Source organism: Salvelinus namaycush, chromosome 19 (assembly GCF_016432855.1).
Source record: "Salvelinus namaycush isolate Seneca chromosome 19, SaNama_1.0, whole genome shotgun sequence".
NCBI classification, from domain to species: Eukaryota; Metazoa; Chordata; class Actinopteri; order Salmoniformes; family Salmonidae; genus Salvelinus; species Salvelinus namaycush.
Window position 1 is genome coordinate 44,949,335 of NC_052325.1, and position 72,089 is coordinate 45,021,423.

The following is a 72,089-nucleotide window of genomic DNA, read 5'->3' on the forward strand; positions in this document are numbered from 1 at the left end:
AGCTTGCTGTCCAGACTTACATAACTACAAAGAGGGGATTTTCCTGATTAAAATGGTACCCGTGTAACAGTTTTACTTCTCCTCGCCCCTACCTGGGCTCAAACCAGGAACCCTCTGCACACATAGACAACAGCCACCCTCGAAGCATCATTACCCATCGCTCCACAAACGCCGCGGCCCTTGCAGAGCAAGGGGAACAACTACTTCAAGGTCTCAGAGCGAGTGACGTCACTGATTGAACCGCTATTAGCGCGCACCCCGCTAACTAGCTAGCCATTTCACACCAGTGACATCCGACTTGAAAAAAATCTAAATATACACATTGCGAGATATTTGGCGAAATAGACAGACATGCCTATATTTCCCCCATAGGAAACAATGGGAAGGCCGCAGAGTTTCAAGATTATTTTTGTTGTTTACATTTTGTTGTTTACATTTTAACTATAAAACAATGTGAGTAGGTCTCATTGCCAACAATAGCGAAGCAGGCATTGTGACGTTGAACAATAAGCTGGGAATAGAACGTTCGAAAGGCAAGTTGGTGCCACGGTGCTCAATAGAACTAATAGGAGATGGCAGGGTGAAGAATTCACTAAAATAAGGCCTGTTTTTTTGCAATTACTTCAAAATGACGGTAAGCAGCTGAGAAATATTTATGAAACTGGGCTCCACGGTGGATGCAATGAACTAGTATTCATCAGAAAAGAACGTTGTTAAAAATGTGTGTCCAGCCTACTATCTAATATGTGTCCAGCCTACTATCTACACGGATTTCAGAGCACTCTCGTCTGAGTGTACCAGAGCACAGAATAATTACTTTACGAGCGCTCAACACCCGCTGAATATGCCCGGTGTCCGTAAACGTTGGGGAAAAAGTGTAATTAAATAGTTTCCAGCAGCACATTTACAGTCACCAATGCTCTGGTTAACACAAAAACTGCCTTACCAGCTCTTCTAGGGCAAGTAAAATGGTCTCATTTGTGTCTGGAAGTAGCTAGCCAACGTTAGCGTGGGTGCTTGACTGCCGTTGTAAGGCCAGAACACCCAAATCAACCCTACTCCTCGGCCCGAGAGCGAAACGGTCTGAATTTACAAACTGACCATTTTTCTCTGAATGGAAACACTATAATATGAATCAAATTAATTAAGCCAAATTTCATAAAATCTATCCCATATACTATGTTATTACAAAAAAGGTTTTAAATTCTCTGGTAATGCCAATACGGAATACTATCAAATGCTTCTCAAAGATGCCCTCTGGTGGTCAAACTAGCAATAACTTGCATTAACAGAAGAAATGGCTGAGAATTAAATAACGTGCCACAGAATGCTGCAGCAGCACGCAGGGTGTGCCGCAGTATGACGCAACTTTTAAATGATCTCCGCATGTGAAGTTTCCCACTGTGAAGCATGGAGGAGGTGGTGTGATGATGTGGGGGTGCTTTGCTGGTGACGCTGTCAGTGAGTTACTTAGAATTCAAGGCACACTTAAGCAGCATGGCTACCACAACATTCTGCAGTGATACAACATCCCATCTGGTTTGCGCATATGTTTTTCAACAGGACAATGACCCAACACACCTCCAGGCTGTGTAAGGGCTATTTGACCAAGTAGGAGAGTGGTGGAGTGCTACATCAGATGACCTGGCTCCACAATCACCCGACCTCAAACCAATTGAGATGGTTTGAAAAAAGTTGGACCGCAGACTGAAGGAAAAGCAGCCAACAAGTGCTCAGCAAATGTGGGAACGCCTTCAAGACTGTTGAAAAAGCTGGCTGAGAGAATGCCAAGAGTGTGGAAAGCTGTCAAATGCAAAGGGTGGCTACTTTGAAGAATCTAAAATATATTTTGCTTTGCTTAACACTTTTTTGGTTACTACATGATTCCATATGTGTAATTTCATAGATATTGTCTTCACTATTATTCTACAATGAAGAAAATAGTAAAAATAAAGAAAAACCATTGAATGAGTAATGTGTCCAAACCATTGACTAGTACTATAACTCTATGGCAGCAACCAAGGGGTTGAATTTCCGATCTCTACCCCTAGATTTGGTGGTGACGTAGTGTCCCCATGAGTGACAGAACACTGAGCCAATCACGGCGCAACTAGAGAACATTACCAAGCCCTATGCTCCGTATTTTCCACTGGCTGCCCCACCACCACAGAAAGCACTGAGCTAGGCTGAAACACCTGCATTTTTGAGCTGCCTTACTCAAGAAAGCAAAAAAGAGACCAAGTTTGTATGCAGCTTTATTAACTCAATTTTTTTTACAATGTTTTCAAACTGACACGTATTAATACAAAAATAACATGAAAAACAGCTCTGCCCCACCTCCCCTGAATGAAAGGTTGCCACTGCATTTAAACTCAGCATAAAAAGAAACGTCTCTTTTTCAGGACCCTGTCTTTCAAAGATTATTCGTAAAAATCCAAATAACTTCACTAAGGTGTAAAAAAAAAAAAAAAAAAAGGACACAAAAAATGGTCAAAGACTCCAGCTGCTACTTGCTGTTAATCTATGCATTGTCACTTTTTTATTTTATTTTAGTTCAGAACAAATTCTTATTTAAAATGACGACCTAGGAACAGTGGCCTTAATTGCCTTAAATTGTTCAGGGGCCTGACAGTTCCACCATTTATATACAGGAATTAATTATGTAGCCACCATGTTAATTAATATAGGCATTTTAATGAGTTTATTAGAGGGGAAATTCATAAAGTCATGATTGACAGGCTCGTGCCTTAATCCTTCAAGTTTTTTATTTGGTAAATGTGCACACACATAGGTTAATAAAGCATATACTTTCATGGGGCATTCACATGCTTGTCGGAAGCGACATGATTGTTTTCAATATTTATGCATTAGTGGAAACCAAGACTTCTCAGGGCAGGTCTGCCGGTTTTGACGAGCAGAAGTTTCTTTTCGTAGCAGGTTAGGATCATTAACGTGGCAGGATAGGATAATTAATGTGGCAGGTTAGGATAATTAATGTGGCAGGTTAGGATAATTAACCTGGCAGGTTAGGTATTTTATTAGGATCTCCATTACCTGTTGCAAAAGCAGCAGCTACTCTTCCTGGGGTCCACACAATACATGAAACATAATACAGAATGACATAATACAGAACATCAATAGACAAGAACAGCTCAAAGACAGAACTGCATAAAACACATACACACAAACTATCTAGGTCAAATAGGGCAGAGGCGTTGTGCCACGAGGTGTTGCTTTATCTGTTTTTTAAAAACCAGGTTTGCTGTTTATTTGAGCAATATGAGATGGAAGGAAGTTCCATGCAATTCAGGCTCTATATAATATTGTACGCTTTCTTTAATTTGTTCTGGATTTGGGGAATGTGAAAAGACCCATGGTGGCATGTCTGGTGGGATAAGTGTGTGTGTCAGAGCTGTGTGTAAGTTGACTATGCAAACAATTTGGGATTTTCAATACATTAATGTTTCTTATAAAAAGAAGATGTGATGCAGTCAGTCTCTCCTCAACTCTTAGCCAAGAGAGACTGGCATGCATAGTATTTATATCAGCCCTCTGATTACAATGAAGAGCCAGACGTGCCACTCTGTTCTGGGCCAGCTGCAGCTTAACTAGGTCTTTGCTTGCAGCACTGGACCACACTACTGGACAATAATCAAGATTAGACAAAACTAGAGCCAGCAGAACTTTCTTTTTGGAGTGTGGTGTCAAAAAAGTAGAGCATCTCTTAATTACGGCCAGACCTCTCCCCATCTTTACAACCATTGAATCTATATGTTTTGACCATGACAGTTTACAATCTAAAGTAATGCCAAGTAATTTAGTCTCCTCAACTTGTTCAACAGACACACCATTCATTCCCAGATTCAGCTGAGGTCTAGAACTTAAGGAATGATTTGTACCAAAAACAATGTTCTTAGTTTTAGAGATGTTCAGGACCAGTTTATTACTGGCAACCCATTCCAAAACAGAAGCTAAATATGTTCGAGTCACGTCCGGGACAATTTTATCATTTTAGCTAACCCTATGCCTCTACCTATTATAGAAGGGTCCAGACACCTTTTTAGCAATTTCACTTGATTTTGAGAAACTTACTTCACCCGCAATAGACTTCCTCATTGCTCATTCCGCAGTTCCTAAATAATATGTGTGAAATGCTTGATAGTGTATGTGATAGTGTATGTGATGTGAACTGAAAGGTCTTCTTTCTTGGGGACCTGAATATTGACTGGTTTTTATCAAGCTGTCTTGTGCTCGCCAGAGGTAGCCTGACTGCCATTAGATGAGAGATGAGATGAGATGAGATCCTCAGACCCCTTGTGAGACCATATGCTGACACATGCACATTTGTGGCCTGCTGGAGGTCATTTTGCAGGGCTCTGGCAGTGCTCCTCCTTGCACAAAGGTGGAGGTAGCGGTCCTGCTGCTGGGTTGTTGCCCTCCTACGGCCTCCTCCACGTCTCCTGATGTACTGGCCTGTCTCCTGGTAGCGCCTCCATGCTCTGGACACTACGCTGACAGACACAGCAAACCTTCTTGCCACAGCTCGCATTGATGTGCCATCCTGGATGAGCTGCACTACCTGAGCCACTTGTGTGGGTTGTAAACTCCGTCTCATGCTACCACTAGAGTGAAAGCACTGCCAGCATTCAAAAGTGACCAAAACATCAGCCAGGAAGCATAGGAACTGAGAAGTGGTCTGTGGTCACCACCTGAAGAACCACTCCTTTATTGGGGGTGTCTTGCTAATTGCCTATAATTTCCACCTTTTGTCTATTCCATTTGCACAACAGCATGTGAAATTTATTGTCAATCAGTGTTGCTTCCTAAGTGGACAGTTTGATTTCACAGAAGTGTGATTGACTTGGAGTTACATTGTGTTGTTTAAGTGTTCCCTTTATTTTTTTGAGCAGTGTATTTGTTCTATCTTTTCAGGGGGATGAAATTGAAATTGTAGCCAGCTCTGCAATGCTTGTTTGAAAAAGAGAGATACTTTGAAAAAAGTATAATTTTCAATTAATCGAAAATGAGACGTCAATCTGCACAAAGGCAAAAGGCAATTTTTAAACAATGGATGAGCTTTTCTTAGTAATCTACTTGAGAACCATTTAGGGTTCAAATAAAAATTTTGAATCAGTGAAGCTTTTAGAGAGAGGTTTAGTGCTTTTATATTTAATAATCTCAACCCACCCAATTCATATTCATTATATAGATAGGCACGTTTTATTTTGTCTGGTTTAGTGTCCCAGATAAAGCAAAATATGTTTTTTGAAAACAAATCATCAGGAGTAGGCAGCGCCATAAGTAAGTGAGTAAACTGAGATATGACTAATCAGGGCAATTTTTCCATAAATAGACAAAAGCATCTCCATGGCTGCAGGATCTTGTCTATTTTTACAAGTTTTCTATTGAAATTCATTGTGGAGAGCTTATTTATATCTTTTGTGATATGAATACCGAGTATGTCTACTTCAACATCAGCCCATTTTATAGGCAAACTGCAGGGTAATGTAAAACTTGTATTTTTTTAAGGATTCAATACGTAATATTGTACACTTATCATAATTAAGTTTTAGTCCAGAGACTACAGAAAAGTTCTCTAGATCTTCAATGAGACATTGCAGGGATATAGCTTGCGGACTTAATATAAAACTTGAGTCATCGGCATACATGGACATCTTTGTTTTTAAGCCTTGGATTTCTAATCCTCTAATGTCTGATTTTAATAGCTAGCATTTCGATGGCCATAACAAATAGATATGGTGACAGCAGACACCCTTGTTTAACTCCTCTTGACAAATCAAAACTCTCTGAGAAGTAGCCGTTATTTACTATTTTTGTCGGGTTAAAGTTATTTTGTGAGGTGGTCGGATCTTTTCATGATGGAGTATGTTGTTCCTCCATAGCGTAAAGCTGTTGGTACTCGTCGATTTCCCTCAGGATCTCCTTAGTATCCAGATTGGCTCTTACTGCAACCAGTTGTTTTCCGAAAAGATAACAATGAGTCTTTCCCACGACGATGACAGGTGTCTGTAGTACAGCCAGCTAGCACTCGCGGAATCCATGCTAAAAAAGGAACACAAACTTGCAGTCCCAGCCGTAAAGGCTAACCGCGTCGTGGAATCGTTAGCAACAAAACTTTAGTTCAGATTAAAATTGATTTAATGAAAAGGTTTTAATATAAACAACAAAACGAGTGTAGACAGTACAATGTTCTGTTTCACGCTCTGATGACATATCTGATGACTATTGTTATTTTACAGCTGCTCTTTAATTATTTCTTACTTTTATTTCTTATTCTTATTTTTTGGGGGTATTTTTTATTTTTTAACTGCATTGTTGGTTAGGGCTTGTAAGTAAGCATTTCACTGTAAGGTTGTATTGTATTCGTCGCTTGTATTGTATTCGTCGCATTCAAAATGCCACTACAGGGCTACCAGTTAAGGGCAACAGACCATGCATACTATATGTGTTAACCAATCAAGAGCAGTTATACCTGAAGTCTGTGTCTATGTCACAGTCACATGCGATTGAAGGAGCCACAAGAAGTCCAAGTGAAATGCCTGATTGGCACTCCTTGAGGAGTGACTGCTTCTACTTTTAATGAAGTCAGACATGTGAGAGGGCAAAGCACAGCTGAAAACATAGCTGAGAGGAACTAGTCAAATGGCACAGATAATACTGGAAAAGGAGACAGAGGTGTTGAGGGACTATTCAACTATGAACAACCTGAACTATAGGAAGTGTGGACTGGTTATCCACCCAAATGCACCATGGCTAGGTGTATCTGTTATATTACTCACTTGAGAGACCTTCATTCGGGCTTGTAGAAGAAAAAGGCCCAAATGCAACAAGCTACATTGACTGTAGATACCTCAAAGTTGAGCATGGCACACACAAGTTGAAGGAGCGCCATTAATATTATTGGGATCAGGGGCAGTTGATGGTCACAGCTATGGAATGGTGGGATTGTGTTGTCCTGTGCCCATGATGATATGTTTGTGGAGCGCATTTACAAAGATACAACTCTCTTCAATAAACTAAAGCAAAAATGTGATGCCTTCTTTTACACATATTAAATCATTGTTATATTTACAATTTAATTAAATAGCAGTGTACTCTTTCACTACACAGCGTGTAGGATTATTTTGAAATAAGAATACAAATGGTTAGAATGCTGGCTAGAGTGACATTAAAATGGCAGAAGCATGGTGTACGCTCAATGGCGCTGCCGATGCTAAAATTGCCTTTTGGTCACTAGAGGCCTCTATCATTCTCTATGGCTAGTACACACTAGCTATCTAGCTTGTAAACACTTGCTACCTAGCTAGTACACCCTATCTAGCTAGTACAACTCTAGCTAACTAGCTAGTTCACACCAACAATGCGTTACGCCTTGATCACACCAACAGCGTGATTGCGCAAAATGGAACGCAGCATTGTCTGGATATGGGTGCAACAAAAGTTCAACATTCCCCTTCTGCTACCATTTCCGTCTACACAGTTTGATGCATACTATCGATAAATCTAATATATGTGTAACCGATGTGAAATGGCTAGCTAGTTAGCCGGGTGCGCGCTAATAGCGTTTCAATCGGTGATGTCACTTGCTCGGAGACCTTGAAGTAGTTGTTTCCCTTGCTCTGCAAGGGCCATGGTTTCTGTGAAGTGATGGGTAATGATGCTTCGAGGGTGGCTGTTTTTGATGTGTGCAGAGGGTCCCTGGTTCAAGCCCAGATAGGGGAGAGGAGAGGGATGGAAGCTAAACTGTTACATTGATGCTGTTGACCTGGATCACTGGTTGCTGTGGAAAAGGAGGAGGTCAAAAGGGGGGTGAGTGTAACCGGTGTGAAATGGCTAGCTAGTTAGTGGGGTGTGTGCTAATAGTGTTTCAATCAGTGATGTCACTTGCTCTGAGACCTTGAAGTAGTTGTTTCCCTTGCTCTCCAAGGCCCGTGGCTTTTGTGGAGCGATGGGTAACAATGCTTCGAGAGTCGCTGTTGTTGATGGGTGCAGAGGGTCCCTGGTTCGTGCAGAGGGTCCCTGGTTCGAGCCCAGGTAGGGGCGGGACGGACGCTAAACTGTTACATATAGAACGCACTGCAACTGCCTCTGCAACGCTGCAAGGCGAACACAGTGTTGCATTGGAAATGAATGTACTTCTGGTGTACCAAAATGGAATAACTCTGTCGGTGTGATCGAGGCATTAGATTGTAATGACAGACTACATTTGTGTAGAAATTGCGGGCATGTTCAGCGTGTGCTTGCACGGTTGTCGCAAGTTTTGTACCACTCTTTTTTGGGGTAGTGGGTCAAAAGGTTTGAACCCCACTTGAATACATGATAGTGGAAACAAATTGAGTTGGGTTGGATACATTAATGGTAGGCCACAGTATTTTATATATATTTTTTAGCACATACCCCCCAAAAGGTCTGTGCACAGCCCTAGTGTGACATGTTGCCAAGGCATAGTTACCTAGATTAGACATTGCAGAAAAGAGAGGTCTCTTGAAATGGAAAACCAGTTTTACTACATTCTTTGTCAAGTGAAATCTAAGAGCTATGTTTTTAGACAGGGGCCAGTTTTAATGACTGGCTGCAGGGGCATCAGCTGGATTGCGTTCAGTACGTTTTTACGTTTTGAAACGTTCAATTTAACGGAAAGGTGCTGTACTGATCGACCAGTTGAAAAATGGGGAGGGGTTGGGGAACGCTGTCCTTTAAATACGTCACTCATTGCTTCAAGACACACCTTGCCACACCCACCAAACATACATCAAAGTATTTTCAATAACATTTGGGGAAAACGTGTCGTTCAGTACAAACTGTTCCGCAATGTAGCAAACTTTCAAGCGAACTGAACGCACCGTAGGATGCCTCAAGAGGTGTCAGGTTAGGAGAGGTTTTTGGGCGTAGCCACCTGTGCAGGTACTAATACGGAAGTTCCCAACTACTAGATTTGACTCAGATATCAGTCAACAGCCAATGCTACCAAATGAATAGATTTGATTTGACTTCCACAGTCAGGACATGGACAATGCAATGCAGCGTAACGCATTTTTTTAGGAGCGCAAAGGGACTTCAGTAGGGCCCACATGGCCGAACAGCTACCCGTACCGACTACTACTACACCCAGAGCTTAACCTACTGACAAAATGTATTCAGGCGATTCCAAAGGAACCGTCCAGGGAGGAGGATTCGGCGAGCGCTCTGTCCCGGGAACCACGGGGACGTTGAGCCCGAGCGTGGTCAACCAACTCTTGATGGAATTTCTGATGTACTTCGGGAGAGCGCTATTGGTCTTTTATCCTGTGTATTTGACAGGGTACCTCGGACTCAGCGTCATCTGGATCCTCTTGGGTATGATGCTGATCATTTGGTGGAAGAAAAACCGCAAGTGGAAAGATATCCGAATTGGAACGGCTATGAACTTTATGGATAACGAAACACAAGTGATCCACAACGAGTTGAAAACCTTGAATATGGCAACTTGGGTATGTATTGGTATGCTGTTGATGTAGGCAGAGGTTGTTCCCCATATGTGGAAATTAAGTTATGTTACGTGGTACTCTGGCTGACATAAGATGAAAAATATGCACATACACACATACTCAGTCACACACAAAATGAAATTTGTCCTGCTGGATCAGTAGGCGTTTCTACACATTTTACATAACGAATGAACTCATCTAGGCTACAGCTGTTCATGTCCTTGGGGGAGTTCATGTCTGGAAGGTTTTGTGTGACTTAAAGCAAACACAGCTAAAGCTAAGCACTCTTAAGAATAGAGCCTACATAGGCCTATTTTAAATTTGTGTATGAGCATACAAATGACCCACTAAGACCAGATGCTCAGCACTAGCCTACTTGTATGATTGTTATAGCAATGTAGTGTTATGGTCAAACATGTAGAAGTGTCATTTGTCATCATCTTCCAGCCACTTTCTGCCGCAATAATAATAGTAAGACCTAACATTGCATTCCATTTCTGGGAAATCACAAAGTAGTGGCAGTGGCTGTATTGTTTGGGAGTGTAATGTGCAGAAGCTTTCACCCCCGTATTCTTTCTTGCGTTTGAATCAAGCTGTGGTTTATTGCCAAATTGCAGTGAATGTTGGGCCTCTGTGTTGGGCCTCTGTGTTTTGCCAAAGGCAGTCGTCAGTGCCACATTGACTACTGTGTCCCCAAATAACTGTAGGCTATAGAGCAGTGTTCTTAATCCATTCCTGTGGACATATTAATATTTTAGAGACATCATGGGAATATTTCTGGTGATTTGAAGTGTTGACGTCATAGTTGTGTGATTATGTTGCAGGAGGTTTCACTCATCCATGCCTTACCACACCCATGCCTAATAGGAAACATTGATAATGAAGTGCCACTGCTGAGGCTGTTGTACATTTAGAATAGTATTTTGTGAACATGTTGAGTAAAGTTGAAGCAGTAGTTGTCATTGTTAAAACAATATAGTGGACATTTTGTATTTCACAATGTTCCGGTTTTGTTTTTGGGGAGGTGTGACCTTCATCTCCTGCTCTCACACAAGGTTTGGAATTACAAACCCTTGATTAGTCATCAGGTCCTGCCTAACCAGTATTTTTCCTTTCAATATCAAAACCACACACTGTGGTAGATTAAGACGTCGCAGTTCTATATTCAACCACTCTGACAGTAGCCTGGTCCCAGATCTGTTTGTGCGGTCTTGCCAACTCATATTCATTGTTTGGCATTACAATGGCCATAAGAGTTGGCAATACAGCACAAACAGATCTGGTACCAGGCTACTCTGACACAAAAAAGGCAATGGAAAGTAAAAAAATATATTAAAAAGGGAAGTTTACAGTGCCTTCAGAAAGTATTCACACCCCTTGATTTTTTCCACATTTTGTTATGTTATAGCCTGAAATAAAAATTGACAAATAGATTTTTTTTCTTCTGTTGTCCTACAAACAATACCCCATAATGTCAAAGTGAAATTATGTATTTTAGAATGTTTACAAATGAATTAAAAATGAAAAGCTGAAATGTTTTGAGTCAATAAGTATTCAACCCCTTTATTACGGCAAGTCTAAATAAGTTCAGGAGTAAAACATTGCTTAACAAATCACATAATAGGTTGCATGGACTCACTCTGTGTGTAATAATAGTGTTTAACATGATTTTTTAAATTATTTCTAACTCATCTCTGTATCCCAAACATACAATTATCTGTAAGGTCCCCCAGTCGATCACAGATTCAACCTCAAAGACCAATGAGGTTTTCCAATGCCTCGCAAGGGCACCTATTAGTAGATGGGTAAAATAAAGCAGAGATTGAATATCCCTTTGAGCATGGTGACGTTATTACACTTTGGATGATGTATTGATACACCCAGTCACTACAAAGATACAGGCGCCCTTCCTAACTCAGTTGCCGGAGAGGAAGGAAACTGCTCAGGGATTTGACCAAGAGGCCAATGGTGACTAAATCAGTTACAGAGTTGAATGGCTATGAGAGGAGAAGACTGAGGATGGAGCAAAATAACCTAATTGAAAGGGTGAAAAGAAGGAAGCCTATACAGAATTTTTTCCCCCAATACATGCATCATGTTTGCAACAAGGCACTAAAGTAATAATGAAAAAAAAAAGTGGCAAATCAATTAACTTTTTGTCCTGAATGCAAAGTGTTATGTTTGGGGCAAATCCAATACAACACCTGAGTACCACTCTCCATGTTTTCAAGCATAGTGGTGGCTGCATAATGTTTTGGGGTATGCCTGTAATCGTTAAGGTCTGGGGAGTTTTTCAGGATAAAAAAATAAATGGAATGGAGCTAAGCACAAGCAAAATTCTAGAGGAAAACCTGGTTCAGCCTGCTTTCCACCAGACACTGGGAGATGATTTTTCCACCAGACACTGGGAGATGATTTTTCCACCAGACACTGGGAGATGATTTTTCCACCAGACACTGGGAGATGATTTTTCCACCAGACACTGGGAGATGATTTTTCCACCAGACACTGGGAGATGATTTTTCCACCAGACACTGGGAGATGATTTTTCCACCAGACACTGGGAGATGATTTTTCCACCAGACACTGGGAGATGATTTTTCCACCAGACACTGGGAGATGATTTTTCCACCAGACACTGGGAGATGATTTTTCCACCAGACACTGGGAGATGATTTTTCCACCAGACACTGGGAGATGATTTTTCCACCAGACACTGGGAGATGATTTTTCCACCAGACACTGGGAGATGATTTTTCCACCAGACACTGGGAGATGATTTTTCCACCAGACACTGGGAGATGATTTTTCCACCAGACACTGGGAGATGATTTTTCCACCAGACACTGGGAGATGATTTTTCCACCAGACACTGGGAGATGAATTTTCCACCAGACACTGGGAGATGAATTTACCTTTCAGCAGGACAAGAACCTAAAACACAAGGTCAAATCTACACTGGAGTTGCTTACCAAGAAGACAGCGAATGTGGCTGAGTTATAGTTTTGACTTAAATCTGCTTGAAAATGGTTGTCTAGCAATGATCAACAACCAATTTTGACTGAGCTTGAAGAATTTTGAAAATAATATGGAAATATTGTTCAATCCACCGTGTGCAAACATTTCTAAAAACATGTTTTCACTTTGTTATTATGGGGTATTGTGTTTAGATGGGTAAGACAAAATATAATTAATAATTTTTGAATTCAGGCTTTAGCACAACAAAATGTAGAATAAGTCAAGGGGTATTAATACTTTCTGAAGGCACTATATGTCAAATAAAATGTGCTTCTGATTGGTTTCTTTGTCTAATATGTCCATCTCCCTGCATACAATGTAGACCTATTCAAAGTTCAAAAGTAAGTCTTTATTAAATGAGGATGGGTCATCTTCATTATCTGGACTCCTGCCAACTCACATAATCACAAGGGTTTGTGTCAACCAAACTCTCTTGTAAATTTGTCTCTTCTCTTCCCAAAGGTACACTTTCCCGAACTTGAGAAGGTTGACTGGCTCAACAAGGTAAAATAATGTTTTTTCCATTCATGCTGGTCACTCTTTGTCTGTTGTGCTGTTGTCACCTCAGCAATGGAGTTGGCCCGACGGCACAAACAGATCTGTTTCGTGTAGTCTTGGGGAGGGTCTGGTCATGAACTGCTTTAAACATCGACATGTTGCCCACAAAGCTTTCAAAACAACATTGTTTTCAATGACATATCACATACACAACCTCTCAAAGTTATGCTCTACATTTGTTTATCCACACAATGATTTGGTCATGCTGATCGCAACTAGTTCTCCTGTCGTTCTTTGGTCATATGTCTGTCTGTTTGTCTTTAGATTTTGCTGCAGGCGTGGCCGTTCTTTGGCATGTTCATGGAGAAGCTCCTCAAAGAGAAGATCCAGCCATCCATCAGATTGTCCAGCCCATACCTCAAAACATTCACCTTCACAAAAGTCCACTTTGGTCATACAGTGAGAGAGCTTTTGTTGTGTTAGCATATCAGGTTTCACCTCGTGGTTCTAGGTTTGTATAAATGCTAGTACCTGGGGCCTCATTTATCAACCGTGCTTAATTCCTCACGAAATGTTGGCGTACGTGGAGATCATAGGATTTGAATTCTCAACACATTTTTCTGATCAAAGCCACATGTAACAAATAAGCTGTAAAAACATTTTGTTAACCAAATTCGAAACTTTCTCATTGACCTCCATACAAAAACTCCTTGCTTGGTGAGTACAAAACACTACCTGCTGGAGAAGACGGATTTTGTGGCCAGTTATCCCTCTCGTTTCGCCTCTTCGTCTCTGCTAAACTTCAAAACCATTCGATTGGGGTAAAATCTAAAATTGTGCTATATATTCATTGGTATTGTCATGGCTAATTTGTAAGCGATAAATATTAATGCATTACAAGCTCAAACACTTAATCTGCAAAAATGACAAGTTAATTACTGGGCGATAGGGATTTTTTAGAACCTAAGTGCGGGGCCTACCCTAATCTGATAGTGGAAGTGCGGTGGTAGATGCCTAGTCTCCCTTATGGCTCAAATCAGGTGCCTACATAGTATACACCACACACACACACACACACACACACACACACACACACACACACACACACACACACACACACACACACACACACACACACACACACACACACACACACACACCCCATAGACATACATCATTCTCAAACACACACACCCAGAGAGAGAAGTCTGCTCAGACAGATCCAGCTCAGAAAAGCCCAGCTCATGACCCTCCATCAGCAGCAGATTTTAATTTAGAATGGAAAATGAATGTGTTTATGCAACATGTTAGTGCATCGATTCGTTCTTTAATCAAACCGAATCACACCGAATTGTTTCAAACTAAAACATATCGTTCCTGTATCGTATCGAATCATCTTGAAAGGGAACGATGCACATCCCTAATGAATGGTAAGATTTGTTGTATAGTAGCGGGAATAAACCAATCAGGAGATAATTAGAATATGACTTACACAATGAAATAAACATAGTAGGCCTACACGCCCAGTTATGCAATCTCCTTGCTAACAGCAAATGCATATTTTTATCATAATTTTTTATTACCATTGTTATGTATTCTGTGCATGTCAACAAACACCTCCATTTCCCCCCAAAAACTATATTTGCATGCAAAGCAATTCTTAAAATTCCCATACTATAAAACATTCTATTTTTGCTACTATTTAGAACACAAGTATGATTATTCGGACACAGCCAGCGTATATTTTTTGGTGCGTACGCACCTTAGATAAATGAGGCACCTGGTGATAAAATATATATATATTCTCCTAATTTCAGCCCCTCCGAATCACTGGACTTAAAGTGTACACCCATGAAGTGGACAAGAGGCAGGTGGTTATGGACCTGCACATAAGGTAATAGTAGTAGTAGTAGTAGTCAAAATCGAATCAATAACACACAGTACAGCACAATAAAGACACAATAGGCCTACAATGGCTAGTAGTACTGTAGTAGTACTGTAGCTACAGCAGAAGTAGTAGTTTTATTGTCCCAGAAAATCCATAACAAGGTACTGTAGGGGTCCGTTCTATGACTCCCTGTAAACTATTAGGGCTTTGGATTTAGCCTGGTCCCAGATGTGTTTGTGCTGTTGACAGTGCTTTTTGCTTCACAGTTACGATGGGGATGTGGACATCGACACAGAGGTGAAGCCGCCCATCACTGCTGGGGTCAAAAGTATTCGGGTAGGCATCAGATGTCCTTGTGTGGCATCTAGCTTGGCTCCATGTCCTACTGGCACATACAACCACCCTATGCTAGCCTAGGATGACTGTGGTTCAAAATTGAACATTGTTACCGTGGCAAACCGGTTGTGTCACATTTACTCCTCTCACATCAAGCCGTGTTTTCAATTTGCATTTTGTGTGTAATTAGCTTTTTTGGTTTGCAGAGAAATTGCCCCTCTTGAGGAACTGTTTTAAAACTGGTTTTGATCTTTAAATTGATCTATATCAGCCATTTTTCTAATCATGTCAGTATGTTTTATTTTTCAGCTTCAAGGCATGTTGCGTGTCATTCTGGAACCTCTGATTGGAAATGCCCCGTTGGTGGGAGGAGTCACTATGTTCTTCATTCGTCGGCCGGTGGGTTCTGAAAGATGGCTCTGTTTGTTATTTATACCTATGACACCCAGAGATAAAAAAAAAATTTTTTTGCTACCTTCATTCACCCTCTATTTATTATAGTTATATAACTAAATGTTATATATTTTGGTTTTCAGGAGGTCCAAGGCTAGTAGTATAGGCTATAACTTTTTAAACCCTACCATGTCACTAATGAGTATGGGACCTGTTGTGCCCCGTCAGGTCATCGGCATCCTTGTGGTAGGATGCTAAGAGTGATGAAATGTTTCATTTAAAGTTATCAAATTCGAAATGGTTTAATTTTCAGACCCTACAAATCAACTGGACAGGGTTGACCAACCTCCTAGACACTCCAGGTCTAAGGTAATGTTTTTTTTTAATTTTTAATTTTTTAGATAGAAGTACAACATATATTTAGCAGTTTTTCCTTGAAAAAGAGTTCTACGAATTCAGAATTTTTAGGTCAGAATGTATCAGTTTCAAAATCACTATTTCAAATTGAAGTGACTTCTGCCCTAACCCTTTACCTCCAGTAACCTGTCTGAGCCAGCCATCATGGACATCATCGCTTCCCTTATGGTCCTGCCCAACCGCATGTGTATCCCCCTCATAGACCAGGTCAAAGTGGACCAGATGAGGTTCCCCCTGCCTCGTGTGAGTACAGTAAACTGATACTCCACTGTGTTTGAGTGTATGGCACATCTATGGCACATCTATGGCACAGTTCCAATGATTGGAAGTGGTTCCATAAAATTGTAATTTTCTATGAAATGTCAGAACAAGATTTGACACCAAACATTGGTTTAATGGGATCTTCAGTTATTTCTATATCTCTAAAAATCTGTTAATCAAATCTGGTTCCTGTGTTGCTGGCTACGTTGTGTTCATATTTTGGGGGTTTAAATATATGCAAGTTCTGTTAAATTTGTATTTTAGTGGGTGTGTGCAGTAAGATCTTGTTGTGTTTTGTACTTTTTTTGTAACTATAGTATTTTATGATGTTTTAGGGAGTTGTGAGGGTACACTTGCTGGAGGCCCGGGATCTGATAGCGAAGGACACTTATATGATGGGAATGGTGAAGGGTAAGTCTGACCCCTACGCGGTGCTTAGGGTCGGCAATATCCACTTCAAAAGCAAGACCATCCAGGAGAACCTGCACCCACGCTGGAACGAGGTTTATGAGGTAGGGACTCCTGAAAATCCTGCTGCTGTAAATGTAGTCACACACACTCACAATCGTGCAGTCAACCCATTCTCTCTCCCCTTTGTCTATACACACTTTGTTTTTATTTATTACCATATAAAATATGTTTGAATATATGATTTATTTTTTATCCCCTTTTTTGTCAACTGCAGTTTGTGGTACATGAGGCCCCTGGGCAGGAGTTAGAGGTGGATGTGTTTGATGAGGACACTGACAAGGATGACCCCCTGGGAAAGTGAGGAAACCACTTACTATGTGCACGAGAATAGACACAACCTCCCCATTCTGATTTCTTACGCCCACTTGTCACTGACTGCTGACCCATGTCAAACATTCAGTAGTGCACAAGTAGGTTGTGGAATGTTCATATAGAAATATGTCATGTAGAACATATGCCTCTGACATAGAGTAAGGAATCATGCCGGCTCTATTCATGACCTTATCTATCTGGAATATTTTCCACAACATTTGTGTGACAAAGCCTATTGAACATGGCCCTGGTTAGATACTTTGACCAATTGAGGGCTTATTTATCAATCTCAAAGCTGTCACCCCTGGTGAAAATACTTGAAACCCTTGTAAGTGAACAGGTAAAAGAGTTTTTATTTACTAACTCTATTTTATCAATGTACCAATTGGGCTTCAGGAAGAAGCATAGCACAATTACAGCAGCCATGAAGGTTTTAAATGATATCACTGAAGCCCTTGACAAAAAACAGCACTGTGTCTCACTTTTTATTGATCTCTCTAAGGCTTTTGATACAGTTGATCATGCTATACTAAGGCAGAGATTGTTGAGTGTAGGTCGTTCGGAGCATGCAGTTGCATGGTTTGCTAACTATCTGTCTGATAGAACTCAGTGCACTCAATTTGATGGGCTTATGTCTTAAATTGTCTGTCCTTAATGGTGTGCCCCAAGGCTCTGTACTTGGTCCTCTCTTATTCACTATTTATATAAATGATTTAGACAAAAATGTCCAAAATGCACAACTTCATTTTTATGCTGATGATACTGTTATTTACTGTTGTGCCTCGTCTCTTACAAAAGCTTTCCAGAACTTGCAAACGGCTTTTTATACTGTTCAACATACCTTGTGTCAATTGAAGCTTATCCTCAATACTGACAAAACTAAACTAACGGTGTTTTCTAATGCAAGAAATAGACCTCTGAACCTTTCACCTATTACTACCTGTCAGGGCAAGGAGATTGAGGTTGTAACCTCATATAAATATCTTGGAATTCTAAATGATGACGGACTCTCTTTTAAATTGCATATTCAACAACTTACAAAAAAATTTAAGCTGAAGTTAGGATTTTATTTTAGGAATAAGGCCGTTTTTCTTTTGAAGCCAGAAGGAGGCTAGTATCAGCTACATTTATGCCTTTACTAGACTATGGGGATATTTTATATATGAATGCTTCCGCTCAGTGTTTGAGATCAATTGACACTCTTTACCATGGCACTTTGAGATTTATTTTAAACTGCAAAACCCTTACGCACCACTGCACTTTGTATACCAGGGTTGGCTGGCCTTCTCTAGTCACTCGTAGGCTCAGTCACTGGTATACTTTTATTTACAAAGTCATTTTGGGTTTACTACCTTTTTATTTGGGCATTTTTATTGTTCAGAAATGTGGTGGGTACTCTCTTCGTTCGCTGGACTTTATCGTGCTAACTGTTCGAAATGTCTGAACTGAATTTGGTAAAAGGGCTCTTATGTACTCTGCGCCATCGTCTTGGAACACCTTACAAAATACTTTTAAACTGGAAGAACTTGTCCCGATTTGGTGTTTTTAAATCACTGATGAAGGATTTTGAGGCTGATTCCCTGACCTGTCAATGTTTTTAATTTGCTGTTTTTGATTTTGTTATACTCTTGTGAATTCAATGGTTTTTACTAGATTACTTGTAGTTTTTCATGTTGTCTGTCTGTCATTTTTGTAATGATTTGATGCTGCCTATCTTGGCCAGGAAGCTCTTGAAAAAGAGATTTTAAATCTCAATGAGCCCTTCCTGGTTAAATAAATAAATAAATGTATCCATCGTAGGTTTCGCCTGGACTTTGGAGAGGTAAAGAAGGAAAAAGAGATGGATAAGGTGAGACGGTCACATTGAATGTTTTAGTTGCGGGATAGGCAACTCAGGTCTTGCAAGGCCAAAATACTTCTGGTTTTCTTCTTCTACAGCAGCCAAGGTGATAATGGCTGGGGTCATTTTTGCTGTTCTCCAAATATAATGTTAAAGTTTTTAATTGTGTAGAAATGCAGTAAATGAAATTCAACTTTCAAAAAATGTCCAGGAAGGACCTCACTAACTCAAACCCTGGTTATGGCCCTGCACATAACGGAACACATTTTAAAAATGTGGATACAAATAGAAATGATTATTAGCTAAGGTAGTCTCCCGGTTTCAGTGTGTTTTCTACCTTTTGGTATCTAAAGAATGGAATGAGAAGACTCTCTGGCCAATCGGTGATATAAATCAATACATCAACTTTCATGTAGAAAAAAACCAACTATCAGAACTTTTGGCCCTCCATGCCTGGAGTTGACTAGCCTTGTTCTGAGGGTGATAACATCTCGGTTCAGATGAATAAACTATTCCCATTTCGTTGTCATAGTGGTTCCCCCTGGTTGATGTGACGAGTGGAGAGGTTCACCTCAAACTGCAGTGGCTCTCTCTACAAACTGACCCGGGACTCCTAGCGGAGGTAAGCGCTCTTAAGCAGTTTATAACCACTCTTAAGCAGTTTATAACCACTCTTAAGCAGTTTATAAACATTCTTAAGCGGTTGAGCCGACTCACCCAAACCATGTTGTGGAAGCTCTGATATGTCTTTTCATACTGCACAGCCCGGGTCGCTAAAGGAAAACAACAAATGTGCTTATTAACCGTATACAACTTTTGACGAATATTGTGTATTTCTTTTAATTTTTCCGTTACAGACATCTGATGGCTGTGCTTGTGCTATGCTTGCTGTGTACCTAGACAATGCCTCAAATCTACCAGTAAGTACATCTGTCAAGCCTGTACAGCCACGGAGACTCACATGTTAACTAGCACAAACAGTCTGCGACGTGAATATAAGATGCGATAACCAAGTTTATTTGCTTATGAAAACATTAGTACACATTCTCTGAGCACCAACAAGACACTCTCCACTCAATCTGAATGCCCCAGGATGCCTTAGCACATGCTTATAACAAAGAGTTTTGCAATTTTGCATAAACATCATGTGATAGGCCGATGACAATCAAATATAAATGTTACAATTTAATCCCCTTATTGAAGATGATCATCACCAGTACCATCATTCGTAACTCATCACAATTGACCCTTCGCAAAGATCTGCCTCAGAATTTTGGGCAACCATTCACAGCGCTCCAATGGATAACAACTGTCTTCGAGTCTGACACCTCGGACAAGCTCACATTTAAATCACATGAAAGCCAATGAAGGCTATGGCAAATACTGAGAATCTTCTTCAAAAAATACATGTTTAAATGGCTAAATAATTGAACAGTGCACCGGGTGTATTTGCTACTGTGATTCCTGAAATACAGAGCTTGTTGATGGAGTATTTTTCTAATCTGAAATTAGACCTTTGTTACATTGTTTGCTAGCTCAGCTGGTTAACTAGCTCTCAGTTTCTCAAAATGAATGTTAGCTACCGGAGTTAGCAATGTTATGAATACAGCTCCCATCTGCTGTCGGCATTAGGATACGATTTGAGCGCACTAGTTATCTCTAAAAGTTGTTATAGCTTTGACTGCATGCTGACAGTGAATTCAGAGCCGTTCAGTGGCTAGCTACACTACAAACAAAACAGGTTCCTGTGAAGCAATTGTAATGACAGTCAACCACAACATACCCCCTGCTAATCAGGAAACTATTGGGTGTCAGTTTTGATCTCATTGTATATTAGAAACACAGTTTGAAATCATTGTGAGGGGATTTCGCCAGTGATTGAATGGGTAATTAGGCTTCCCTGGAAAATGTGACCATTTTCAGGAAGCTAGGCGTATGTGTCACTCTTTTTATTTGTATTTTTTTATACAACTACACAAGACGTCTTACTTAGTTAAAGTGGTTTCAGTCTGCCGTGACACGTTCATCCATGTATACGGGTAAGAGTCTAGCTACATTTTCAGAAATTATACATTTATAATTTTGTTGGAAAGTCATTTCAAGTTAAAGCGTACTGTTAGCTAGCTAGCAAACATTAGCTTGCTGGCTCGCTAGCTAACGTTATGTGTTTGATCTGTGTAGTAATATTATTTCTATCTCAGAAACCCATTTGCATTCCTTAATGTTAGCTAGCTAGCAAACGTTGAACCTAGTTGGTTAGCTTTAGCTACCTGCAGATTCATACTACAGCATTTCATGCATGGTGGCTAGCTATGATAATCAGTTTGTACTGTTTGGGGGTGATTTTACAGCCATCTATTGTATTTCATGAACATGTGTACATGTCTAGACAATAGTGACCCATCTACTTAGTTAGATGTGGCTGGGGGTTATAGCATTTCTTTCACATGACCCATCAATTTAGACAAGTGTCTCGGGAAGCGTCATCTAATAATTATAAAAACATTTATCTGGACCCTTTCTATTTGTGATATTGCTACTATGCAAATATGCAAGTTACCATTCCACTGTACCGTTTACAGCTGTATCATGTGCATGTGACATATACATTTTGATTGTATTTGATATAGTGTGTGTTTACCAGAGACTGTAATGTGAAGAACAACATGACCTGCACCGAAGTCAGATTAGGATATAGGCCAAGAACTAGATAAAGTGTATTTTTACCTGGCGTTTTCCTTATTGTAGGTTACTTATTTCACTATTTTTAGTTTTGAAATCTTTGGTTGTTCACTACTCTGCATTACTCTGTTTAGCACATGGCCTCACATGTGAATCCTTAAAGAGATGGGTGGGACTAAGGCGTGGTGTAAACAAAGAAGAGCTTTCCAGTAGGTGTACCAAAAATTCAAGGGCCATTTTCTAGAAAGTGGAGTTTCTCAACTTTCAAAGCAGAATTACTTTCCCATTGTTCGTCAACTGCAGTGTATGATATACCATTTTGTAGCTCTGTGTCTTTACCTTTATCAACAACAAAAAACCATACACAATTTCAAATTTTGCCACATAAGACCAAATCAAGGTGGTCGGTCAGATTTTGCAGATGTTGTCCGAGGTTGCAACAGTACCAAGAGGGGCGGGGCTTAGCGAAAGGTCAATTGTGCTCAAGTTATCTGTCATAAAACATGGCCTGCTGCATTGAAAATTTTAGAGCTTTATTTTATCAAACCTAACGCAATGGTAAATATTAGCGCTGGCGATAGGGCTATGTGTCTGGGGGTATGTCAGAAATATTGTTGCTATTTTCACTGCAGAAATTATGAGTTTATTAAATAGCATAGGCTACAGTAACACGTAATAGCAACATAGCAAAAACAATGTTTGCTCAATATGTTTGGCGTGTTGACAGTCAACATTGTTGTAATTGGCTTCAACGACTATAGGCCTTTACGCATCACACTTCTCCTCAAATAAAAAAATACTAGGCTCCCGTAATTTGTATGTGTGAGGCATGTTCTCAATAAGCAGGATGTAGCCTAGGCCTACCGTTGATATGGTGTTATAGGACTGAATAATTTGAATACAAGAGGCACTCTTTGGAAATCACGATGGATAGAAACCGAATGGAGTAGCCTATGCACTGCAGGTAGACCTATGTGAATAATGCAAAAGCATGATTGCAAAAGCCTCACGAGTAGACCATTTAGAAGCCTTTTATGGATAGCCTACTTGGCTAATGCATAGCTAGGATAAGAAAGACACCAGATGAATTGTTGTTGAACCATCTTTCATTATAGTAGGGTAGGGGTAGCCTGTAAGGGCTTTTTTTCTTTATCAAATGAAATGGGAAAACAAGCAATTGTTACTGGACAATAACTTAAATGTTTCTACATACCAGTGTCACCAGATCATATCATCTCTCGTTCCATGATGGGCATATAACCTACATGGAGGGGTTTTTACTCACATCCAAAATAATAACGAACTGGCTCAAATAATGTATAATAGCCTACATAGATAAGAAGGGGATACTCACAAACTTGATCTTTTAATAAAGCTTTGGTGATTTTAAGATGTATTTCAAAGCGGTCTCACGAGCCAAAGGACACACCTCAGATATTACCACTTCTCCCATCTCCGCACAGATGGGAGAAGTGTGCTCATGTAAGAAGTAAATTACCAATCCTGGCTCTAGGATTTGAAAACGGAAGAGTGCCGGCTTTAACGGGTCAAAATTGCAAAGAGTGCATTTGATAACTGCTTAACGCCAGCTGAAAATAGAGCCCTTAATGTGTTATTTTGATACATGCACTACATTATTTGTCATGCTCTTCATTCTACTTTATTGCAGACATATGCCAGTATTTGGTTTTTCTGTCTGAAATATCTATTGTATACTATTAATATCCATTCATTTGCCTACCACAGAAAGACCACAGTGAGTTCAGCCACTTTAAAAAGGATGGGAAGCACGCCAAAGATGCCAGGGTAAGATTGACTACATGAATGGGTCGTATTTAGTAGGGCACATAAAGGACAACATGTTGAATCATTTTGCATTGGAAACGAAAATGTTTAGTTTCTTATTGGACAGGTAGTCCCTCCCTGTTTCAGTCTGTTTTCCATTTGGTGCCTCATGAATATGACTTAGGCAGAGTTGAATTTCCTGCTACTGGTACTCCAGGGTTGTGTTCACTAGAAACCAAATGGAAGCCAACAGCAGCAAACGGAAACAAAACAGGGAGGGACCTACCTGAATTTGTCCAACAAACTCTTTTCTTTTTGGAGTAAACGGTTTCCGTTGTGCACAGTACCTGGTAAAGCACTAGTGTTTCCTGTTTTTCTGGAGAAGGCAGGTCCATATGGGTGTGACCTGTTGTATTCATTCCCATACCTGCTTTGTCTGCCCTGACTTGATCTTTTTGATTCTGCTTCCCCTCCTCTGCTCTCCCTCCTGGTCACTCTGTGACACTGCTGTGAGAATCTTCAGTTTTTCTGATTTCACTCTTCAGGGAAATGCCTTTTGCATAAGTAAGGTCCCTTTCTGGACCGTAGGCAGCGAGTTCTGTCTTTGACCTGTGGTAATGCAGAACTTTCTCTGAAGGTTGGTTAGTCAGAGGACAATCTCCACTGTCTGTATGTTGTGACGATTAGTCTAGAGCTGCTCTCTCTCGAAAGCATGCACACATTAACAAGCTGCCAGGTGTAGCACAGTTTCTATTATTTGATCTATGTTTGTGCATTAGTGTCCTTTTTATACAGTATAGTGTAGATCCCCTTGTTAAAGAAGTATTGACATTTCCCTCTCTGAAGTCTGCTAACACTATAGGCTCCCCTCTCTAGGTCATGTAGTGTGCTAGCAGCTAGTGTGTGTGTGTATATACACAGAGAGCACCCGTTCTCTTATGAGCTGATGCATTCCTCTGTTTGCTCACCTGAGCCTAGCTCATATTATTCTCATGTGAGTGGAATGCAGACTCAAGGCAAACTATATGGGAGCTGCCCGCAGGCAAACTAGAACATTCCAGAGCGCTCCGCCACTCATGAACAAGACATGTCAGACCTGGCTGAAGCTTGTTTACCTAATCTTTTGTGAAATCACTTGTTTTTCCGCTGAGTGTTCCTGACATTGAAATCTCTGATTTTGGAGTTGGACAAGTACAGGTTCTAAGTAATGAAGTGAATATTATGCAGGTTTATTTAAAAATACAGTGAGGTCTGAAACTATTGGGACAGTGTTTTGCCTCTGTACTCCAGGACTTTGGATTTGAAATGATACAATGACTGAGGTTAAAGTGCAGACTGTCAGGTTTAATTTGAGGGTATTTAAAAAATTACAGCACTTTTTATACATAGTCCCCTCCATTTTAGGGGACCAAAAGTATTGGGACAAATTCACTTATACTGTACATTATAAAAGTAGTCAAAAGTTATTATTTTGTGTCCAATAGAATGGTAAATAATATATTGTGTTATTTTTGGAGTCACTTTTATTGTAAATAAGAATAGAATATGTTTCTAAACACTTCTACATGTGATATGATTACGGATAATCCTGAATGGTTGGTGAATAATGATTCATATCCCCCCAAAAAATGCTAACAGCCCCTGTTATTATAATGGTGAGAGATTAGCATGTCTTGGGGGTATGATATTTGTGCGTCTAACTTTCTCACTCATAATTTATTCATAATTCATTCAGGATTATCTGTAATCATGGTAGCATCCACATTAATTTAGAAGTGTTTAGAACACAGGAGGTTGATATAGCGCCTTAATTGGGGAGAACGGTCCCGTTGTAATGGCTGGAGCGGAATCAGTGGAATGGTATCAAATACATCAAACACATGGTTTCCATGTGTTTGATGCCATTCCATTTGCTCTGTTCCAGCCATTATTATGAGCTGTCCTCCACTGATTTAGAAATACATTATAATTTACAATTAAACTGATACAATTTCATTATTTACCATTCAATTCTATTGGGCACAAAATAATCTGAAACACAGCCAAAATTTATAGCAAATGCACTTTAACCTCATTGTATCATTTCGATTCCAAAGTGCTAGAGTACATAACCATACCAATACATACTTTTGGAGCTCACTGTCCACACACACACTGACGCACGCACTTACTCACTCTGACACACTCATATCTGAGCCTCTTTTATATCAATGTTAATGTTCTTTTAATCTATAGATCACAAGGAGACCCAACAATCCAAACTCTTATGTGGAGTTCTCCATTGATGAACAGAATCAGAAAAGCAAGGTATGTCAATACTGTATGCTGCTGTATTGTAGGGATAGTCATGCCAGGTGGATGTGACTTCTATTAATTAAATATAGTATATCCCCCTCTGATACGTTTTTGTCCATTGCATCATTCAACATACTGTATCTGCCGTTAACCATTCTATATACAGGTAACTGCCAAAATAATGGAAATACTTTAGCAAATGAGGGACACAAAGTATATATTGAAAGCAGGTGCTTCCACACAGGTGTGGTTCCTGAGTTAATTAAGCAATTGACATCCCATCATGCTTAGGGTCATGTATAAAAATGCTTGGCTACCATGCCTATGCCCCCATAGGATGACAATCCACATGCCATGAGTGGTCTCTGAATGATTTGAAGAGCATGAAAACGATGTAAACCATATGTCATGGCTGTGTCAGTCACCAGATCTCAACCTATTTGAGATTCCGGAGCGGTGCCTGAGACAGCGTTTTCCACCACCATCAACAAAAGGATGGAATTTCTCGAGGAAGAATGGTGTTGCATCCCTCCAATAGAGTTCCAGACACTTGTAGAATATATGCCAAGGTGCATTTAAGAAGTTCTTGCTCATGGTGGTCCAACACCCTATTAAGACAATTTATGTTGGTGTGTTGTTTATTTTGGCAGTTACTTGTATCTTACAGGTAGGGCACCTAAAATCCCCGAAATCCTGATTTGAAGGACTCAGAATTTCCTGCTTCTCCTATCCTGATTCCAGGAATCTTCAGACCTGGGTTTTCTGGGAAAACGTGGAATTCTTTCAAACTTACTGGAATTTTGCAATTTTGTAACAGGTGTTTTCTTTGACTTTTTATCAATAGGGGAAAAAATCAGTTCTCTCCTCAACTCCTCCTCTCCTCCGTGACCCGGAAACCAATAAGTGGTCACCATATGTAGGAGTTTCAATTCTTTAATAGGTGAAATGAGGAGTTTCCTCTTCTCCTTGTTTGCCTCCTCCGGCAAAGGATGTTAAGGTGTGTCCTACCACGGAAGAGTTTTGAAATCAGCCACACCCCCTTTGAAACAGCTGTTTTCTCAGAGGAGAAAACCTTACACATCTTAAAAAAGCAATACATTACTTATCCTTTTATCTGTAAAATGTATAGTGCAGCTAGTTACATTTAATTTGACCACTTCACACATGTACACTGAGTGTACAAAACATTAGGAACACCTTCCTAATATTAAGTTGCACTCCTTTTTGCCCTCAGAACAGGTTTTGAAATCTTTCCACTGGGTTGCTGGCCCATGTTTCCTCCAATGCTTCAGTTGTATCAAGTTGACTGGATGTCTTTTGGGTAGTGGAACATTCTTGATACACACAGGAAACTGTTGAGCGTGAAAAACCCAGCAGTCGTTGCAGTACTTGACACTCAAACCGGTGTGCCTGGCATCTACTACTATTCCCCGTTCAAAGGCACTTAAATATTTTGTCTTGCCATTCACCCTCTGAATGGCACACATATACAATCCATGTCTCAATTGTCTCAAGGCTTAAAAATCCTTCTTTAACCTGTCTCCTCCCCTTCATCTACACTTATTTAGGTGGATTTAACAGGTGACATCAATAAGGGATCATAGACAGACCAGATGAATCCAGCTGAAAGCTATGTCATGGAAATAACAGGTGTCACGGAAAGAACGGGTTTTGTACACTCAGTGTATTTTGGGATTCCACTCCTGTAAACGTAATTTGCCTGATGACACACTAGAGGAGAGACAGAGTAATTTCTTACAAACATATTTGTTTCCACATTTCCTCGCTTCCCTCTGATGTTTTCAAAAAGAGGCACGGAGAGGACGGGGAGGAGGACATGAGGAGTCGAGGAAATCCAATTGCGAAAAGGGCTCCATTGTGCACCTCCTTTATTGTCATTCCCCTCTCCCTCCTATAGGTGGTGTTTGCATCCAAAGACCCTGTGTGGGAGGAGTGCTTTACCTTCTTTGTGCACAGCATAACAAACCAGCGACTGAATATTCAGGTATACAACCCTCATGAATAAGTAAGGAAGAAACCTTCACACGGGTAGTAGTCAGTGCACCCATGGACCTGATCATGTCATATAATGGGGAAGTCTGCAGTCTTTTATTTTTTATTTATTTATTTTTAATGATTTCAGGTCTACTCTATTTTTCTACTACTACTATTTTTGTTTTTTTTTACTACATTTCTCTGTTTTACTACTGTAGACAGCAGACCTGGGATAACTATAGTATCAAATATGCTTTGTAAATAGTGAAAAAAGTTTACTACCATTTAGAGGTGACTACAAATATCTGAATACAGATCGCACAAAGTGACAACTTTTCGGAAACATTTGGATTGTCCACCTTAAACTAAGATTAGTTAAACTAGTAGATTATCAAACCAACCAATGCGATTTACTCCTTGAACTACACATACGTACAGATAAAGTGTTGTCTTGTTTCAAACAAACGTACCAATATTAAAGGGATAGTTTACTCAGAATACAAATTAACATTATTTTCCACATGTACCTTGGCTGTCGTCGATTTCAACAAGGCAAGTTTGGATATTTCCTTACTTGGATACTTAATGTTCATATTTTGTTTACAAGTGACACTTATGCCTCTCAATTAACAATGTGATAACTTGAGTAACATTTTATTAACATTGTTATATAAGTTGTGTATTTAAATTCCATAGCAATGGAGTTGAGCTTTTATTTTTCTATTAAACGAGGAATAGTAACTGTCTTGTTCCACTAAACGATACTAATCATCAACTTAAACGATAAGCAACTAAACTTCCATCGTGTGTATTTAATGTAAAGTGTTACTGTTAACTTTATAAATTGGTTTAATTCATTCTGAAAATGTGTTTGTTAGATGTTTTGAATCTGCAAAAGTGGTTCCAGACAATCTTTTATTTACTAAGATCTGAAAGCCCTCCAAACCATAGCTTAATTATATATTTTTGAGTAATTAAACTCACTGGTTTTGGTTCTTCAAATGTTTATGGAATATTTTTTTAAATTGTATCTTTTTTTTCAAATAATTGTCCATTTAAAATACAATTGGTTATTTAATATCAAAGGAAATAATTGACTTTAGTTGACCATCTTAAATTGGACTACTTTCAAATAATCTACAAAACACAACTATTTTTGGCCAAGGTCTGGGTAGACAGACCACTTGACTTTTTACACATTTTTGTTGGGTTTAAAAATGGATTTGTCTTTTTTTTTGTCAACGATCTGCTCAAAATATTCAAAATTCTAGCTTTTGTAAAATATTTATGAAAAATTAAACGCTAAGATATCTTGATTAGATAAGTATTCACCCCCTGAGTCAATACATGTTAGAATACATTTTTGGCAGTTATTACAGCTGTGAGTCTCTAGCAAAATTTCTAAGAGCTTTGCACACCTAGATTATTCAACATTTCCCCATTTTTATTATTTTCAAAATTTGTCAAGCTCTTTCAAATTGGTTGTTAATCATTGCTGAACAGCCATTTTCAGGTCTTGCCATAGATTTTCAAGCAGCTTTACGTCAAAAATGTAACTCGACCACTCAGGAACATTCACTGTCTTCTTGGTAAGCAACACCAATGTAGATTTGGCCTTGTGTTTTCGGTTATTGTCCTGCTGTAAGGTGAATTCCTCTCCCAGTGTCTGGTGGAAAGCAGACTGAACAAGGTTTTCCTCGAGGATTTTGCCTGTGCTTACCTCCATTCCATTAATTCTTTATATCCCCAAAACACTGTCCAAAGTGAAATAACTTCACCATGCTAAAAGGGATATTCAATGTCTGTTTTTGTTGTTTGTTTTTAACCCATCTACCAATATGTGCCCTTCTTTGCGAGGTATTGGAAAACATCCCTGGTCTTTGTGGTTGAATCAGTTTGAAATTCACTGTTTGACTGAGGGACCTTACAGATAATTATATGTGTGGGGTACAGAGATGAGGTAGTCATTCAAAAATAATTTCAAGCACGATTATTGCACACAGAGTAAGTTCATGTAACTTATTACGTGACTTGTTAACCTTTCTGGCGCAGGCGTTCCGCTAGCGACCCACCTCGACAACATCCGGTGAAATTGCAGAACGCCAAATTCAAAATACAAAAATAGTCATAAATAAAAAATACAAGTGTTAAACATCGGCTTAAAGATTAACTTCTTGTTAATCCAGCCGCTTTGTCAGATTTCAAAAAGGCTTTACGGCGAAAGCATACCATGCGATTATCTGAGGACAGCGCCCCGCTTACAAAAGCAATCAAACATTTTACAACCAAGTAAAGGAATTACAAATGTCAGAAATAGCGATAAAATTAATAACTTACCTTTGAAGATCTTCATATGGTTGCAGTCACAAGAGTCCCAGCTACACAATAAATGTATGTTTTGTTCGATAAAGTCCCTCTTTATGTCCCAAAAACTCAGTTTTGATGGCACATTTTGTTCAGTAATCCACTGGCTCAAAGGCAGTCAAAACATGCAGACAAATACATCCAGTAGTACCGGTAAAGTTCGTCGAAACATGTCAAACGACGTTTATAATTATTCGTCAGGTTGTCAATTGTCTAAATAATCTATAATATTTCAACCGGACAGTAGCTTATTCAATAGAAAGGGAAAACAATAAAGGGCGCACACTCGGTCACGCATGCAAACCAGCACTGCATGATTCTACAGTCCACTGACAAAGGTCTCATTCTTCTTCATTTTTCAGAAAACAAGCCTGAAACAATGTCTGAAGACTGTTGGTATCTAGTGGAAGCCATAGGAACTGCAATCTGGGTCCTAACCCATTAGATACTCCTATAGGCATTCAATTGAAAACACATGGAATGGGATTTGATCCTTTGTTTCTGTGTGTGAGTGCCACTGTGTCTTACGGCCATAAAAATACAATGACAAACGTATAATTATATTTCTATACAGGTCAAAGAGCACGATAAGAAGACGTTACTAGGCACACTCAATGTGCCCCTCAGCCGGCTCCTCAACACATCAGATATGACCTTGGATCAGCGCTTCCTGCTGGAGCGCTCTGGGGCCAACAGCCAGATCAAGATGAAGGCCACTCTTAGGGTGAGGGAGAACTGCTCACATATCAGTGTTCTGCTTCAGGGGTTTGGTAAATGGGACGAAATGTGAGGTGAGACTGGATCCGTGTTGCAGGCTTAGACTGGATTGCCCTATAGTCTCACATGGAATGGTTGGGTGTGATGTATGGAAAACTGTTCTCAGACCAGTGTCTTTGATTTGTGTCAAGCTGGGTTGGGCGTCAGGTGGATATTGTGGTCTGCAATTATTATTTGGATTTGTTTGAGCTTCACTTTTCTTGCAGATTAACTTCTTTTTCTTTGGTTCAAATTATAGGGATTGGGCTAAAGTTGACTGCCACGTCCGTTTGCGAAATTACAACAAAGAAGTTACTTGAAACAACAAGCACGTTTTAAAAAAAATGTACTGCATTTATTTATTTTTTACCACGATGCTGGATGATCCTCCTCTTTTTCATCAACAAACAATAATGTATGTGCTGCGGTGAACAGTGGTGCTGTTTCACCTTATGTGGATTTCAGCTTTAACAGTGGTTGACGAGAGATGTGCTAATGTGACAGGGCTATTGCAAGCTGTACACTATCTAGCTGTAAGTGACGAATGGCCGTATTTGTACTGTGTCTGCCTATTAGTGTCCTTGACGTTGTCCCTACCCTCTATTCAAACACAGATCCTGACCCTGGAGAAACCAGAACCAAAAGTCATTCTCAATCCTCCACCTCATCCTCAGCCCCAGCCCTTACAAAACCCACCCACCACATCTCCTACTCCCTCCCCGTCCACCTCCTCTTACGCCACCCCTACTGCTGCAGCTCTGGACAGTTCCACCAATGGGTTCCATGGAGATTACGTGCGCGACCGCCACGGGTCTTTACTGGCCGCCGACGGCCGGAAGACAGTCCCTTCCACCCCAGCACACATTCGGCGCTTCGACTCCCAAAGCCTCCTGTCAGACAACTCCATCGCCTCATCCCGTTTTGACCTGACTGAAGGAGCCCCCTATCCTGAGTGAGTCACTAACTTACTATCAACAGTTCATTAGGAACCAAATGGGCCGAAACGGAAAGGGATTAACATAAAAAATATTGGTTATCGTTGCAAAATGTTTTTCTATACTTTGCTATGGTGCCCACTAATGAATGCACCACAGTTGGGGTCATTGGTTGGTAGTTACATATAATATTGAAATAAATGGCTCAAGATTCAAACAGTCCTATTTGTGTATATTGTTTGTTTTTATATTCAGTGCTGTGAGTTCGTATATTTCTTACGAAATTTACCAGCTATGTGATGAGTCCTGACTTTGTACACTAAATATAAAGTATTGCCATTTTAGAGTCACACCTCATCTGTGCTTGTTTGATTCTGGACAGTTTCTCATCTGGTGTAGACTAACTCAAACATATTGTTGAGTCTCGGGTCCTTACTTTGTACAGAAGCAGTCCAAATGAATGGAAAAGATGAGCACTGGAAATTACATGGTGCTTATCTTTTCCATTCGATGTAGAATGTGGGATATTGCTTGATCTACAAAACAGATGGCCTGGGACTACTTTTTGAGGTCTGAAAACATCTGGCAAAATGTGATTTTGATGTGTAATGTCCCTTTAACACTGACTCCAGCTACATCATGAACCACCAGGGGACCTTTGGGGAGATACAGCTGACAGTGCGCTATGTCACCCTGAGGAGCCATCTCATCATCCTGGTCAACTCCTGCAGGTACTGTGCCTGGGAAACCTACTATCATGCCACACATCCCCACTCTATCTGTGTACTTTATCACATTACACAAACACAGGCACGTGCACAGATAAGGTTCTAGGGGTGTCTGAGCATCTGACCTTTTGCACTCCTATGAGGAAAGTGCCTTTTCAGATTGGTAGTACTTTTTTAAAATTCATACATTAAAAGAAAAATTGTCTCTTTTCTCTCCTGTTCTGTAATTAATTGCCCATCAAACTAGATTTAAAAAAATATCTTGGAAAAACTCTGGCTCCTCTGCGCGCGTGCACACTGCACTTGTCCTCCTCCTGCTGCTGCGCAAGCAGAAGCTACCGGCGCCTAGCGCTAGTATGAGTAGTGGCACACTGGTTACTTTTTTAAATTTTATGTCGTCTTTCACGGTCACAGACAGGGAAGGATTCAATTGGACTGTTTTTAAAAAGGCCTACAATGATGATGTCAGTAGCAGAACAAACTTTTTTTCACTTTGACCACCTGCCCCTCCAAAGGTCTGTACATGGCCCTACACACACACACACACACACACACACACACACACACACACACACACACACACACACACACACACACACACACACACACACACACACACACACACACACAATCAGACAGTTCACTTATTTACTCATCTCATATCTTGATGGATACAAACATACTGACATGCTGTACACTCATATGGACATGTATTTCCAAATCACCGTTAGCACCCAGTCCATTGTGTAAACGTGTTATGATCTTTACTCTGTAATACAATTGATAACTCTTAACATTGTTTAGAATGGCACTCCTGAGGACGAGCAGACATTCAGAATAGAATGTGTTCTCTGCCCTACGTCCTTCTCTTCACTTGGTTCCTTCATATAGAGCCATACTCTGCTAGGTCCTTCTCACCCAAGCCTTACCATCTTTGCTCTTTACTCCACAGGAAACTGTTTGCCTGCAGCAAGGACGGCTCAGATGCTTACGTCCGCCTTTACCTCCTTCCCGACCAGTCCTGGAAGCATCGCATGAGAACACAGGTGAAGAAGAAGACGGTGACTCCTGTCTTCAATGAGAAGTAAGGGCCTTACCTCCTTTGACCACCAGAGGGCATTCGTTTTTGTGTCCATTGGTAGCCCGGAATCCAAGCTGATACTCCGAGCATAGTGAAACCGCATACGAGTTTGGATTCCAGGCTAGTCCATAAGGCCAATTCCATCTAAACTCTGTCAATTTAAGAAATGCCTTCAGGGCAACCTTCTGAATGCGAGTCTCTGACAAACATGTTGTTTCTACATCTCTCAGGTTTGAGTTTGACATGTCCCTAGAGGAAGCGGGGACTAGGAAGCTGGACGTGGCGGTCAAAAACAACCGGATGTTCCACACACGGGAGAGGAAGGAAATTGGAATGGTAGGTAGCAATAGTAGGGATGTCAAAGGTTTAGGCTGCTGCACAGTCACTATGGAAGCTTTAGTCTAGAGTTTAGTCTAATCTGTGTTTAGAAGCATTTTTTAAGTTTTTCCATTATTAAATTAGGAATACATATATGTAATTGTTGTAAAAAATATGTGATTGTGCTTTATTCACTATCATCCTAAATCAAAATATAGAATTATTTTGACATTGAATTATTTCACATTACGCTAATTCCCCTATGCCGGAAAGAATGTTTTGCTACATTACACAGACTAACGTTTTCACCACACACTATTTACAGGAAATACACATCCCTTTTACCTCAGATTGATGATGATGATAGTATAAAAGTTTATAGTCATCAAGATTACACAAAATCGATTGCTTAAGGATCGGACCCTTTAAAAAAATTAATTTAGCCTGAAATGACATAACCAAATCTAACTGCCTTTAGCTCAGGACCTGAGGCAAGGATATGTATATTCTTGTTACCATTTGGAAGGAAACACTTTGAAGTTTGTGGAAATGTGAAATGAATGTAGCAGAATATAACACATTACATCTGGTAAAATATAATACAAAGAAAAAACCATGCGTTTGTTTTTGTAGTTTTTTTTTTCATTTTTGAAATGGAAGAGAAAGGCCATAATGTATTATTCCAGCCAAGGTGCAATTTAGATATTTGCCACTAGATGGCAGCAGTGTGTGTGTGTGTGTGCAAAGTTTTAGACTGATCCAATGAACCATTGCATTTATGTTCAAAATGTTGTATCAAGACTGCCCAAATGTGCCTAATTGGTTTATTAATAACTTTTCTAATTCATAACTGTGCACTCTCCTAAAATGTTCTTGTTACTTACAACCTCATGCTAATTACATTAGCCTACGTCAGCTCAACTATTCCGAGGGGGACCCACCAATCCTGTAGAGGTTAATTAAAACAGATCAATATCTTTGGTTTAGTCCCAGTGTCATATGCACTTGTCGGTGGCAGAATTTAGAACTCTGTCATTTTCCAGACCACGGTGGCAAGAAAAAATACAAACGCCTCTGGCCTCAATACCACACATGGATTTGAGGGTCAAACTATCGCTCACATTAGAGCCAACTCCTGTCACTATAGAGTGGTGAGGAGGAGGAGTCTACCGTGTCCAGAAGCGAATTCACCATATGTTTTCAGGATTCAGGTTCTCAAACATCGTTTGATGCTTCGTTTTACTATTGACAGTTACAGCTGATTTTCGGGATTGTATATCGATTCACTCTCCTTAAATATTTGTAATCTGATGTATTCATTTCAGGGTCTGAATTGTCTAATCAAACTTTTCGCTGCCAGCTCCTGATATCAGGGCATAAAAACTACAATCTGTGTCCTGAATTACCCTAGTGCGCATGTGCGCCCAGCAATATCCTGTCCCAAGCTTGTTTTCCCTGGCTAAACTAGCTGAAATATTCTAGTTTTCATCATCACCCAACTTCATAAATACTGCCACTTCAACATCAACTCCTTTGCTAGTTATAAAATCATGTAACAAAGAAATTAGCTAGAAAGAATCGTATTTTGTTGAATAGTCAGGACTGGTGTGAGCTATCTGTAGTGTTGTAAGACAAGGGTGGCGAAGGCTACTATTGCTACTTAACGCGGATCCAAGTTCAGTTTTGAGATCTACCGCCGTCATTGGCATAGGGTTAGCTGGACGTTTCTGACTGGTCTTCGAACTGTCAGCCTCTTCCCATTTGGCACAATGGGATATGTAGTGATTTTGCCAACACAGCCAGATATGTACACAGTCTAGTACCCTTAACCTTTTTAAACTGACTATCATATTTGTTGATTAAATTTTTACTTAATTAGTATAATGAGTAATCCAGCAATGTCACAAGTTAATTGACATGAGAAAACTCAAGAAATGAGCAGCTCTACAGAGCGCCAATGGCTACAGTGAATGGCTAAATTAGTTCTGGACACAAAGGGTCCTTGGAGCTCCTCCTCCTCACCACTCTATTTAGTAATCCATGTGAGAATATGATTTGCCAAAAATAATTTTTTTGACACTTGGTTCCATTGAAATCAACACAAATATCGATGTGAGTGATTAGTTTGCGTGCTTTATCTTTTACAGTAGAAAAAGCCAATCAATTCCAGTTTAGAGTGACCGCCTGGTAAATATTGGTGTGCGAGCAGATTTATAAGAATTTTACTAAATACTGTATTTTACTAAACTAGTATTTACTGTATTTTACTAAACTAGTACATCTGAACACAAGTGTTACGTGTGTGTGGGGGGGTGCAATTTGTATGTCTTGGCCTTCAGCATATTGATTATGCTGAACCAGTGTTTGCCACTTGGCTATAAAAAAAAAAAGTCATAACAGGAAGCAGCAACCGTATCATATTCAATTTGTTTTAGGAATATACATTGTACTGTTAACATTTTCCGACAGGGTTCTTCTTAATCAGGTAAAAACTACTGAATGAGTCCAAAAGCGTGCTGTAATGTATTGGTTTTGATGACGTATAAGTGAAATCGTGAAAATATGTTTGTCCTGCCTTGCAAAAGCAGCGATGGCAGCCAACACCATCATTACCTTCCTCAGGACTGTTTTTCCATTTTATAAACATGTATGATGATAGTTGAGAAAATTGAGGTTACGCGCTTTTACTGAATGTCAAGAAGTCTGCTCATGTATGTAATTTGAGTACAATGATAATGGTCTGTTTCCCAGTTAAAGTGCCTTCAAGGAAAGGCCTATATGCATATAGTGTGTTTTAAAAATTGCTATATCTTGTGTTTTATAAATCTAGGCAAGTCTTGTTGCGTGTATTAACCGATCTGCTGTTCATTTTGTCCACAGGTACAAATAGATCTTTCTCAGATGGACCTGGTAAAAGGTTTCACAGAATGGTAAGCCAGGAGCTTCATCCTCTTCTTTTCTATAAGCAGTCTCCGTTTCCTCCTCCTCTATTCATCTAATGGTGTGGTCAGCATTTTCTGTGCTATAAAGTACAGCTCTGCAATTGAGCGCTTCTTCTTTTCTAAAGGAGTCAGTGTAGCACCTGGAGTCTTCGAGGTATATCCAGTAACCTGATAGGTCAGCATTAAAGTGGAAGTAAAAAATATTGGCGAGGAAGGGGTGGACCCACATTCATGACAATGTCATCGTTTTTTCTAAAACTGTGATTGAATGAATGTGTGTGGGGTGTTGATAATGCCTTCTGGGAATGCTATAATGTCCAAAAGTTATGGGCAGAGTTAGAAAGTTGGCCGGCAGAAGGATTACAATGTAAATGTACTTTTAATCCATCTGTCTGCATATTTCAAGACATGGCATATGAGGGTGCAGTAAGATACCCTCATGGGTTGGACAGTACTTTTCTCGTCAATCTTCTGGAGAAAAAAAATAAAATTAACTGTAAATCAACCAATCCTCCATTGTTAACACGATGGAAAGGTCAACTGCGACAGAGAGAAACAACATTGTGCAGTTGTAGGCCATGTGGCGGAGAGGGATGGTAGGTGGGTCTGGGCAGGGTTGATGTTGTGGATGTGTGCGTGCGTCTGTATGCTGTTCAATCAATCAAATGTATTTATAAAGCCCTTATTACATCAGCTGATGTCAAAGTGCTGTACAGAAACCCAGCCTAAAACCCCAAACAGCATGCAATGCTGTTGTTTGTATATGTATGTTTTGTGTTGTTAAGAAATTACAAAAAATGTGAAATATGCTGGCTAAAGAATCCAGAACATAGTCGGTAAAGGTAAATATGCACAATACCACCCTGTCCCTCTTGCTTGTGGTTCTGGGAATAACAGCCCGTAACAGTTCAGTTCATCATAAAAGATGACTCATGCCCACAGGACCTATACACAGTCTTTGCTGATGTTTATTGTCAACATTTCTGTTGACTGTCTTGATGGTTACTAACCGAAACATTGACAATCAATGTGCAGAGATAAATTGTGCGTATGGGAGTCATCTTTTACAATGATTTGATATTACAGTCGTGGCCAAAAGTTTTGAGAATGACACAAATATTAATTTCCGCAAAGTTTGCTGCTTCAGTGTCTGTAGATATTTTTGTCAGATGTTACTATGTAATACTGAAGTATAATTACAAGCATTTCATAAGTGTCAAAGGCTTTTATTGACAATTACATGAAGTTGATGCAAAGAGTCAATATGTGCAGTGTTGACCCTGCTTTTTCAAGACCTCAGCAATCCGCCCTGGCATGCTGTCAATTACCTTCTGGGCCACATCCTGACTGATGGTAGCCCATTCTTGCATAATCAATGCTTGGAGTTTGTCAGAATTTGTGGGTTTTTGTTTGTCCACCCACCTCTTGAGGATTGACCACAAGTTTTTAATGGGATTAAGGTCTGGGGAGTTTCCTGTCCATGGACCCAAAATATCAATGTTTTGTTCCCCGAGCCACTTAGTTATCACTTTTGCCTTAAGGCAAGGTGCTCCATCATGCTGGAAAGGGCATTGTTTGTCACCAAATTGTTCCTCGATGGTTGGGAGAAGTTGCTCTCTGAGGATGTGTTGGTACCATTCTTTATTCATGGCTGTGTTATTAGGCAAAATTGTGAGTGAGCCCACTCCCTTGGCTGAGAAGCAACCCGACACGAATGGTCTCAGGATGCTTTACTGTTGGCATGACACAGGACTGATGGTAGCGCTCACCTTGTCTTCTCCGGGCAAGCTTTTTTCTGGATGCCCCAACAATCGGAAAGAGGATTCATCAGAGAAAATGACTTTACCCCAGTCCGTCCTCAGCATTCCAATCCCTGTAACTTTTGCAGAATATCAGTTTGTCCCTGATGCTTTTCCTGGAGAGAAGTGGCTTCTTTGCTGCCCTTCTTGACACCAGGCCATCCTCCAAAAGTCTTTGCCTCACTGTGCGTGCAGATGCACTCACACCTGCCTGCTGCCATTCCTGAGCAAGCTCTGTACTGGTGGTGCCCCGATCCCGCAGCTGAATCAACTTTAGGAGATGGTCCTGGCGCTTGCTGGACTTTCTTGGGCGCCCTGAAGCCTTCTTCACAACAATTGAACCGCTCTCCTTGAAGTTCTTGATGATCCGATAAATGGTTGATTTAGGTGCAATCTTACTGGCAGCAATATCCTTGCCTGTGAAGCCCTTTTTGTGCAAAGCAATGATGACGGCACGTGTTTCCTTGCAGGTAACCATGGTTGACAGAGGAAGAACAATGATTCCACATACCACCCTCCTTTTGAAACTTCCAGTCTGTTATTCGAACTCAATCAGCATGACAGCCTTGTCCTCGTCAACACTCACACCTGTGTTTTTTTGGGGGGGGGGGGGAATTCAGTTCATTTGCATGGCAAAGAGGGACTTTGCAATTAATTGCAATTCGTCTGTTCACTCTTCATAATATTCTGGAGTGTATGCAAATCGCCATCATACAAACTGAGGCAGCAGACTTTGTGAAAATTAATATTTGTGTCATTCTCAACTTTTGGCCACGACTGTATACATACTCCTACTAGTTGTACTAAGCTACCTGCCTCATTCTTTCTGGGATCTCTCTCTTTATCATTAGTGCGTCCTCGGTCCCTGCAATTGAACCTTCAGTTCAGCTCTAGCTCTGGTGTCAATCACTATCAACAGATCTAAAAACAAATGTTAATAATTTACAGCAACTCTAAATGTCGTCGCTGTCTGATGAAAACCTCATCGCCAAAACAGAAACTTTCCAGGAAATGATTTATTTTCCCATTTCGAACATACAATTATGGAACTTCAGAAGATATTTTCAATAAATATTCTTGGTCCTAGAGTACATTGAGGGGAGTTAGTGCATTCAGTAAATGTATAAAAAAATATGCTAGATATACACTGAGTATACCAAACATTTGGAACACCTTCCTAATATTGAGTTGCACCCCGCCCCGTTTGCCAATTCGTTGGGGCATGGAATCTACAATGTGTTGAAAGTGTTCTACAGGGATGCTGGCCCATGTTGACTTCAATGCTTCCCACAGTTGGCTGGATGTTTGGCCATTCTTGATACACACAGGAAACTGTTGAGCATGGGAAAAACCCAGCAGCGTTGCAGTTCTTGACACAAACCGGTGCACCTAGCAACTACTAAGATACCCCATTCAAAGGCACTTACATCTTTTGTCTTGCCCCTTCACCCTCTGAATGGCACACATACACAATCCATGTCTCAAGGCTTAAAAATCATTCTTTAAACTCTCTCCTACCCTTCATCTACTCTGATTTGAAGTGGATTTAACAAGTGACATCAATAAAGGATCATAGCTTTCACCTGGATTCACCTGGTCAGTCTATGTCATGGAAAGAGCAGGCATTCTTAATATTTTGTATACTCAGTGTATGTCAATCACATGAAATCTAAATATGGACCTTCGTGATCTGAAATTTCCCCATTACATTCTCCAACAGGTATGAACTCACTCTACCCAGACTGAAGAAAACCGCCTAGAGGGAAGACCTTTACTCCTCAGCCACATCAATGGGTGCAGCGTGTGTGTAGTTCTCAATGAAAAGATAACTCAGTATCAACTTCTATGCTCATTCCTCTCAGGGTCTGAATTGTGCTGTGATTCACACCAAAGGTCAAAGGCACAATTCATTTGCTATTAAAATAGTTACTTTTACTTATTGGAAGTCGAAATGCCAAACTTGCACATACTATGTTTGAATTTAAATACGATACGGGTGTTCTTTATATAAATGTAGATGCCAATGTTATTTTGTTTAGATAGGCATGGGGTTTAAATCTTGTTTGTAAACATTAAAACAATTCCCGAACCAAAGCAATATAATCAACTTTTCTCATGCCTTGTGAAATTATTCACTACCGTTGCCCAGTTTCACGTTTGCTTTAAATTAAAATAATTTCCAAATAAAAAAACAAAGATGTCTTGATTGCATTGGTATTGAGTTTGAGTTTATTTTTACAGGGACAGTGCACATTAATCAACGTTTCAGTAGAAGTGGCAGTTTTAGCCAGCCGGCTAATTTTCAACCGCAGTTCCTGGGCAGGTTATTAAAAACAATAACAAGACAGACAAATAATGAGCAGTGAGCACATGCAGAGCAACATATGACAAGCAACATGTAGCACACAGACAGAGAAATAGCACAAAAAGCAACAAAACAAAATACATAAAAGCAACAAAGTGTGCCACAATTACATTAGTTCAGGTGCAAACATTTCCATTGAATGGAGCCCATCTGTGTGCAATAACAGTGAGTATGTTAACATGCAAACTAATAATTTGATATTAAGATGATTATGGCTATAATCTGAGTTTGGCATTAGACAACTGACAAACTCCCCAGTGACAAGCATGTGACAAGCATGCCCATAACATGATGCTGTTACCACAGTACTTGAAAATACAGGGTTTCACTCTGTGTTGTGTAGTATTGTTACTTTTTAAAATTATTATTATAAAAAAATGTAGGAGCGGTAGGTAGCCCAGCAGCTAATGAGTTGGACCTGTAGCCGAAAGGTTGACTTTTTGAATCTTGGGCCGGGCGCTGTAAAAATAAAAAAAAGGGGGAAGTGATCTGGCATCTGGATGGCTGCTGGGTTCACATCCTAACACCAATCTGTTGGACCCTTAAAGGGATATTTCAAAATGTTTCAACTTCATATTCATAATCTCCAGCACCATCATCAACAAACATCAGCACATTTCTATGTTTTGAAGTAAAAAATATAAAGGAAGATAAGTGTTTGCAAATACATCATCAACCAGTTAGTAGGCAATGCCGACTCATAATTGGTTAAAATCACATGATGTACACCGATGTCATTGTACACCGATGTCATTTTTTATACAAACATAGATACACACCATTTTCACATACTGTATGTTGATGTTGTGGAGGTGCTGGATATAATAAAATGGTGAAATTTCCCTTTAAGCATGGCCCTTAACCCCCCCCCCCACCATGCTCTACATCCAGGGGGGGACATAGGGTGAACCACCTTCTAACCAGGTAGGAGAGTCTTTTACAATTATCTCCACATGGCCAGCATTTCCAAGAACTGGATTTCCATATTCCTGAATGTTCTCTAACAAGGCTGAGGTGGATCCTTGTTACGTTGGTGCACTCACACAAACTGTCTCCCCCTGAATCTCAGGAGGATCTGTTTCGTCCCCCAAGATTTTTTTTCAGAGGGAAAAATTCCCTTTTGAAAGATTCATGGTCCGTAGTTCAGTACAGCGGCACTTTGAATGAATCCTGATAAGATAAGACATGGAATTAACTTGAAATGTGTAACTCATAATTTTTTTCACTTTAATTAAATAATTAGAATGTGGAAGTAACACTGTTTTAACGTTTAAATAAGTTAAATGCCATTTTTATCTTGGTGACTGGACCAGAAGTGGGTAGAACCGGGGAAAAATTGCACCAGGGAAGCTTCCCACACAGGCAAGGAAGGCTCCAAGATCCTGCTGCTTCCTCAGTGCACTGACATCCTGTTTCCTCCCTGGGCACATGTTCTCCTTCCTCCCTGTGACCTGGGTGAAGTCAATGCAGCCGCTAAGGGTGTAAGTAGCTCACCACACATCAACACAGGTAAGGAAGTCTCCAAGATGATGCTGCTCCCTCCCTGCGCTCACATCTTCCTTCCTCCCTGGGTGTAAGTCCTCCTTCCTCCCTGTGACCTGAGTGATGCCAATGCAGCTGCTAAGGGGGCAAGCAGCTCACCACACATCAACACAGGTAAGGAAGGATCCAAGATGCTGCTCCTTCCTCCCTGAGCACGTACCTTCTTTCTCCCTGTGTGACCTGAGTGAAGCGAATGCATCCACTCGGGTTGCAAGTACAGTAGCTCATCAAACATCAACGCAGGGAAAGTCCTCCTTCCTCCCGGGGTGAGCGTCCTCCTTCCTCCATGTTTTGGTATTTTATTAGGATCCCAATTAGCTGTTGCAAACATGACATAATATAGAACATTAATAGACAAGAACAGCTCAAGGACAGAACTACATCAATAAAAAAACAGAACACAGGGCCTACATTTCAATACACACACAAAATATCTGAGAGGCGTTGTGCCGTGAAGTGTTGCTTTATCTGTTTCTTGAAACCAGGTTTGCTGTTTATTTGAACAATATGAGATGGAAGGGAGTTCCATACAATAATGTTTCTATATAATACTGTATGCTTTTCTTGAATTTCTTCTGGATTTGGGGACTGTGAAAAGACACCTGGTGGCATGTCTGGTGGGGTAAGTGTGAAGGGGTCTGAATTCTTTCCGAATTAACTGTAGAGTGAAGTCGGTCTGTAAAGGATATTAGTCTATATTTTTTCCAGTATTTCTGTTTTGCTTGTTTCTAGTGGGGTCTTGTTGCTATCTTGTAGCTACGTTGCTAGCTAATGACCAGTCCTTTTAACAGCACAGACCCTCATGATTTATGCAATTATTTATTATTTTGTCAATTACTGACAATGGATTGTATTATGGATTGTATTCATGTAGCACTTTCCATTAGGTCTCAAATCACTTTTAGCGTATTTTGGAGTTGCCGATTCACATTACCCAACAATAATCCTTTACAACTAGTGCTCAACAGTTTTTAACAATAACATAATACATTTCCCAGTACTATAATGAGGATACAGCATATGACACAACAGCAGCCTGATATTAAACCTAAATTGCACACACGTGGTTATATTGCTGTGTGTGTATGCATGTTGTCGCATCTGTGTGTTAGTTTGGAATCCATAGGAGTACAGCCGACTAGCTCTATACATACAACTACAAAAAAATGGTTTACACTCTGTACAGTATCTTATTGTGCCCAATTACAGTTAAAAAGTACTGGGCATTTTGTACAATATTTTCCAAATGAATTGTACACATAGGCTTAGACAGTACTTTATGTATTGTCATTTTGAACCCTGGGTCATATTCATTAGGCTCTCAATGGAAGAAAATGGATTGAAACGGGGAGGGACTACCTCCTATATGAACTGCTTGTTTTTGTTTTCTGTTCAAAAAACTTGTTTGTTCATGTTTTGATACGGTGTGTGCTAATTGATATGATCCTGATGTGTTCATTCATCTGTCCCTCCCCAGGGACTGGGAAGGCAAGCTTCTGCTGTTGCAGGAGATCTTGGACGATTGGCTGAATGTGCAGTCCGCCTTGCTCTACCTGGAGCACATCTTCAGCTTCCCAGACATCATGGCCCAGATGCCAGAGGAAGGACGACGCTTCACTGCCGTCGACAAGACCTGGAAGCACACCATGAAGCAAGTCTCTCTCCCTTTTGTTTTTACACTGCTACTACTCTCTGTTTTATCTATGCATAGTCACTTTAACTCTACCTACATGTACATATTACCTCGACTAACCTGTACCCCCGCACATTGACTTGGTACCGGTACCCCCTGTATATAGCCTCGTTATTTTATTGTGTTACTTTTTTAACTTTAGTTTATTTAGTAAATAGTTTATAAACATTGGAGTCAAACAAGCTTTTGGGGTTCTGATGGGGTATGAAAGTTGAACTAGGCTCATGAGGCATTTAAAAAGTGATATTCTTCAAGAATCAATGGGTATACTGTATACCATTCATTTATAAATCCAAAAATGGATCTAGCAACTAAGGACTCTAGCTTTAAATAAATGATTTTCAGTGTTTCAGTGTTGCACACAAATTGGCCATTTTACCTTATAGGATTCATATAATATTCAATATACTGTATATAGTACCTTACATCAGTTTTTTCGAACAATGAGTAAGACGTGGAATCCAAAGAAATGGTCACGGACCACCCCACCCCACGCCAATCAGGACCCAGCGAGTATACAGTATCAGTTCTCTATTTCTGACAAGGCGTATGGAACTGCGGCTTGGAGTATTGTTTCTTGATCGTATGTTATGTACTGTATTTTCAGTGAATATAGTGATGTTTTTTTCCCCTGTTCAGAGAAATGAGTAATTGAAGTTCGGTTTATGTTCCGTCTGACATCCTGATATTACCGTGTTCTGACCACCTAGATGGTGCTGTTCCTGCAGAAACGATTTCAGAACAATGTGAGATGGTGGGTGTAAAAATCCTTTCTTTTGCTTTTTGAGGTGGAACGACCCTGTAGCTATGTAAAGGATGAGAGGGTAGTCTGGTTATGGCGGCCCCATATGTTTAAATAAGCACCGGCCCCTGTTGTTGCCCTGAGACACACACACAAACACACACACACACACACTCAGGTACAGTGCCAACAACAGTTCTACCCTAGAGACTCTCCAAAGGGTAATTGGCGTCCTCAGCAGAGCCGAAATGAGACACATCAATGTCAGCCCAGCGTCCTCCAGAAACCCGGCTGACTGCACCATCAAATAGAAATTATGGATTTTGTCTCGACCGGGTGGAGTCCCAAAGAAAATGAAGTTACAAAGGGAGAGCCTATAGTCTCAATGTCTTTTTGTGTCGTTTGGGACTGTGTGGTGTGATGTTACTGTACGTGTACAGAGAGAAGGGGGATTTTCAGAGAAACGGACGTTGATGAAACGAGACCTATTTGCTTACGCTCAGGAGCGTAGAGGGGCAATTTGTCAAAGTAGCAATCATACCAGCATCAATGAAAGTGCTACCTCCATAACAGCGCCATCAAAACAACTTATGGCGGAGGTGCGTTTCTAAAATAAATAGCTGACAGCATTACGCATCAACAACAATAATATGACACGTTCTAATATGACACGTTTGTGCCAGTTTACGATTTCAGAACATGTTAAGGCTTCACACTCTTTTAGTGTCTCCCTTGATGGCACCTGGTTAAAAAAGTATAGAGAAAAATGTTTTGTGATTATGTGCATAGGTCTCAATCAAGATATGACGAATACCTAATGAACAGAGTTGACACACTGTGCATGAAAGTGCTGTTTGTCATTCTACCATTCCTGTATCATACCAGAAGATTGTGTCACTGTACGAGGTAACACACCACAGTACACACTTCTGTAGACAGAGGTCAATCAATGTTTCAAAGACGTGAAACCAAAATCAACCACAAGAGTGCGCTCAAGATTCACGAACCTCACAACAGCCTCCCCGGCACATCTCAGGTATCCCAGTCATTATTTACTCTCCACCTTAATGTGTCAATTATCCTCTCCTGTCGACAAAATCATAGATAGAAACCTCTGCAAATTAATTGAAAAGACATGCTTCTGTGGACCTGCTTCTTTTGTAATTACACTTGCACTCCTCACCCGCAGAAACGCCCAGTTTGCCCTCCAATGCAGATGGGAGTGGAGATCTTTCATTTTTTTCTTTCATGTGTTTTTCACAGGCGGTGTTTCTCCCAGTTAGGCACGGGGTGCTGAAGTAAAATAAATCATGATTGAGCTGTCAGGTATGCCGAGCAGAGAGAAAATTTGTGCCTGTCTGTGAAGCCCACTCCCCCTTCTTCCGCCCCCCCGCCCTTCTTCTTTCCTTCCTTTTCAAGGTAAAATATTTTCACCCTACACGTATTTAATTAGAGCAGAAAAATGGAGAAGTGCATGGAGGAATGGAGGTGTAGATGGGGGATGTTGAGAAGGAGGTGAGGGGTGGGACTGTGTTTGTGCATGTGAGAAAGTGTGTGTGTGTGTGTGTATGCATGTGAGGGTTTGTGTGTGTGTGTGGTGTGTTGGGGGGGACAAGAATATACAATACAATGTTTTTAGTGTTTCAGGTCAGCAGTACCACATACTCTTACTGTACTACAACTCTCGGTAGTGTAGAGACCTTGTCAATTCAACTCCCATGCAGAAGGATTTCATATGTTTGGCCAATTAAGACCACAATGACATTAAACATACCTTATGCCACAATGGCTAAGTCATCTGGCCTGAAAAAGGAATGAAAAAGTTATCACAATCACCCCATTCAAACTGATCAAATCAGCTCATCTGTTCATTTATTTTTGCTCGTCAAATGAGGTTGATGATTTGATTTAGCCTTTAATCATGAGTTGGTTACAGTAACCGGAATGTCGCTAATAATGTGATTTTGAGAAAGGAAACTATCGCCCATAAAATCCAATCCAAAAAAAAAGCATTTAATCTTAGAAAAGGGAGTCTCCCTTTTCTTCCATTAGGATAATCAAATGACAAATGTTCATGGTTACAAAAGGTGATTTAAAGAAGGCTTGGTGAGATGGGGTGCTTATTACCACTTCTTTATTACATGCTTTTAGAGTCAGTTTTCAGAAAAAGGTAATTTTGGTATGAAACACATTGTTAAAGTTTAATTTCCAGCCACTGCCTCAACTTCAGTCACCACAGATAATAGGAAATCAATAGCAATCAGGGGAAGAGGAAAAAGGCATTTAAAAAAAATATATTTCTAGACAATGTGTGGTTTCTATACTTTGTATGTGAGGGCAGGAGAGGATCAAATAATAAAAGGCTGTTTTAAATCCCCCCATCCTCCACCCTTACTTCCTTCCCTACTTCAAGAACTTCGACTTCTCCAGTACAACCCTTAGAACAATATGTGATACTAGATCAAATACAACACACTCTGCTGTGCCCTTTTTTCACCATAGAATTACATACTGTATGGAACTCAATTAATAGGATCTCTGTTGGAATTGGTCTGTACTGTACAACTAATGTATAGATTAGAAAAAGGCTAGACTAGTGTCATCTCTATAGCCTTCAGTCTACAATGGGAATGATGTCAATTTCACGCTCCAATATGAATCCTTGTACTGTACTATTTTTGCTCTCGAATTGTGTGATGTAGGGAAGACTGAGGATAGTTTGGTCTGATTTATTTGTAATTTAATATACCCAGAGGTATAGAGATGGAGATCTATTTTGGTATTACACGGTAGCTTAGATCTTATCTCAACATGTTTTGCTGAAAGGAAGAGCACACATTGTTAATCGCAACAAATTGGTTTAGTTTCGTGTCAGTAATATTGATTATATTTAAACCTTTTCCCTGTCATCGACAAGAAAATTGTTCATTCCATGAGTTAACTCTTATGAGTTATGTTTCTCCATGTATTATCTCTCGTTCCGTCTCAGTGCTCCTCGTATTATATCAGCATGATAGTATCCCTCAGAGCCGTGCTCATGCATTCCCCATCTAACCTTGGAAGATCAGCCCTTCCAGGGAAGTCTAGAGCCAACATGTTAAATTAGTCCACAGCTGAGATCAGATCAGACCTGAATAATATAGTAGGCCTCAGGACAAGTCTTTTTTTTATCCTAGTTTTAGGTTTGGTTGGAGGCTTGAATGAGGATATTGGAGTTTTGGTTGTAGACTCAGAACATGGATGCTGTACATATGGATGGAGAGGATTTGCAGAATACCAACTTGAGACACACTGGGACTTTCGTGTATGTCATGCAATGTCAATGCTAGATTTGCACTCATGTTTGAATTTCGCAAGCATATCACAAGTAACATTATGAATATGATACAGCAGAGGTGTGGCTAGTAGAATAAGAATGACTGTGATATCGCAGTCGGCCATTTTCCAACATGAGATCCCAATGTAGCTGGCTAACTCAAACTTTCACACATATTATGGCCTGTATTCAAAAAGTATCTCAGTAGGAGTGCTGATATAGGATCAGGTCCCAATGTCCATATATTCCTTACTATGTTCTCAAAATGCAAAATTGATCCTATATCAGCATTCCTATTCTGCGACTCTTAATATGGCCCAGATTATTGGAAACATTCAGTTCCCCTCTCTTCCTGACAGAACAAGTACGTTCTGGCCGTGGTGGCCATCGACAAGAGGCTGGTGAAGCTGAAGAAGTCAAATGAATTCCCGGACCTGATCCTGAAGGGCCTCAACGGCTACCTGGAGAGGAAGCGCCTCTCCTTCCCATGGTACTTCTTCCCTTCGAACGATGAGCTGCTGTAGATCCTCTCTGAAACCAAAGACCCCACCAGGTTAGACCACCTGCGTGCTAACCTTACACCTGTTCAGATCTGGGCTCAAATTCTATTTGACACCATTCAAAATACTGCAGCTGGGCTTGAATGAACTTGCCTAGTGAAACCAATGGAATGGTCTGAAAATGGCAAGCCCCCTCCAACTGGCACTCCAGGCAGCCTAAAGCAAGTGCTAAAAGTACTTGAACCCAGGTCTACACCTGTTACAGTCCTATCCCTGTGGGAATACCCCACTTTACTAATGTGTCACAGTGTACACTATGTGTTGTATTGTGGGATTGATAGGTGGGTAAATGGTATGATTTGTATTCCCTCCCGATTTTAAGAGGTGCACAAGCTTTGCAGCATTAAAAATGCTTTGTAAATCTGTTCCTTTTAAGCCTTAAAGTGGATCATCTTTGTAGGTAAAGTGTTCCTTGCCCAAGGTCCTGGAGTGCAACTCAACTGAGGCAGGCAATCACTGGCTTTGATTGTGACGCCCCTGAAATGGATTGGTCGTGAAAACTCACAGCTCAGGCATTTGGTGTAAAGATTCGCACACATCGCACCGAATGTGAATCTAGCTTTCATCTGCCGATCATTCAGCTCACTGTTTTGGGCACCACCTGCTGTAGACGTCTGACTGGCCCAATTTTTCACACAATTTTAGAATCGCTGCGCACTTGGTTCGCAAATTACGTTCAGAGGTTCTAAGTAGTTTTGGTCATCAGACGCTATTAGTGTGTCTGAGCCTTCACTTGTTAGGAAGGACTAAACTGTATTAGGCTATTGGATTTGTGTGTGTATGATCTTAGCTATATCATGCATGGAATAGCTATAACTGTCAATTGTTATGTTAAGTGTTGGATATCTCTTTGGTTGCATTGTAAATGTGTTATGTACTGTACTGTATCTGTATTTTAGGGTTAAACAATAGATGCAGTGCAGTGGTTGGTCATACAGTATGTAGAGGCTTTAAAGTATTGGTGGAATTTGAGTTCCTTCCATAGTGAGGTATGTTGGAGTATTGACAAATGTGACAACTCCTGCTCAGAGAATAACCTCCCAAAGTCAGATTTGAACAGAAAACACAAACTTGGCCTCTGCACGCTGCAGACAATTCATTCAGCAAATATTTTTCTTCTTCACCACCTTATAAAGAGGGCTCAAAAGAGAGGTAAAAAAAAGCTATTTAACTCAGTCGGGGCCTTGAAAAACAAATTTCAAGCCTTGAAAATACTGCACTTACTGTGGGAATTTAATTATGGAATGTCTTCTTCTCCCCACGACACTCTGCCCTACTTACTCCACTGTGGCTCCCCGAGCAGGCGAATGGCTGATAAGGAAGCCTTGTCTTACTTCACCCAAGGTATTTGTTTAATAATGAATGTGATTTCAGACAAAGGAGGCTCTGAATAATAGGTGAATAACAAAAATGTTGATTTTCCAGGGAAACCCTTACATGCAATATAATAATCACAAGCAGCAGGCCTATATGATATGCTCCTACCGTGGCAGTGTCAAACAGATAGAGAGGTTCTACACCTGTATTGCTTGCTGTTTGGGGTTTTAGGCTGGGTTTCTGTACAGCACTTCGAGATATTAGCTGATATACGAAGGGCTATATAAAATAAACTTGATTTGATTTTGATTTGATTTGATTTGAGATAGGGAAGGAAGTCATGCATTGAAAGTAAGGAACCTGCTTACAGTTAGATTCTGCCTGGTATTAAAGGGATGATTAATCTTAAAATCTAAAGTTTGTTAGTTTTGTAGCCTGTGATGACCTAGTGGTCTAAGCCACTGCACCCAGAACACATATATCACTGCATGGGTTAGAATCCAGCCCACTGCTATTTCAGCACATTCGCGCTTCTCCCTTTCCTCTTTCTCTATTTTATACAATAAACAAAATAAATACAAGAGGAGTGGAACTGCCCCACTCCTACATGTTTTTGGTCAGTTTTGATACTTTAAATGTGGTCTGAAGTCAAACTCTGTCCATGTATTCTGTTTTGTGCATCTGGCTATAGGCGTACAGTGCATTCAGAAAGTATTCACACCCCTTGACTTTTTCCACATTTTGTTGATAAAAATTGATTTAATTGTAATTTTTTTGTCAACAATCTACTCAAAATACTTCAACCTCTCTGGGATATGTGGGACGATAGCGTCCCACCTGGCCAACATCCAGTGAAAATGCAGAGCGCCAAATTCAAATAAATTACTATAAAAATTTTACTTTCATGAAATCACACATTCAATATACCAAATTAAAGCTACACTTGTTGTGAATCCAGCCAACGTGTCAGATTTTAAAAATGCTTTACGGCGAAAGCAAACAATGCTATTATCTGAGGATAGCACCCCAGCTAACAATCACAGACCATCATATTTCAACTCTCCCGGCGCTACACAAAACGCAGAAATAAAGATATAATTCATGCCTTACCTTTGACGAGCTTCTTCTGTTGGCACTCCAATATGTCCCATAAACATCACAAATGGTCCTTTTGTTCAATTAATTCCGTCGAGGCCTCCCGGGTGGCGCAGTGGTCTAGGGCACTGCATCGCAGTGCTAGCTGCGCCACCAGAGTCTCTGGGTTCGCGCCCAGGCTCTGTCGCAGCCGGCCGCGACCAGGAGGTCCGTGGGGCGACGCACAATTGGCCTAGCGTCGTCCGGGTTAGGGAGGGTTTGGCCGGTAGGGATATCCTTGTCTCATCGCGCTCCAGCGACTCCTGTGGCGGGCAGGGCGCAGTGTGCGCTAACCAAGGGGGCCAGGTACACGGTGTTTCCTCCGACACATTGGTGCGGCTGGCTTCCGGGTTGGAGGCGCGCTGTGTTAAGAAGCAGTGCGGCTTGGTTGGGTTGTGCTTCGGAGGACGCATGGCTTTCGACCTTCGCCGAGCCCGTACGGGAGTTGTAGCGATGAGACAAGATAGTAATTACTAGCGATTGGATACCACGAAAATTGGGGGGAAAATGGGATAAAAATTATTTTAAAAAATATATATATATTTTTAATTCCGTCGATATATATCCAAAATGTCCATTTATTTGGCGCGTTTGATCCAGAAAAACACCGGTTCCAACTTGCACAACGTGACTACAAAATATCTCAAAAGTTACCTGTTACCTGTACCTTTGTCCAAACATTTCAAACTACTTTTGTAATACAACTTTAGGTATTTTTTAACGTAAATAATCAATAAAATTGAAGACGGGACGATCTGTGTTCAATACCGGAGGAAAATCAAAATCAAATCAAATGTATTTATATTGCCCTTCTTACATCAGCTGATATCTCAAAGTGCTGTACAGAAACCCAGCCTAAAACCCCAAACAGCAAGCAATGCAGGTGTAGAAGCACGGTGGCTAGGAAAAACTCCCTAGAAAGGCCAAAACCTAGGAAGAAACCTAGAGAGGAACCAGGCTATGATGGTTGGCCAGTCCTCTTCTGGCTGTGCCGGGTGGAGATTATAACAGAACATGGCCAAGATGTTCAAATGTTCATAAATGACCAGCATGGTCAAATAATAATAATCACAGTAGTTGTCGAGGGTGCAGCAAATCAGCACCTCAGGAGTAAATGTCAGTTGGCTTTTCATAGCCGATCATTAAGAGTATCTCTACCGCTCCTGCTGTCTCTAGAGAGTTGAAAACAGAAGGTCTAGGACAGGTGCACGTCCGGTGAACAGGTCAGGGTTCCATAGCCGCAGGCAGAACAGTTGAAACTGGAACAGCAGCACGGCCAGGTGGACTGGGGACAGCAAGGAGTCATCATGCCAGGTAGTCCTGAGGCATGGTCCTAGGGCTCAGGTCCTCCGAAAGAGAGAATTAGAGAGAGCATACTTAAATTCACACAGGACACCGGATAAGACAGGAGAAGTACTCCAGATATAACAAACTGACCCTAGCCCCCCGACACATGAACTACTGCAGCATAAATACTGGAGGCTGAGACAGGAGGGGTCAGGAGACACTGTGGCCCCATCCGATGATACCCCCGGACAGGGCCAAACAGGAAGGATATAACCCCACCCATTTTGCCAAAGCACAGCCCCCACACCACTAGAGGGATATCTTCAACCACCAACTTACCATCCTGAGACACGGCCGAGTATAGCCCACAAAGATCTCTGCCACGGCACAACCCAAAGGGGGGCGGGAAGTTCTTGTCAGTGACTCAACCCACTCAAGTGACGCACCCCTCCTAGGGACGGCATGAAAGAGCACCAGTAAGCCAGTGACTCAGCCCCTGTAATAGGGTTAGAGGCAGAGAATCCCAGTGGAGAGAGGGGAACCGGCCAGGCAGAGACAGCAAGACTAAATCTGCGTATTCCTCCAAAGCTCAGCTGTCCTGAGTCTGCACAACTCTGCCAGAACCTAGGATCAAGAGAGACACGTAAGTGTTTTAGTACTATATCTCTTGACACAATGATGAAAATAATCATGGCCTCTAAACCATCAAGCTGCATACTGGACCCTATTCTAACTAAACTACTGAAAGAGCTGCTTCCTGTGCTTGGCCCTCCTATGTTGAACATAATAAACGGCTCTCTATCCACCGGATGTGTACCAAACTCACTAAAAGTGGCAGTAATAAAGCCTCTCTTGAAAAAGCCAAACCTTGACCCAGAAAATATAAAAAACTAATCGGCCTATATCGAATCTTCCATTCCTCTCAATTTTTTTTGAAAAAGCTGTTGCGCAGCAACTCACTGCCTTCCTGAAGACAAACAATGTATACGAAATGCTTCAGTCTGGTTTTAGACCCCATCATAGCACTGAGACTGCACTTGTGAAGGTGGTAAATGACCTTTTAATGGCGTCAGACAGAGGCTCTGCATCTGTCCTCGTGCTACTAGACCTTAGTGCTGCCTTTGATACCATCGATCACCACATTCTTTTGGAGAGATTGGAAACCCAAATTGGTCTACACGGACAAGTTCTGGCCTGGTTTAGATCTTATCTAACGGAAAGATATCAGTTTATCTCTGTGAATGGTTTGTCCTCTGACAAATCAACTGTACATTTCGGTGTTCCTCAAGGTTCCGTTTTAGGACCACTATTGTTTTCACTATATATTTTACCTCTTGGGGATGTCATTCGAAAACATAATGTTAACTTTCACTGCTATGCGGATGACACACAGCTGTACATTTCAATGAAACATGGTTTAGCCCCAAAATTGCCCTCGCTAGAAGCCTGTGTTTCAGACATAAGGAAGTCGATGGCTGCAAACGTTCTACTTTTAAACTCGGACAAAACAGAGATGCTTGTTCTAGGTCCCAAGAAACAAAGAGATCTTCTGTTGAATTGAACAATTAATCTTGATGGTTGTAAAGTCGTCTCTAATAAAACTGTGAAGGACCTCGGATTTACTCTGGACCCTGATCTCTCTTTTGACTAACATATCAAGACTGTTTCAAGGACAGCTTTTTTCCATCTACGTAAAATTGCAAAAATCAGAAACTTTCTGTCCAAAAATGATGCAGAAAAATTAATCAATGCTTTTGTTACTTCTAGGTTAGACTACTGCAATGCTCTACTTTCCGGCTACCCGGATAAAGCACTAAATAAACTTCAGTTAGTGCTAAATACGGCTGCTTACCGTCCCACATATCCCAGAGAAGATAACATAGAAAAGTGTGTTGATATAGGCCTGTTCTAACTGTTCTGGGTGTGTAGAATGAACCCATGATGTTTGGACACTCAGCCAAGAATATGACAGAAACTGACTGGTTCCTCTTGATCCTCCACAGAGTAAAGGTTATATCCTGCACACCAGTAACAGAGCTATTGTTTTGGAGCCTGTTTCTGGGGAATGATTGTGGTGGAGAAATCAGAATTAGCTAAGTAACATAGATAATTAAGATGTCTTTTCTGCAGAATATGCTGATATGAACTATTGAACTCTTGTTATTAGAATGTCTCCTTTCTGACTCTGGTGTTGGCAGCTGCACTTCCTCCCTCAAATGGGCCTCAGTCACCTTGGGTCCAGAGAGGGGAGAAGTCAAGCTTATCGATCACATGTCCCTGTTGCTATTCAGAATATCAGCATCTATCACATGTTCCTGTTGCAATGCAGAATATCAGCATCTATCTCATGTCCCTGTTGCTTTGCAGAATATCAGCATCTATCACATGCCCCTGTTGCTATGCAGAATATCAGCATCTATCACATGTCCCTGTTGCTATGCAGAATATTAGCAGGGAGTAAGGCAAAGGAGATCAGAAGGAAACATTGTTTCCATATATGAACTGTTTGTTTATTGCAAACCATGCGAAGGGATGGCGTGAGTAATGGGGAACCAATCACTTGTCTCCACAGTGTCTGTGTGTCAGTCACCTCCTCCTAGGGGGAGATTGTATTTGGGGCCCAAGGTCTGGCACAGGATGTGTGGGGTTGGTGTTTGGAACCATTGTACGTCGTCTCTGATGTTGCACCTATCCTGAGATAGTATATAACCCAGAAGCAAGCAGCCTTGTTATAACAAGTCTTTTAATAAAAGTAAAACCTTGATTGATTATTAATTTTGCCTCTCCTCATTATTGATTATGGGTAGAATTTCCACCACAGCACGTAGGGCGAACCGATTGGTATCACCTCGTTAGTCTGAATGTGCTGGCTTGTCCATCTTGTTAGGGTTGGATGTTGCATACAATTGTTAATATTGTAATCAATGACATTTCCTTAGGGTGCTCATTAGTCTTTCAGTTGTTATTCTTCTGTTTTTTATCCTCTTATGTTTGTTGTGTACTAAATATTTCTGTTTATTTCCATTTTTTTTTCATGTTTTTTTCCTGTGAAGCCATTGTGTTGCATCCATGTCTGAAATGTGCTGTATAAATAAAGCTTGATTTGATTTGAACATATTGCAAAATAAATTAACCCGATGACTGACCAATCAACAGACTCTTGCTAAACCAATGAACAAATATGTGTAAAAGCAACACATATCTTGGTCCATCTTATACTGAATTTATACTGTTTTTCATACTATCTTCCACTATGTCAAAATAGTGCTTGGTATGTAAGTTTAGTATCACTTTTCAACCAACACAGTGCATTTGTTGAAAATGAAAAATGTTGAAATCAACAATACGTCAAAGGATTCAACTACTTAAAACTGAAACAAACAAATGGATCAAACGGATCAATTCCACTGGACATTGGGTTTGATTCAGACCCTGCCAGCATGGCCAGAGATGTAACTTATAACCACAGAACCACCACAGACCTTTCATGAATGACTAAAAGCACCTAAGTATTAGATTTACTGCACTGGTCTGTCACCGCCTCAGACACCATTCACAATGCTGGCTGAGGTATGAGTAAAACATGAAATATTATTTCTTAATTGTCAAAAAATCCCCACTCCTTAATCAACTAGTCTCTCACTGTTTAACCAGAATAACATGAGTTGTGTCCTTCAAACTGTTATACTATTAGTCCAAAAGAATATTCAGCTACTTAGATGTCATGTTATGCTCACTATAAGAAATCCTGAATGTATTGAAATGCCTGGAGGGGATGTGTTAATTCATAACCCATCATTTATACCTGTTAATTCATAGCCCATCATTTATACCTGTTAGTTCATAACCCATCATTTATACCTGTTAATTCATAACCCATCATTTATACCTGTTAGTTCATAACCCATCATTTATACCTGTTAGTTCATAACCCATCATTTATACCTGTTAATTCATAACCCATCATTTATACCTGTTAGTTCATAACCCATCATTTATACCTGTTAATTCAGGGGCGGTTCAGGCAGGCAGGAACTAATGGGGATCCATAATAAACCCCAGGAAGTGTAGCTGCTGCCTTGGCAGGAACTAATGGGGATCCATAATAAACCCCAGGAAGTGTAGCTGCTGCCTTGGCAGGAACTAATGGGGATCCATAATAAATACAAATACTTGTATCAATATATTTGTATCTCTTTAATCTCGGATTCGAAAATGCTAATTAGCATCAAAGTAGACGACATGCAAGACTACAAATCCCTGCAAGCTCCTGCATGTAATCTCTAGCCGACACCTTTCACAGAACAGTTCACAGAATTGTCCATTGAAATAAATCTTGACAATTTAATCATTGCTACATTAAGGCCTGATTGGTGGAGTACTGCAGAGATGGTTGTCCTTCTGGAAGGTTCTCCCATCTCCACAGAGGAACTCTGGAGCTCTGTCAGGGTGAACATTGGGTTCTTGTTCACCTCCCTTACTAAGGCCCTTCTCCCCCGATTTCTCAGTTTGGCCGGGCGGCCAGCTCTAGGAAGAGTCTTGGTGGTTCCAAACTTCTTCCATTTAAGAATAATGGAGGCCACTGTGTTCTTGGGGACCTTCAATGCTGAAGATATTTTTTGGTACCTTTCCCCAGACCTGTGCCTCGACACTATCCTGTCTCAGAGCTATATGGACAATTCCTTTGACCTCATGGCTTGGTTTTTGCTCTGACATGCACTGTATTCGGTGGGACCTTATATAGACAGGTGTGTGCCTTTCCAAATCATGTCTAATCGATTGGATTTTACCACAAGTGGACTCCAATCAAGTTGTAGAAACATCTCAAGGATGATCAATGGAATCAGGATGCATCTGAGCTCAATTTCGAGTCTCATAGCAAAGGGTCTGAATACTTAGGTAAATACATTTTCAAAAATGTTTAAAAAAAAAAGGTAAATGGTTTTTAGTTTGTCATAATGGGGTATTGTGTGTAGATTGATGAGGGTGAAAAATTATTCCATTTTAGAATACGTCTGTAACGTAACAAAATGTGGAAAAAGTGAAGGGGTCTGAATACTTAACGAATGCACTGTATACCACTGGCAGAGTTTTCTACCTCTGGCAGAATTTTCTACCACTGGCAGAGGTTTCTACCATTGACAGTTTTGTATACAGTCACGTGATACGTGGTATAGAAAAGTCCAATCTTAGGAGAGTACATGGGAGGCACTATACTGTGTGATCTGATCAAAACCACTGATACAGGAGCCCCACCCTCTTGTGGGATGGATCATGTCTACAGAGAAACATAGATGCAAATACTTAGATTTGTGTGTATTGGGTATATGTTGTGAAATTGTTAGATATCACTTGTTAGATATTACTGCACTGTCAGAGCTAGAAACACAAGCATTTCACTACACCCACAATAACATCTGCTAAACACGTGTATGTGACCAATAAAATGGGATTTTGATTTGAAATAAATGTCCTATTTATCAAAGGTGCTTTTGACTGAGGTCAAAATGACTCCAAGGGATTTTAATTTGTTAAAAGTCCATTTTGATACAGAAACACTAAACCAGATTTAGATTTATTAACAACCAGTTGATTGACAAAGTCATAAAAAATTGGAAGAATTGAATAAACCACATTTTGGCTATGGTAAACGATATGCCTCTGGGGTCAAAATGATCCATGTCAGAAGCATGGTTCAATGCAAATATGTAGTGGGTGTAAATTTTGTTCTAAATTCTCACTCATTAAACACGAATCAATCAACACATGTTTCTCTTTGAACGAATTAATATAATATAAAACTTTTATGAAATAAATTAAAAATAAACGTTTGGTTCCTCAACTGCGTTGCCCACTCCAGTCAGCAGATGGCGATGTGCGTCTTTCAGGTTCAGGCGATGCTGCCAGTGTGATGTATAATCTAGTGGACGGGACGCTCCTTCAACAACAACAGCTAGTCAGACACCTCGGTAGCTTTCTAGCAAACATAGCTACAACATTCACGCTCTTTACACTGTTTTGGTGTATATTAGTCGCTGTGTTTTAAACACACTTCTGTTGTATGTACGTACTTGTTGGCCCATTTAATTATATATTTACGTTGTTTGTCAGCTAGCTGGTTTGCTAGGTTAACTTAGAACTAGGCTAGTCGCTAATGCTAGCTAGCTAACATCCCTGACCATGAGTTCACTAAGCTACTCTCCTCCTGATAAAGAAGAGGGGGTCTGCTGGACGGAGAAAAAAGCTCTCGTGAAAGAGGAGGAGGAAGAGGAGGCTGTTACAATACAAAAACAAGTAGAGGGTGAGGCTGTTACAGTGAAAGAAGAAGAGAAAGACGTTTCAGTGAAAGAAGAGGAAGATACGTTCAGATTGAAAGAGGAGGAGGATGTTACAGTAAAAGAAGAGGAGGCTATTACAGTGAAAGAAGAAGAGAAAGACGTTTCAGTGAAAGAAGAGGAAGATACGTTCAGAGTGAAAGAGGAGGAGGATGTTACAGTAAAAGAAGAGGAGGAAGAGAAAGAGGAGGATGCAGTTTTTGGAGTGAAAGAGGAGGTGGGGGAGATGACTGTCACATCGAAAAAGGAGGAGGAAGAAGAGGAGGAAACTGAATTTCTGGTCCCGGTTTCCCAAACGCATCTTAAGGCATCCAATGGTTCTAACAATGAACTTAGCCGTAAGATGGTTTTGGGAAACCGGGCCCTGATTAACACTAGTAAGTACTGTCTTAAATACAGAGGCACAAACTCTGCAGTTGTTGAACTGATGTTTGGTGTTAAAGGGGAAATCTGCAATAGCTACATCCATATTTGGACTTTAAATTATTAATTTATAGCCATTGCTTCTTGAAGAATATAACACATGCCTCATGAGCTTAGTTCAACTGTTGTACCCCATCAGAACCCCAAATAAGCTTTTTTACTCCAATGTTTAGAAACAATGTAAACCAACACTGTTATAGCCTCAACATGGTTAAAACTATAATGTTGATATCATGGATGGTCAGTCCTTGCCTCCATCGGTCTGTCTATGAATTTGAGAGTAGTTACATTTCTCCAGCCCCATCCATCATCTTATTACCAAAACAGTGGTGGAATGACAGCTTTGTTATTGTTTGAACTGCAGATTGGTTGATTGATGTGGCTTTTTTAAAGGGGCAACCTAGTTTTTAAAACAGCAACAAAATGGCTTCCCAGAGACTTGGTTTGGTAAACAGCTGAGGGATGTAATGTAACCACTCTCAAATGCATAGAGAAAGCTATTGTAGAAACCGTAACCCAACACCTAGCGACCTCGTCAAGAAGTACGGTCATCTTGGCGTAACAGTTATAAGGTGTTGGCTTGACAGTCGTTGGACCCAGGTTTGAGTTCAGCTCAGGGCTACCCTCTGAATTCACTACACTATGAATACAAGGACTGGCCATCCATGATGTCATAATGATAGTTTAACCAGGTTTCTAGGATATATGTTATATTCTAGAATTCATCCATGATGTCATAATGATAGTTTAACCAGGTTTCTAGGCTATATAGTATATTCTAGAATTCATCCATGATGTCATAATGATAGTTTAACCAGGTTTCTAGCATATATATTATATTATATAATTGCCAGTGTAGATTTCCTGTGGAGGTGAAATTGTTAGAGCTGTTGATAAGTCATTGTATAATATTCAGCCATTTATTTTTTCATGCAATTACATTAAAGGCGAAACATATCTAAATTCAATTACATTAAAGGTGAAACATACCTAGATTCCATTACATTAAAGGCGAAACATACCTAGATTCAGTTACATTAAAGGTGAAACATACCTAGATTCCATTACATTAAAGGCGAAACATACCTAGATTCAATTACATTAAATGTGAAACATACCTAGATTCCATTACATTAAAGGTGAAACATACCTAAATTCCATTACATTAAAGGCAAAACATACCTAGATTCAATTACATTAAAGGTGAAACATACCTAGATTACATTAAAGGCGAAACATACCTAGATTCAATTACATTCATTAATTGGTTTGAAACCTTTGTTTTAGAACCTTCTCAAAGTTGGTGCCTTGACGGATTTGTAGAAAACGGTTTATCATAAAACACTTTATAAAAATAAATAAAAAACTTTTACCTTTATTTAACTAGAACAAATTCTTAACAGCTTAAAAAAATGCCATTAGCATGAATTACCCTCCGTGAACAAGAAGCACCACATTACAAATATTTCCAAAGATGTGAGATCATTTACTTCTCTGTAATATAGCTTTTCAATCGTGATATTTTGTACTTTCGAGGAAAATAGGCATGTTTCTCGACTCATATCCTGACTTTAAAAAGGGACTTTGGCCGCCGGGCCAATTGTGTGCCTCCCTATCGGACTCCCAATCACGGCCGGTTGGGATACAGCCTGGATTCGAACCAGAGTCTGTAGTGATGCCTCAAGCACTGAAATGCAGTGCCTTAGACCGTTGCACCACTCGGGAGCCCCAAAATCATGTTCTAATGCTGTCCCCAACTAAAATACATCTTGGCCAACCAAGAGTCTTCTGTTGTTTCTACCAATCAATTGGTTGAAAATGTATAACGTGTATTTTTCCATATATAGACACAAATTGCGCTGTAATATTCAGAATACATTGTGAAAACCTCAAATCGATATTGGTAAATAGTGGTTTCTTCATTAGCATGGAGGAGTTTCTACAACCAAATTGCATGGCCTATATTGGAGACCAAAAGTTATCTGGTGCACTGCTTAGGATTTCAACAACTTTCATAACTTTCTTCTAGCCTACAATCATCGATGTTACTACTAATGTGAAAACAAGACGAAATATGACTATTCTTGCTCATTTTAAGACAATTGTCAAATAATTTTAACATTCATTACAGATGTCAATTGTTCTACAACATCATGGCTATGCTGTTGACATCACCTTTTACAGTGGATTTCCGCTGTTGTGGGCCTTAAAGCATATGTCTGACTTTGTTGCTCACACAGGAGAGAGACGTGACTATCATGGATCCTCTGGGGAGCCTCAACAACATCATGAAGCAGAAAAAAGTCTCTCCAGATCAAAACACCCCAAGAAACACCAGCAGAGACCCACAGGGAAGAAAACTCACCCCTGCTCTGACTGTGGAAAGTGTTTTGTTTCTTCAGGATGTTTAAAATCACACCAGAGAACACACACAGGAGAGAAACCTTATAGCTGTGATCAATGTGGGAAGAGATATGTTACATCTAGCGGTCTGACTAAACACCAGAGAACGCACACAGGAGAGAAACCGTATAACTGTAACCAATGTGGGAAGAGTTTTACTCAGTCATCCAGTCTGATATTACACCAGAGAACACACACAGGAGAGAAACCTTATAGCTGTATTCAATGTGGGAAGAGTTTTACTCAGTCATTCAGCCTAATATTACACCATAGAACACACACAGGAGAGAAATCTTATATCTGTGCGCAATGCGGGAAGAGATTCGCCTCCTCAGCAGACATTAAAATTCACCAGAAAATCCACACAGGAGAGAGACCTTTTAGCTGCTCTGACTGTGGAAAGAGTTTTGTTCGCTCAGGACAATTAAAATCACACCAGAGAACACACACAGTAGAGAAACCTTATAGCTGTAATCAATGTGGGAAGAGTTTTACTCAGTCAGGCAACCTGGTATCACACCAGAGAAGACACACAGGAGAGAAACCTTATAGCTGTGATCAATGTGGGAAGAGTTTTACTCAGTCAGGCAACCTGGTATCACACCAGAGAACACACACAGGAAATAAACCTTTTAGTTGTGATGAATGTGGAAAGAGTTTTACTACATCTAACCACCTTATTGTACACCAGAGAACACACACAGGAGAGAAACCTCATAGCTGTGATCAATGTGACAAGAGATACTCTGATAAAAGATCTCTGATCAAACATCAGAAAATACATGGAGTTGTTTCATGATATCAATGAAATAATGTAGAATGTTTTAACATTGTAGTAGGAGTATTTTAATGATGTCACAATGTAGAATGTTTTAACATTGTAGTAGCAGTATTTGAATGATGTCACAATGTAGAAGCCTAAACGTTTGCCCCCTGTTCTATTGATTTCAGCATGATATGGATATTAGCCTCAGGGGGAAAATCCAGGCTCTGAATTGAAAGAGTACTATTTATATAATTTAACAAAACGTGACTGACAAAAAAAGTTGTTACTCTTAACAGTGTTGCATTCCTTTGTTTAGCGACCCCTAAATTGAAAGGCATCACTCTAAAATATAGCTAACTGTCTTCTGCAGGTTGTCCTCTAACCAGTGAGGTAAAGGATATCTCCCATTTTCATGTGTTAGTTTCAACAGCACGTACAACCTGATTTCCCCCCTAATCGATATCAGTGATTTATTGCTACTTGTCAAAATGTATTAACAATCCTACATCACTCCAGTATTTCTTTACAACATTCAAGTGCTAATTGTCTTTATTCCACTACTGAAGAAGCATGTCTCAAATCACCTCATATTTCAAACATCCAGCCTGACAAAAGATACATGTTTTATTATTCCATGTCTCACCATTAAGTGAATTATTGCCAATACATATTAACAAAGTACATTTGGTTTTGATATTTCATATTTACAATTTATGTAACATTTAGTAATCATAATTATTTATGCAACCAGCTGACCATTTTTGGGTACATTTATATTGACATTGTTGCCCTGCTTTTAGAATACCAGGGTTAATTCTCAGATGTGCCAACCCAAATGTACTAGAGCATGACATTGGGGACTGGGCCCAGATCCAACAACATGCCTATTGAGTGAACCCTGAAAAGAGAGAGAAGCTCCTCAGTGAGGTGGAAAGTTACTACGGATATTGCAGGAGTTTCCTCTTGAAATCAGACCATGGTAAGGACAACTTGGTTGCTGAAATTCTCAATGGTGGGCAGTCAAAAATATTTAGCGTTTAGCCAGTGCATTGCCATGGATCCCAATTTATTTTGACTCCACGATTTTCTGTATTGGAGATTAGTTTTGTTTGGGCTCGTTCCAAGGGGACGAGAGTTCTAGAAGTTAGTGAGTTCAAAAAATATAATTTTTGTAGAAAAATGTATATATTTAGAAATGCGTGTTTTTTCTTGTTTTTAATTGTTGACAGCCAGTAGACACCATGTTTATATTGGTGAAGGTGAAGCATTGTAGTTGATTATAATGTGAAATGGCAGTTGTTTTCTGTTGGTGGTGAGCAAACTTGTCCAACAAAAATATAGGATATCTTGGGCAGATTTAGTGGGTCTCATGGTGGGTGTCTTTTAGGTTCCAGTTGTTGTTACTAGTCAACTTTCAGTGGACACCCCCATAGTGTCTTTCAGAGCCCCTCCTAAAATCCCACCTGTTTAGTTGTGGTTGTTGTCAGTGACTCTGTTAGTTCCCTCTTCTATATAAGCTACATTTTTTGTTTTCTTGCTGGGGAACATAACAACAAACAATGGAGTAAAACAAGCTTATATTTTGGGTTGGATGTTGCATCATATTGTTAATATTTTAATCGATGGCATTTTTGTGGAAAATATTTCTTTCTATTTTAATCTTTTTAATATGTTTTTTTCCTGTGAAGCCATTGCATTGCATCCATGTCTGAAATGTGCTGTATAAATAAAGCTTGTTTTGATTTGAACATATTGCTAAACAAATTAACCCAATGATGACCAATCAACAGACTCTTGCTAAACCAATGAACAAATATCTGAATACGTTCCGAATGCACTGTACAAACAATACAGATGTAAGTAGATAAATGTTGATGTGCAGTTACATTTTCAAACACTCAATTGCTACTGTAGTTTAGTGCTACTAGATACAATTATGTATCATAAAAATGTTTTAATGCAACACCGAAATGTGGGGAATTCACAATACCGGAGGTCATGAATTCCCTAAAGGCATTGTAGGTCCTATGAAGAGGGAGCCTTAGTGTCACAGCACACGTGTTTGCCTTTGGGTACTTTTTCTTCTGCTGCCCAGCGAGACGCCCTCGCGCTGTGTGGAGGAATTCGATGGTCGGGGTGTCCTCAAACCCAAGGGGTGGCACCACCGTTGCCCCAGTAACAAACTCCAACACCATCGCCACTGTTAGAGGAGGACATTCTCCATCTGAGGAGTATACAGTAAAACATTTAAAATACATATTTAAATCACAAAATGGAATAATATGCAGTTACCGATAAACTTGAACAATTGACTATTTTACTTGCACCTCAGCCAGCCAGTTGAACCAGTGGCAGATGGTGTCGTTCTCCAAACACCGCCGGTTGCTGCCAGGTTTGAATAGGTTACTTTGAACAGGTCCCTGGCAGTGGGAGGCTTTATGGAGTCCACAAAAAGTGCTCGGAAGCTGTCCGGGTGGTTCCCCAATGCTTCAAGCAGCCCAAGAGAGTTGAGACGATATTTGAACCTGTTATGGTTTAAAGAATGTATGTATATTTAAAATAAGTGTAATAAAACGTATCCTAATATAAAACAGGGAAATAGTCCATGATCTTTAAATCAGTAAAATAACCTACAAAGCAAGCACTGTGTCCTCATGTACTACATGGATATAGGGGAAATGTACCTATCCTGTTCAGCTGCCGGATGGTAGGGTCAGCGATCAGGCAAACCCTCATAGTTATCAACCTGCTTCTCCCGGTTTGCCGCCTTTGGACTCCAGCATTATTCCGTCTCCTGAACGATTGAAATCTGACATGTGCAAACATTATAAAAGTTACAATAATGACACTCAGCATAATCGACACCGCCCATACTCGCGCACCCTACGGTAGCTGTTGCAATCATTAGCAAGCTAACATTACTAGGTAGTTGTGCCGGTTAATGTTGACTTTTGCCAGGTATTACCTAACCTACCAGAATGAATCCTACCTTTGAACCACCCGATCCTCCTCGGGTGGTTGTAAAGGTGGTTGCACTTGGCTGGCAAAACTTAAAAAGCGGTCTCTCATGTTTTCAAGGTTCGACATGACTTAGTCGTTTGTTGGTGATGATGAACGAGAAGTTTTTCATATAGTGCCTTCCAAAGAAGCATGGAGGAAAGTTTAGAGGGGATAAGAGATATCCAAATATGGTATACAGATTCTGACATTCTTATTTTTAGTCAGTCATTTGAACAACATGTGGAAGATGTCCGTCAGGTACTTAGGCAGCAAAATAAATGGGGTATTAAACTCAGGGCTGATAAGTGTGACCTAATCAAGAATGAGGTCTGTTATTTAGGAAAAATGATTTCTGCTGAGGGTTACAGAATGGATGTTAAAGAAATTGTAGCAGTGCAAGAACTGGTAAACAGGCCACCAACAAACGTGAGCAGGCTGAGGAAACTACTGGGGTTTCTAGGGTACTATAGGGGTTATGTACAGAACTTTTCACAACATGCTAAATGTCTCTATGACTTACTAGCAGTAAAGACGAAGACCCCAGCATCCGGGAAGCGAAGGACCAAGGTAGCTGTGCAGTCGGGACAGGCTCTGCCCCACCAGAAAGTTATATGGGAGGATGCTCACCAGAGAGCATTAGAACACTTGGTGAGTGTGTTGACTAATCCACCTGTGCTTGCTTACCCAGATTTCAAGGAGCCTTTTATCCTGCATGTTGATGCCTCTGAAGAAGGATTGGGAGGTGTGTTATACCAACGACAAAGTGGCAAACTGAGAGTCATTGGATATGGCTCCCGCATCCTGACTCAAGCAGAGAGAAACTATCACCTTCACTCAGGGAAACTGAAATTCTTGGCCCTCGAATGGGCAGTGACTGAGCGGTTCCGAGATTACCTATTTTATGCTCCCTCTGTGACAGTGTACAGTGATAATAACCCCTTGACATATGTACTAACTACAGCAAGACTGAATGCCACCGGTCATCGCTGGGTGGCAGAGCTGTCTGACTTTAATCTCACACTGAAGTATCGTCCTGGAAAGGTAAACAATGACACAGACTTTCTGTCACGCTCTCCTTTGCATGCTGAACATTACATGGAAGAATGCACTGAGAAACACTCACTTGAAATGGTAAAAGCAACACTCAATAATGTTCAGACACAACAGAATGACTGTGTAACGTGGATATCCACGGTCACACTAAGGCCATCAGTGCAAGATGAGCTGTCATGGTGGGGTGGAACAGTTACAGACCGACTGTCTCCACAACGATATCATGCAGGCTCAATTAAAGGATGCGGCTGTATCGAGAATCTTGGAACTGAAAAGTCAAAGGACTAAGCGGGACTAAGCCTAAACCAACAGAATGTCAACAAGAGTCATACAAAGTCAAACAGTTACTGCGAGAGTGAAACAGGCTCCATGTCTCACCAGATGGATTATTACAAAGGAAAACAGCAGAAAGGAAACAAGTTGTGGTACCAAGTCAGTATAGAACACTGATTTACAAGTACTTACACACTGAAATGGCCCATCTAGGAACAGAAAGAGTGTTGAACTTAGCACGAGAACGTTTTTATTGGCCGCGCATGCAACACGACATTGAACACTTTATCACCAAAGTGTGTAAGTATATCAAACAAAAGAAACCCAGTGTAATAACTAGGGCCCCAATGCAACATGTACGAGCTACAGCTCCTTTCCAGATGATTTCAATTGACTATGTGCATTTGGAGAAAAGCAGAGGGGGCTATGAGTACATTTGAGTTATTTTAGATAACTTTACAAAATTTGCACAAGCCTACCCCACTAGAAATAAGTCAGGGAAAACTGCAGCAAAAAAGCTTTTCGATGATTTTTTCCCAAAGTTTGGCTTTGTGTCAAAAATCCATCATGATCAGTGAAGAGAGTTTGAAAATCAGTTATTCAGAGCCTTGCAGAACTGTACGGGAATAGCCAATTCCAGAACCTCTCCATATCATCCACAGGGGAATCCGAGATTTAACTGTACACCGTTGTCAATGTTGGGCATACTAGATGAAGAGAAAAAGGCCAACTGGGGTGATTATCTGAACAAGGACACGGGGAGCCTGAGCCGGTGCAGCTTCGCCCCAAAATGGCTGACCACAGCCAGGAACAGCAGGTTACCTGCAAGAAATCACAATACTACAGTAGCCAGGAATCGGAAATTATAAACGCTGTTTTTTAAAAAACAAAAAATGGCATATCAGTTTGGATACTAGGCTGCAACAACATAGCATCACATAAAACAATGTTAGGGGTTTGACAGTAGAGTCATGGACAAATGCCAATCAATTAATAGGAACAACTATAAAACTGGACAGTATTGAGAGCAGACTGATTGAACCACAAATTTTTTTTGATTATACTGTAATCAGTATAATCTGGTTTTTACTACATGAATTCTCAAGCAACTCAATGTTATTGTTGATACCCATCTCAAAGCTGCCGTCTATGAGTCCGATGAGAGAGCTGGACAGGTCAAAGTGTCTCTCTGAGTGATGGCACTCTTCATGTAGGTCGCTGACAGAGCTTTGGTGAAGGAGGCGAATGACAGGGCCACGATGAACTGCTGACAAACACAAGAGAGAGAACATTAGTGTGTGTTTGTCCGTGTGTATGTGCATGCGTGGATGCGTGTGCAGACAGAGTGCATGTGTAGCTGAGGTGGCCTGCAATAGTAAAAAGAACGGACACAAGTTTACGTCTGCAAAGTAATAGCGCTTTCTTTATTCTGAAGAATGTTTTTTTTCTCTTGTTCAATTGTCTATTTTCTTGTTAGTACGTTGAAAATATTCACATCAAACAAGTGCACACATTAAACTACACAACATAAATGCACTTTAGCTAAAGCAGAATTCAAAAATGTTCCACAAATAACCCTGTCTTAGTGTATGGTTTCACATGAAAACCACAATGTATTTCACATTCATACAATAGAAACACCTATATATGAAACCATAAATAACTGAATGTTTTTCTATATACCGCTACCTCTATAGAAAACTGACAATACATTCAGCTTTAAGATAGTGGCACCTCCAGAAATTCGTCTCTCTCTCACTGTATGCACTAAAAGTCTACCAGACTGAGCGTGCTCGGCCAGTTTACCAGCTAGTAAGCACAATTTTACACAAAACCAATAATATGTAAAACCAACTCAGAAATCCCTAACAAATGGATTCTTTATAAAAAAATATCCTAGACAAAATCCAGTACAAGTAAGCTGCTCAGTAAACATAGTCTCTGTGACTCGTAAATCGTTTTTTACCTCAGCTAACATAACGTTATACTCTCACTCAGTTCGACACAAAGCCAAAACAAAACCTTTCCTAACGTGATAATATCTTGACAAAGTTGTTAAATAGCATGTTATTACACATTGTGTATATATTTGAACGTTTGGAAGTTTTGTTACAAACCTGTAATAGTAAAAAGAACAGACACAGTTTACCTCTGTAAAGTTCTGATCCTTATTCTGCAGAATGGTGAGAGCTTGGCCAGAACTTGCTGTTTCTCCTGCTACAACAGTGCAACAGCGCCATCTATTGACCTGATGGACTGCTAACGCTAAAGTGTGTAGAAAATACAATTTAGATTAATTAAGACAAATACATTAACAAATTGTGGGGGGGGGGGGGGGGGGGGGTATAATAAATGGCTGTCTGTTTTAGTGACTTTGTTTTCAGCCCATTACACATGTACAATCGTACACGTGCATTTTAAAGCATTATTAAGAACCTTGAGTGTGGAACTGCAGGGCGTTTACGCAAAAACCACATGAATTTCACATGTGAACACGGGAAGTGTTCCAAAAACATGTTTTCATGTAATCTTATGTGAAGATAATGTGATAACATGTAAAGCAACATGTGATTACATTAAACTACACATGTGAAAATGTGATCACGTTGTGTTCCAAAACATGTTTTCACATGATTTCACATAAAATGTAAGTTGAAATCATGTGGTTTTTCTGTAAGGGCAGGAATATAAGATGCATTTTTATGTTATGTTTGATGTTACATGATCTTGAAAATGCAATGTTCTTTGAGGTTCTTCCTTGTTCCTTTCCATGTATTTTCCATTTTACTTTCCCTCAGTCCTTTTCACTTTCATTGGCAAAACAAGCTCTGTCTCCGTCAAGACTTATTCAGAGCCACCATGAATTGAAAGCAGCTTTGATTTCATTCTTCGGGTCTTTATTCAAACACAAACACACTTGGAATAAAATGCTCTTTCAGTGTCTTGTTGCAGGTTGTGCAATGTTCAAAAGTGTGTGAGAGATTAGTATTAATGTGTGTGTATGTGTGGGGGGTCAAGTTTGGACGGTCGTACATATGCAAATAGCCAAGATTGTATATTTCAGGACCATGGACAGCAGCAATATCGGCATAGCGATATCTGTCATTCAGCACCACATGACAGTAGACAGCGGCCATCTCATGTGAAGTTGGCACTGGGGAAATCCCATGTAGTGAGAAACGAGGCCTAGGAGGCAAAAAGACTGAAGGAGAAGACTCCCACAGGAACTCTATGCTAAACTGTTCTGCCACATCCATTTCAAATGTTACATCTTTCGATTTGTAAATAATAGGGAATACATCTGCAAATAATTGAAACTGACTATTCAAACTACACTGTACAGCTTTAGTGTGTCTGTGCATCATAGGTACAACTGTAAGCAATTCCGTTCTCAAATGTGTTTAATGTGAGAAACAAAATTAAAAGCACCTGTTAGACATTTACAATGCAGACTGTCATGCATTTTTACTATTACCAACAAGACAACGAAGTGATACGTGCCATGGAGACTTATAACGGATACTTTCCAAACACCAAAAGATCCCACGCTGAGCGATATTGTTTACTACACTATTATGCATACAATCCAAGTCATACGTTTATTGTCATTCATACTCTTATTTTTAACCGAATATCTTTGCAAAAGTGTTCATTGTGTCAATTCAGAGCTCGGAAATATTGGAATAATGTGCTTTAGGGGACTGACACTCAAGGCGCACAACAGGATAACACAACAACCACATTTTCAATTGACAATCATTGCTTTAAATGGATGTGGTTGATTGTTTATATATGCCAATACAAATCTGTTTATTTAACTTGTAAACCAAGGTTGGATTAGTAGGTCTAAGCAACATGCATCTGGATAATCGCGTCATGAATCGGGACGGGCTCCTACTTCCTCATATACACATTATGACGTAATAAAGAGCTTAATCTTTCACGAAATAAAGACATAGGAGCATACCCATTTATACAGGTTCTACACATTCCATTTCTCCATGGCAATAGAATGTAAACATTCTATTTCGCGCCAAACATCGCCTACAACTCAATTCTAAGTGCAGCATACTGGACGACTCCACAGTCATTGATCATTCGCGACTTTAAGTCATTCCTGTTATCTCTAGAGCATCCCGTATATCTATAGCGCTGCATTTCTTTCCCATCTTACCATGGATAGGGTTTTGTGCATTCCGGAGTTCACTTATGGTCCCACAAAGGTAATCTTAGGAGAAATTAATTTTAGCATACTGTAAATGCCTGTGCATAATGTGCATAACAAAGCATAATTATTTTCATTATCTTCAAAGGAATTCTGTAGAAGCAGCCTTTATTTTCAGACTCTGCAGGCCTGCTGGGAGGAAACATATTACAATAAACAGGTAAGATTCATCCCACAAAAACATAAACAACAGAAAGAGAGTTGTATTTCAAGACAGTTTAGAGAAGTTGGTCATAAGAGTTCTTAATATCACTTGCAAATTGTGAGGCATGAGCAGTTGTGAAATGTTGCGAGAGGCCCTTCTACAAGCACATGATATGGTATTTCGTGGCACGGTCTCACACCTTACCTCATCTTGCAGAAGAAGCTCATGGTCCACTATCTGCTACTCCAGAGTCAAGGCCAGGTCCCGCCCCATGTCACCACAGAGCACATGAGCAACTGGCTGGTGTCTCAGGGCAAAAAATCCCTTAGGGAGAGGTGAGTACCACGTCAGCACTCACCTTCACTGCCATTCCCTGCCACCAGCAGCACTCCAGGTGTGGGTAAAATAAACAACAGAAAAATAAGAAGCCAGGAAAGTTGAATTGCTCTGTGTTTTATTTGAAGGGTGTGGAAGGAAACCTTGGAGGAGGGAAACGACCTCGCTCGGCTGGTAAGAGAATGAGAGTTAGAGACATACTACAAGTTAGGGAGCTCTTTACTAGCCTTTCAACATCGAGTTAGCACAAAATAATAGATCTGTTGTGAAATTACACTAATGGGACTTCCTGTTTCATACTGCAGGCCTGGGAAGTAAACACCTGCCTAAAAATGATGGACATAGAGCACGAGGCTTCTTGCAAGCTCCGCCGCTCCATGCACTCCACCCCGCCAGCTGACATGTGAGTTCCATGTACTGCCCTGCATATGACTTGATCCATTTATCTACACATCTGGAACTACGCAGAAACAGACTAAGACAGTGTTCTCTGTGAGCACATTGCACATTGTTTAGCTTTGTCTTCTCCTTTTTTTTTGATTTCAGCGATCCTAAAGTCCACAGCATCGTGG

At 40.3% G+C, this 72,089-nt stretch overlaps 1 protein-coding gene and 1 long non-coding RNA gene across 2 annotated transcripts; one reads left to right on the forward strand and one right to left on the reverse strand.

Annotated features, from left to right (window-relative positions):
• The first annotated feature begins 9,152 nt into the window (after positions 1-9,152).
• On the forward strand, positions 9,153-40,541 carry esyt3 (extended synaptotagmin-like protein 3). The gene is made up of 23 exons (XM_039014343.1): positions 9,153-9,491; positions 12,969-13,010; positions 13,329-13,463; positions 14,822-14,898; positions 15,159-15,228; positions 15,538-15,627; positions 15,935-15,990; positions 16,161-16,281; positions 16,635-16,811; positions 16,985-17,067; positions 18,883-18,931; positions 19,455-19,544; positions 19,780-19,842; positions 23,351-23,410; positions 25,625-25,696; positions 27,603-27,689; positions 30,618-30,767; positions 31,414-31,751; positions 32,367-32,465; positions 33,415-33,546; positions 33,774-33,879; positions 36,742-36,791; positions 40,323-40,541. Exons 1-23 carry the CDS (start codon positions 9,153-9,155, stop codon positions 40,360-40,362), a joined length of 2,526 nt encoding a protein of 841 aa, XP_038870271.1. The 3' UTR covers positions 40,363-40,541.
• Positions 40,542-65,574: 25,033 nt separating this feature from the next.
• LOC120063864 lies at positions 65,575-68,995 on the reverse strand. The gene is made up of 3 exons (XR_005478551.1): positions 68,929-68,995; positions 67,941-68,078; positions 65,575-67,633 (listed from the first exon to the last, which is right to left on the reverse strand). It is a non-coding gene; the product is annotated as an uncharacterized LOC120063864 (long non-coding RNA).
• Between the last annotated feature and the right edge of the window lie 3,094 nt (positions 68,996-72,089).

What these genes read in the sequence shown, in the direction of transcription:
- esyt3 (XM_039014343.1), top strand. Translation starts at nt 9,153, where the DNA reads ATGTATTCAGGCGATTCCAAAGGAACCGTCCAGGGAGGAGGATTCGGC. An exon ending in AGGAAAAAGAGATGGATAAG is followed by an intron (nt 18,932 to 19,454) that starts GTGAGACGGTCA and finishes TCGTTGTCATAG; the next exon opens with TGGTTCCCCCTGGTTGATGT. An exon ending in ACCCGGGACTCCTAGCGGAG is followed by an intron (nt 19,545 to 19,779) that starts GTAAGCGCTCTT and finishes TTTCCGTTACAG; the next exon opens with ACATCTGATGGCTGTGCTTG.